Here is a 72,089-nt window from a genome sequence, read left to right on the forward strand (position 1 = left end):
ATAAATATAAAACCAATGTCTTAGAAGAGCTTGATGAAGAACTTCTACTGTAAAGGCACCGTAGGGAATCATAAAACGATTAACACAAAAAGGCTTCCCTAAATAACCAAACATGTCAAATCAGTTTCAATATTTCAAATACTCAACAATATCATTGTATAATAAGACGTAGGTATACTATTAGTACGTTGATTATACAAGTAGACTATGATAGTGTTTTGTATATGTGTTGATTGTTTGATTATATGATATGTTGATATGTTATGTTGAGGCCTGAAGGGTTAATGGTGGAGCAACACTAGAGCTGTGAACCTAGATACTCATAGTTGATAACGGAGCGGCATAAGAGCCGAAAGTCCCTGTTGATGACGAAACAACACGAGAGTCGTAAGTCCCTGTTAATGACGGAACAAAACGAGAGCCACGAGTCCTTGTTGATGGCATATCAACAAAGCGACACGAGAGTCATGTGTCCTTGTTTGTATGCATTGTATGTGTATTGTGGTATGTGGTATATTGGAGAATTCCCTAAACTTTATGCTTACGGTTGTCGATTTAATGTTTTCAGGTGGTTATGTTATTAGAGGGAGGGGGTCAACTTGGCTTGACTGTACCGTACGTGCATTGTCACTAATTTTGGTATAGACTTCAGTTGTTTTATGATGACTCGATACATTTTGATACTATAGGTTGATGGTCTTTTGGAACGATTTACTACTTGGTCATTTTATGATAATGTTTTGAATGGTTTACTTATGTTTTCAAAAAAAAATAGTATAAAATTTTGGGACGTAATAGGTTGAACCACCAGGTTGTTGTTAATGAACTCAGGAACCTAACACAATACTCTTTAAAGGATGAGCCACCAGGAATGACAATAAAGGGCATTCAAAGCCACCACAAGTGTCTATAAAGTTGAGTCACCAGTAAAAACAACAAAGACTTCAAACAAGGTCTTACCGTCAAGATTCTTAAAGGTCAAGCCATCGGTATGAAGGATAAAATAGACCACTTCGATCCACATGGATAAATGATCTTTAAAGGCCACAAAGATTTTGATAAAAGTGTTTTAACACTCATGTTTCATTCGTTCTCAATAGGCCCTTAACGTTGCAAACTTAGCCTATGATGTTTTCAAGTTTGAAGTGCACTAAGAAATTTAGACCTATGATGTTTTCAAAGTTTGAAATTTAAAATATTTTTATTAGAATGTTGCATAATTAATCTTTTATAACTCCTACGATTATTTAAAAAAAAAAAAAAATCAAAAAAAATCTTGCTAAGTGATAAAGATCATGTGTGAGATCTCAAATATTAAAATTAATTACACGTTGGTTATACATACATATTTTATGATATTGTGATTTAAGAAGTATATAATTGAAGTAACTATTAGTGATTTTGTAAGCAATTAGCTTAAAAACGATATAAAACAAACTTGATACATGCATTTAAAAATGAATATGTAGTTTATTGACGTTGGTGTTGTGTGAGTGAAGTGAGAGATGGATGAATCCGAGCTGTTCTCATTGAGCGAGCTACACTTCTTCCTCTACCATATTCCTCCCCTAGTGGCCACCTTGGCCTCAAATCAAGCTATAATAAAATAACTATTAGTTACGACGCATGAAACGAGGAAGGGTATTTTAGACATTTGACAAAGGGAAGAAATGAAAACCTGACTGTCCTCAGGTTCAATGGCAGGCGGTGGAGGATCAAATCTTCCCATACGAAAGTTCTCAATGCCAGTCCAAGCAATCATTACACCTAAAAATCCACCCAATTATAACATAACACTTTGTAGTTTAAACTTTTCTTTTCTTATTAAACTTAGAGAAAATGAAAATTATTTTTGTATTTGGATATTTTGAAGTAAGATGCTATAATAGACAAATGAATGAAAGTAGGTTGTTATTTCTTGCATTTAACCCTAAAAGTAACAAAATACCATTGTCAGTGCAGAGACTTGGAGGAGGGCAGACAAGTTGAAGGGAGTTCCTTCCAACAACCTCTTGGAGCCGACTTCTCACATATTGGTTGGAGGCAACACCTCCTGCAACAACCTATAGAAACCTAAAATCAACTAAATGTTGCAAGAAATAGCAACCTACTCCCTAACATTTGTTTATTGTAGTAATCATAATTTCATTTCTTCCTATTACACTATTCTACTTTCGTATTGTAATAAAATGAAATGAAAGTGTGTTGTTATTTTTTGCATTTATGGAAAAAATCTAAACAAAAAAGATATAAATACCAAATGTTTGATTGAAGGCTCAATCTCTAAAGCCCATTGAATTGCACGTTCACACTTTTCTTCTAAATGCAACACAGCAACCCTCTAATGGAAAATCAAGAAAAAAAAATGAAACATTTAAGCACGTTGTTAATCAATGAAATAAACCACAAGTTTTATTTATCTTCACCTGGAAAGAGGCAGCAATATCAGCTCGTATGCCTTGCTCTTCAACACTTGCAGAAGAAAAAGGGACCCCACCATCACTGCAACAAAATAACAATTTATGAAAATATAAACACAAAATCAATGGTTATATTTTTGAAATAAACTGCATACATATTTTTTGATTCAATTGCAAGCCTGAGTTGAGTCTTTAGACCAGCATAAGAAAAGTTACAATCTTTATGCTGTTTCATTGGAACCTAAATCAAGAAAACAAAAAAATATATATATTATTATGCAAATAAACCCTAATTATATACACACCCCTCTGAAAAACAACTTACAGAGAACTTCACAGATTGAGCATCACCCCTTAGAGCAAGCTCCTCTATGGCTGCCCCACCACTCTTCCTCAAATCAAGGCCAAGCCACTTTGCTGACTTGTCATATGCCTCACCAATCGCATCATCAATAGTGGTCCCCAGTTGTAAATAATCACCAAGATCGCGTGCAAGAACTATAAGGTTATGTCCCCCTAACAATTCAAATTTTTATTGATTATCATAATTCTTAACTTTTTATTTATCACCTTTATCTACAACATATTATTGGAAATGGTGGATTGGTGGTTGTTGGTATATGATTATACCTGAGATAAGAAGAGCCATAAAAGGGAACTGCAAGTCCCTTTTGCACAATCTAGAAGGATGAAAAGGGTAATAATGTCATTTTTTTAACTTTTGAGCACACCAACAGAATGTATAAGCACAAGCATGTCAAGTTCATAATTACTAGAAAACATGATTGGGTTGGACAACATGGAAACACCACTGAGTTATGGGACCCATTGGTGTTCAATTATAGAAAGACTTGGCTAAGGAATTCAGAAGATTGTGAAATGTTGAGAAGGAAATGATGAGGATGTTTCACTTAAAAAAGATTATGAGTATTTTATTTAAAGAGTAAAGTGGACTATAAAGTGAACTAAAGATTTGACTGGAAGTAGCCAAGATAATCCTAGTAAAGAGTTTAAGTTGTTTCAAAAGTAGCCAACATACAATTATTAGAACAGAAACAACAAGGGTCAATGTGTATACCACTTTTTTCAGCATGTTTTTCTGTTTTGCTTTCTAAAGTTGTAAAAAACATGGGGGGAAATGAAAAAAGTAAACAAAATGAAGAAAAAACTTGACTTTCTGCTTATGTCAAAATCCATGTAAAGTGTATAAACAAAAAAGCAAACAAATCTAATAAGTAGATATAAGATTGGATCCTTTATAAAGTTTAAATTTTTGGACCACTTACAGTTTAAACTATCTGATCTCATCTTTAATATTTAAAAACTTATTAGAGCACTATACCTGGCTACTAAAGCATGAGCTTCCATGTGATGCACACCAACAATAGGCAACTGGTGAATGGCTGCAATTTTCCGAGCTTTTTGCACACCAACTACACTTACATTATGAATATGTATCATAATCAAAGTCAAACAGCACTATTCCACCATAAAAAGAAAGAAAAGATAGAGATTATCCAAATTCAGGCTCCATGATGAAAACAAGAACAAATAAGAAGAAAAAAAAAAGACATCAGATGTACCTCGTAGACACAGGCTTAGCCCAGGACCAATGGTAACTGCAACTGCAGAAAGATCTGATTCGGTTAAATTAGCCTTATCAAGTGCATCTTGTACTACCTGAAACCATAGCATAGGAGAAAGAAGGTGACAATTATTCACATCTATTACATTTTGTTTTTAAGAAAATGAGCATCACTGATAATCATTACACTGGTAAAGGTTTCACATAAGTTACATATTTATGAAGCAAAGTATGAATAACAGAAGATAAAGGGGAATTAGTAGATGCCATACCTGATCAATCACTTGGGAATGAGCTTCTTCTGCCATTTTAGGAGCTACTCCTCCATACTTTGCAAGCAGATCTACCTTGATGAAGATACATGAATAAATTAGGGGTATGCGAAGAACAGGTTTATCAGCTTTATATCAGACATTTTAATATAATTTTTGCCTACCTAATAATAAGAAACTGGTAATAGATAACAATATAATTCATACAGTTTGAAAACTAGAGTGAACGCCATGAAAACATAAATTACAGATTATACCTATCTCTTAACTCGTAAATCCTAATAAGAAGTAAGCAATATGAAACAATTTGTTATTATCCATAAACCTTTTTACCTGAGAAGATACAACTTGGCTTAGGATTTCACCATTACTTCTAACCTGAAATCAACACCAAACAAAAAAGGACGAAATTCTTCGTAAATTAGGCATTCGATGTCATAAATCAGCTCGTGTGGGTTTTAAGAGTGTTTTACTTACAACAGCTGCCGCAGTGTCGTCGCAACTTGTCTCGATTCCCAAAACAACCAAATTGTCATAAAAAAATGTGTTCGAACCCAGGGTTTTCGAGCAATTCGAAATTGTGGACTTACAGGTATAGGATGAAAATGGTGAATTGAATGATCTATGATGATACAACGATTTCATTGGTCTTAAATTTGATGATAATGTTCTGTATATTCTGATTGAATGGTAATTAAGTGACAGTTCTGCAAAAAGATTTAGGCGGGAAACGGTACACGAGAGACTCGATGCCAACGACGCCATTTTTGTGCCTATGCTCTGTGTATGTGCGTCTGTGTGTTAGAGAGAGAGAGAGGGGGAAGCGGGGTGCTGCATATTTTGCGGCGCCATTCACACGGTCCCCTGAAACTCGTTAGATTTTGGCTGGGCTTTTAATGGACCAACCAGATTAATATGTTTGTTGGGCTAATAGTATAACAAAAGTATTGTAAGGTGGTGTTTTGGATTACTTGTTTAAGATGCTAATAGTATTGTTTAGTGTCTGGATATGTAAAATATTTTTTTTTATTGTTTTAGATAAAGAATTTTTGTTAAGTTGGTGAGTTGTAATTTAATAAAAATAACATATAGCTTATTTAAATTAATTTATAATGGTAATCTTTGTAACCCTATAATATATATATATATATATATATATATAATTATATATATAATATATATATATATATATATATATATATATATATATATATATATATATATAATTTTACATTTATAAGTAAGAATCTTTCAAACACTAAAAACAAATTATCAATTTATTATGTTTTTAGATAAACTAATCCAAACAATTTTTTTAAATTTGTTTTGAAACTAGATGCATTAATAATAATCTTTTTTTTACATAAAAATGTAAGTGGTAAGTTACATCAATCGTCCCTCGTGTAGGTGCTAAAACATACATGCTTCACCTCTCATATACAGTTTTGTTGCGATTTTAGTTCATGTCATATATGAAATGACCATAATGTCTTATATGTATTTTTTCCAATTAACTTATTATTATTATTATTATTATTATTATTATTATTATTATTATTATTATTATTATTATTTAAAAAAAATATATGCCCCAACCCACATGCTTCACTAGACAGACGTTCGATTCAATCAACACATGTTGAAGAAGAAGTGGGCTTTTGTGTTTTTGGATTTAGGCGAACTCAATACCTGTAACCATGACCGGTGTGACAAACCCTATTTTTTAGAATCGAAAAAAATTTCTTTACGCTTTTGAAATTCATAACATCATTATTTGCAGAAAATATCAGTACATTAATACATTTTTAGTACATATGATTATGTCAAAATAACAAAAACTCTAAGGATGTCATAATCGATACACAACATATGTTACAATGTAAAGACCTAACAGTCCTAAACACTATGGTAGGTCTTCTCTTCAATCACTCAACATCATATTCAAGTCTTCAGCAAGCTTATCACCGCTACCTATGATGTATATAAATTAAGTGGGTCGGGTTGGGAAACTTGGTGAAATACATAGGGTTTTCAATCCCATAATGTTATTATGATTATAATCCATAATCAATAAACCTACAAAACTAAGTGTCATCCAATAAGCACATCATAAATATCGTATAAGACATTTTCCCTGAATTACACATCTCGTCGATCCTCACATACTGATCCTAATATAATGATCTTATAAGATCTATCACGATGGATCACTGTAAGCAACGAGTTGACTATACTTCTTCGGGGTGTCCTTGGCGGAAAGCGTTAGTCAATAAAGGCAACCATGAGGGGGGATAGAGTGTAGCGAATAAACACATTGTTCATTAACACCTACAAACTATAAATCGGTTGGCATATTCCCTAAGACTGGGTTTAGTTAGTAGTCGCCATCCCACTGTGGCAGATGAATCTGACATACCTGTTGATGGTCCGATATAGACTCACCCTTTTCGGTTGTCTAAAAGGAGGGAATACTAATATAGTACTCATGTACATAAAACGTACCACAACAAAGCACAAAAATGTCATCGAACAGAGTTCTGTTCAAAGGATGGGAAATACCAATATAGTACTCATGCATGTAAAACGTACTACAACAAATCACAATGTTATCAAACAGAGTTCTACTCTCCGTTCCGATCCCACACACGCCCGTTATATATTGTTACCCACTATCCAAACTTCATTGAAATAAGCATCTCCTTTGGGCCTTAGTTTATAACTGCGCAAGATTACAATACCCGTAATCAACTTTCAACATAGATCTCGTGCCTAAGTAATATTTGTACAGTACAGGGTATAACTAAGCACTCTTTCAATTCGAACTAAGCATTCTTTATAATTCTAACTACATCGCCTTGTCTCTCGCTGCTCCAGCCTTGCCATATGTCATCTCGTGGTGAGGCCACGTCGCCTGGTCGGTGGAAGAGTCTGCCTTGGCTTCGCCACGTGGCGTACTCTTAGGCCACCACGTCATCATACACAAGTATTTTTTGTGATTTTTGAAAAATCATATATCTCTCATACGAACTCCATTTTCGACGTCATTTATATCCACACATAAGTAATTCCAAGTACTATAAATTTCCTTTAGATCTCAACAGCTAATTCTCAATCTATTTTAAATTCATATTTTATAGACATTAACACTGTTAAAATCCATGCAAAAGTCATAACTCCTTCATACAAACTTTGTTCTCGACTGTCTTTATTGTCGGGAATATTATGGTTTATGGTGGAGATCTGGATACCGACTTGGATCGTGATATCACTTTCCGAACTGATATTTCTACCCTATGCCTGGGTTACAAGAAATTTAGCCTAGGATAATCCAAGTGGATACTTACGATTCTAGGCACAGAAATCGTAAGCCAATATGCTAGAGGATTCTGTGAAAGTATGATGAAAAACGAGAGCTTAAGATCGTGACCCTCCTCTGAAGAGGAAGAAATGTTTATATATTAAACGAGATTAGGGTTTCATTAGGGTTGGGCCGTCATTAGTTGCTTTGGAAGCAAGTAATGTTAATCCATATTTAATGAGGATTTAGGGTTACCAAAGCTAACGAGTTAGTTTTACCATAATCACCCTCAAGAAATTGAATTTTCCACTAATTTCTCATATGTAAAATTCGGTGAGGTTTTGGGGACCCCAGCGAGGGGCTCTGCCCCTTGGACCCCGCTAGGGGTGCTGCCCCTAGACCCCGCCAAAGGGGAGTTGCACCTTTGGAAACCCCGAACCAGGGGGCGCTGCCCCCGGACCCCCGACTAGTCGTCAAACCGACTTCTAATTCGATCTTATACATGCGTGCACTCCGCACAACCCCATACATATATTAGAGTAAAAATTATGAAGCCCCTTAGCTCACATGTTAGTTTCAGTTAGTTAAAATGACATGGTGACACTAAAATCACCAACATTTATATCGACGGATTCGTATATACGAGATCTTCAACTGTCATTTACATCGTTTTGGCTAACAATCAATCGATATTAATTTTGATTTCTGTATCACACACCACTCCATCGAAACTTCAAAAAATCATAATTTATTTTATAGAAAGTCAGATTTAGGTGTTCTTTATATGCTCACTCTTGGAATTACGATTACTAAGACTTTCATTTAGATCACTTAGGCTAATAAGAAACCTATCTTTGGTTCATATTTTATGACACACTTTGTCGATTAGGGTTGAACGCAGAACTTCCAAATATCATAACTTCTTCATAAGAAATTAGATTTGGGCGTTCTTTATACCATAAATTCATTATCACCGACTACTACAATTTTCATCAAGGTTATTTATCATAAATAATCTTTTATCAAAAACGTTATTTTTTATCACTCAGTGATAAAAATGTCTATATAGTATGTAACACGTACGACTAACAATTATCCTAATTCATTATTCAATAAATGGATAACTTTTTATTATAATCAATTAAATCATCTAACCTAACTTATAGGCATTACAATTATCCCCACTTAGGATGATAAACTCAGAAAATAAGTACGATCACTGTCGATCGCTTCCAGTTTTCCTAAGTAAGAACTGCCATTGTACTTTGCATCCACAGTACTAATTCGTCTCATTCTATTGTTTCGTACTCAACATAACATCCTAGGTTCTTTTATGAGAGCTTATCAACATAAACTCACTTGATTAGACGATGCTCGGACAGCACTACGGCTCTTCAAGTAGAACTCTTTCGGTGAATCCGAGATATCTTCACACACCGGGTTTCTCGCGGACAGAGCTTCGGCTTGGAAACTCTTTTCTTCTCGGGATCTTCGGACTTCAGGACTCACTTCGGGTCTCGGGATGTTATCGGGGCTTGGGGGTTAAAATAGGGCTTAGAGGGTGTATCAGGAGTGGGAGAGAAGGGATGGAGCAACCATAATCGGTTGGCCCTTCAAATCTATTTATAGGGGCAAAATTTGCCCTTGCCACGTCGTGACACCTTTTTCCACGTCGTGGGCTTGGTCATCACTGCATGTATCATCGTCCACTTGCTCTGTCAGGCTCCAGAATGCGTCAGAAGTTATGTCACGTCGTGGCCACTGTTGTCACGTCGTGGTCTCTGACACAACTTTGGGGTTCCCGCCTCGAACTTCAGAAATTCATAACTTTCGCATATGAACTCCGTTTTCGACGTTCTTTATATCGACGCGTAGGTGAGATTATGATCTAAAACTCTCATTTAGAATCCATTGGCTAATTTTGACTTTATTTTTAATATATTATAAATATTTTACTTATATATTATTTTTAGTAGGTCGGGACAGGAAAACTCTGTTATAAATTCATAACTTCTTCATCCCACGTCCGTTTTCACCTATCTTTTTATCGTTTCACTACTATTAACGAGATCTTCAATTATTGTTTAGATTGTTTCGGCTAAAACCGCTCGATCTCAAATCGAGTATTCAGGCTGCATATTGTTAAGTCGAAACTTCATAAAATCATAACTTCCTCATATGAAGTCAGATTTGGGCGTTCTTTTTATGCATGCACTCAGTTTAACGAACTCTTCAAATTTAGTTTAGATTACTAAGGATAGATATCGTTCTATCTTAAATTTGTATTTTACGTCATTCGGCGTCGTGCCGGTTCTGTCGCGAAACTTCGACAGGTCATAACTTCTTCGTTATAACTCAGACGTCTCGATTTCAAGAATATACAATATTATCGTCTCACAATCACTCATGATAAAAACCATGAAGTGATTCAAGTGAGCGTGGGTTTAATCCAATACTTTCATCTTATCAAAGCACTCATGAACTCTGCAACAAACTTGTGCGGTGTCTAAACACTCTAGACAATCTACAAACAGATTCATGACGGTCTTCCTTCATACTTACTTCCAACTTATGACCAACTGTGGAGGTTCGAATAACCCAGTTATTCTGGAAGTCAAAACATGCAAAATTAAACATAATAATACTTAATCCTATATGGCCCCAAAATTTTTGAGTGTAAATAAAACCCTTTTATTTAAACACCATATTGATTACTCATTATTAATTGTTCAATGTTTCAGCCAATCAACTTATTACTTGAATTACAACAATAGTTGTCCCATGCTTTGAGCATGCACACTATGTTTACCTATGGTCCATAATTTGTGAAATAGACTAATTGAAAACTTTTTCAGGGATGCTCATTTCACAATTCCGTATCCTTATTATTAGTGTAAGAATACAAATTTCTTACCACTATTAGAATATGTTAGATTCTAACATTTTATGCAGCGATCCTTTTTTAAAGTCATAGCACAAAAGTCACCAAGACTTGGCCAATGAAATTACAAGGTTCTCTATCATAAATTGTTACAAAACAATTCTATAGATGTGATGTCTCTCACTCAAACTACATTCCTTTAAACATCCATTTTGCATAAAATTTTATAATCTAGACATAAACTCTTAATTTCTAACTCCCAATATGGAAACATTTCCATATTTGCCATATGACAACTCATTCTTAATAGAATCTTATCTGTTCATAATAATGTCGATATGGTCCATCCAACACTATACTTCCAACTACTCACAAGCAACAAATCCTTAGCGAACCTTAGATCGTCCTTTTATAGTTGTTTAATTATTTTAGTCAAAAATTGTTCTAGTCCCTTTTCCCTCTTAATGCGATAAGCATTTGGAAAATTTTAGAACGATCAAACATTATAGCATATGTAATCGATCCTATACCCGAAGCGTATGGGACAAGATTCATAATATCTTACATAAAGACGTGATACTTTACTAGTATTTTGCTATAATATTTCTAATTTCCATGTTCTCACAGTTTTGATTATGAAAAGGGATGTCGTAATCATAACCAAATTTTGAGAATGCAATTATCCTTTCCATATATAGAACTTCCTCATGTTGAACCATTCTAACACAACATTCATATATATTTGACTAAATTTGATTAAAATTCCACAATCTAAGCCTTTAGATTTGAAATGAAGTATAATATTCTCTCCCTTAATTATAGCAACACAACTTTTCAACCCTTGCGACTTTGCAAAGTATAACTCTTGTTTTCTATAATTAATATTACTAACTTGCAATACTTACCATAATAATCATGCTCCCACTAACATGATGATTATTTCCTTATTGGCATAACACTTATGTTCCCACTAGCTTTGACATATATTCATAAAACAATGCTTATGGAATTCCTTAAGTTCTAATACCTGATGCTTTGATAAGCCTTTATCTAAGCTTCTTAACTTCATACACCCTTTCCTTAGAAATCTTACATGTGTGTCTAAACAAATTCAAAACTTATGTTACTAAGTCCCAAATGTTCAGACTAATTGCCAAATCTCACAATTCGAACTATGAAGAGGGATGCCGTAATCATAATCGAATTTGAGAATGCAATTTACACAACTGCTATCTCCTTAAAATCTCTCTTAGTGAAAGAATTTCCTCACAATCATTTCCATGAAGGAGGGAAACCTTATGCCACTTAGATTTTATAGTGTATGTGTTCATATCCATATGAATTTTGCTAAAACCAAGGTTTGCGAAAAATTCAAGCTCATATGGACTGAACTTGTTCAATTTTGATTCCTTGCCTCATGGTATCATGAATGTCCACCATGTCTTCCAAGCAACTCACCCCTACATATCAATGTACTTTCCATTGATCAAGGTGCATTGCCTTTATGCCTTCAAATCAGAACTCATAGAACTCACATGCATAATTAACTCAACTGGAATGACACAGAAATAAGAGTATGACAGGTTATAAACCTCAAGTCACGTGCTAGTGATGATCAACTAGGTTTACTCTTGATTTGTCCCCGAACCTTTTCAAAACCATTAAGACTCCCACTGACTCCTTGACATATAAGATTCTCTTCTCAAGAAATATTCCTTGACAAAACAAATATTCAAGAGTTAGTGTAGTTTCTTATCAAGTTTAACACTTCACTCAATTGGTCTTAGTTGGTCTTTGTCTTATCCAAGACATCACAACTTACCAATTTCAAATGTACAAGAATAAAAAAAATTTCTTATTCTTCATTTAACAAGTGTTACAAACCTACTTAGAACTTGCCAATCAAGTCACAATCTTGGAGTACGACTCTAACACTTGATATTGGAACGAAGTATGATTGTCTTCTTGATTTAACCATTTCAACAATTCTCGATTCCTCTTCTTAGACATGCAATTTCACTAAGACTCACTTAGAGGATCAATTGAGACATGGTTCTTAATCATTAAGACTTATCATAAAACACAATAAAAGGTACTCTCCATTTTTCTTACAATAGATAAACTTTTATCTTTCTGCCTACTTGATTCTTCTTATTCGTTCTGCTATTGATTGAAACTCTTTCAATCAACTCATAATTATACTTAATCTTATAAGTATAACCATATTTACTAAACTTTAGTAAATCATGACGAATATCGTTGTCACTCTTGTGGTAGACTTGATCAACGTACGACCTAGTGTACTTGATCTCCTAATCCTTCAAATGACACTTTGTCAAAGAATTAGTCTAAATTTCCCAAATGTGAAAGGTTTTCATTCATCATACAATACACGTTGCATGATTCCAAGTTTCTGTCCAATTGAAACTTGGGCGATGGGAAACTCTCCCTATTTGGTGAACTCTCGGCACTTCCACAAATAACCTAATTAAGAATCAAATCCATTTTGCTAATAATAGAAATACACAAACATCAATTTTTCATACATGCCATTGTAAGGATAAATAAATAAGATAAAACTCAAAATTTATTTTATTGCGGAAAAACTTGTCCTTACAATGCAATTCAACTGAAAAACTATGCCATTACATATTTCTTAGCAATCTACCCTAACTCTAAAGTAGCAGCTCAAAAATCCAATCTTTGAATCCATGCGATCGAAATCCATTTCTTTGTGATCAGATTCAACACGCTTCTTCCTTAAGTTTCCTTTCTTTTCTTCGATCCTGCAAAACATCAAAATGTAATCTTATCACATCATGTATTAAGAATCAAAATAGGAACTTACAGAGTTAGTTAATGGATTTTACCTAAATTAGAGCCATACGTATTGACTCTCCCATATCTTAGATCTCTCAGGTAGCTAGGGCAGCTTCGTCTCTAATGCCCATTTTTTTGGCAGTAAAAGCAAATGGACTCCTTTGGTACATAGCAAGGGACAATCTCAGCCTTTTCTGGACTTCCCATGTAGCCAGTGTCCAATGAAGTATGAGAGTTTTATTAACCAATCAAGTTTGCTTAACCAGTGCGCCAAAATCATCGCTCATTCAGCAGTAATAAGCAAATAGGTCAAATCAATGAGGGTCACGTTGTGAATCATCGTATAGTACTCTCTTACGAATTCACTATACGAATAAGGAAGTCCCAGTCAACAGCCAACATCTCTGAGATATCAACACCCAACATCCTTAACCTATCAATGCGTGACTTCATCTCTAAGATGTGTGCACACACAAGTTTCCCATTTTCTTGCTTACTTGCCAATAGGGATTGAGTGAGCTTGAACTTTTCAAGCCTTTGAACTTGTTGGCCAGGGAGAACAATTGGAGGAGGAGGAGGAAGTGAAGCATGACTCTTATTTCCTTGATAGTATCTTGGAACGTCATCTTCATTTGGAAAGCTTGTTCCAAAGGATTTGGGAAGACCATTGTAAGATTCAGACATCTACAAAATAGGAGAAAAATTCAAGTCAGTTGATAAGAATCATTGATGTAACACCCAAAATGAAACATCAAAGCTAGGATCCAACACAATACTCTACAACCCAGAAGAGGGATGCCGTAATCTAGTTGCAGAATATTTGAAGGTAGGTAAATGACGATTTACCAATTTCCACCATGAAAAACGAAAATGAAGTTTAAGTTTTAAATGAATTGAAACTCCTAGATCTTTTGAGATTCATTGAACTTTTCAATGGCATGTTTAATCTAGATTATGCCCTTCAAGTTTGCGACTGGGATGCCGAGGATCACAAACAAGGTGTGAATAACCATACGAATCTACGTGGTGCACTCAATGCTACTGTCACCTAATCAATGTCTCGATTAGCCACACACGCTCCATTGATCTATGATAAACATCGAGCCACCCTTCGCCACCAATGCCAAACCCATATTAGTGTGTCGGTTAACCACACACGCTCCACTAACGTCTCGGTAAGGGTACAAAGTGTAATTCCATGGATTAGCATACAATTTCACATTTTTCCTAAAGTAACTATGATTTGGGAATTTGTAAAAGCATGTACTTACTTTGTACTTCATTACACTTATAATGGAAGGTTTCGTCTTATCCTACCCGTTCGGCTAATGACCCCCCACTAGTCAAGAGTGCGGTGAGTAAGAGTGGATACACATTCAATCGCCATTTTATAGGCAATTTCCTTAAACACCACTTATAGACCATCTTCGTGAATGAGGCCTACTAACGGTAAGACCGACTGTTTACTCTTACTTACACACACACACACACACATATATATATAATATTAGACTTTTAATGTTATATATAGTATATGATGTATTTTACATATTTAAAATACTAGGTGGTCTAATTTAATAAATTATACTTTTAATTTAGTTAAATGTAAACCAAAACTTTATGGGTTTATTAATATCCTTAAATTATACACCTTAATTAATTAATAAAACCATAAGGGTGTAATTTGACCTTTTCAAAATACTAGGGTTTTAGAATTTAAAATTTCAAATTAAGATTTTTAATTAAATTTTAAAATCCAAAACTTAAGGGCAAGTTTTGAAACTTTTCAAAACATTAGGGTTTAACTATTTACATTTCAAAAACAAAACGTTTAAGTTCAAATTTAAACTATAAAACCTAAAGAGGAAAATTGAAATTTTTTTTTTCACTAGATAATTCAAATCAAAATTACAAATAATCAATCTTTATCTAATAAAACAAAAGATTATCTAAATTTTGACAATTATCTTCTATTTTGGCAAGGATAATCTCCAAATATTGAAAAAATTCGGATTTTATTAATAAAAAACATTTTAGGTAATTATCCACAGCAAAATAGGCAAGAAAATCGCAAAAAATAGTTGTCATACTTGCTGACTCGTCGAGTCAGCATTGGACTCATCGAGTACCCAGTGGACTCTGCGAGTTCAGGCATGGAATCGGCGAGTCCAGCCCCAAAAGTAAAAAAAAAAAATGTTTTTCAGTCAATATTCGATCAAATATGCATCAACAAACAACCCTAGTCTCTGATACCACTGATGGGTTTCGAGCAATACATCATTCCTATGGTGTACATGCAAACCCTAATAGCTTGGATCTAGTTTGTTTAATAAACATGCAATTGAATATCCAAAGCTATAAACCTTAGATCTAGCATAAAATTAATCATATTAACATAAAATAGGGTTTAGATCTAACCTTTGATTGTTATATAGCAATAACAATCAATTCCTTGGCTTCAGAAAGCTTAGTGCCTCAGGTGTTGCACCTCTAATGGAGTCACAAACACCACTAAGCAATTGGATGAAGGAGAGAAGAGAGGGGAGGCACCAGAAACGGCTGGAAACCCTAAAGGAACACTTAGCCACGTTTTTGGGGGCATATGGGTCCTTTATATACATGTAGGCTATTAGGGTTTTCAACTAGGAAACTCTAATCTGACTGCTTAGGCCTTAAGCAGTCCAATGGACCATTCCAGAAGGCCCTTGGATGATTTCTTTATGGACCTCCATATAGAATTCGTCCATTACCATCTAATGGATCCTAAGCCCAACTTTGTAACTATCTTAGAATTACAATATCTGTCCCCTTAATTTAATTAATCTCTTTTAGTCATAAAATTAATTCTTAATTAATTCTTGACTAACATTAATTAAACAATAATATGATTTCTCCTTTAATATATTATTCTTATAATATATTAATAAATCATAATTAAACCTCTTTCTCCTTAATTCATCCTACATATTGCTATGGTGAAGGAAACCTTAAAGGACCATGCTCATAATCGGGTCAAGTACATACTAAAATAGTTATGAACTTAGACACTAATCCAACAAAGACCACAACCCAAAAACTCCTCATCACATCTAAAAACTATAACAGTCTTGCCATTAAACGTCCGGATAACCTTATCGATTGGCATATTTCACACATCTTATGTCCCACTTCCTTATCTGGTGAGGAAGACAATGTTGTTGTTGATGATGATGATGATGATGACAAAGAAGAGGAACCATTAAACCCTCCTCCAATGGGTGGAGCCAGCTCTTCTCCCATGATGTCGATACCCACCATACTATCAACAATATATGGACCAATTTCAAGCACTCAACACCCTCTTTGACATATATGATTAAAGGTTTCGAATATATGAGACTCACTATATGAGTTTTGATCAGCATCTTAGCGCTTGCGATCAATAAGATTATACATTTTCTAGTTAATTTTAGAAAAGAAAATATTATAATTTAACTAATGAAATGAATTTTTTTATATTACAATTTTTCATTCCATTCCATGAATAAATGTGAAATTAATAAAATTAAAGTAATCATACTTCTTAAAGAATGGGCTATTTCTTTAATTTATGGCAAACCTATGAGATCTATTTTCATTTTTTTGATTCCATCATACCAAACAACCTTCATGAATATGATCTTTTGTATATTTTCATTATATATATATATATATATATATATATATATATATATATATATATATATATATATATATATATATATATATATATATATATATATATATATTACATATGCATTTGTTATTTAATAAATTAAATTTTCTTTTCAAATATATTCATAATTTATCTATGAAAATTATATATGCATTTGACAGATGCATATATATTATAGATCATCAACCATGCATTTGATAAGATAGATATTTTTTTTTTATCTGTAGTGTTATATTGATAGTGTGACATCGATCTGGATTCATCTTCAGTTTGTAGTAATTTGAGTTATTATTAACTAAAACATAGTCGATTAATTTGATCGATTAAATTTAATCAACAACGAGTAACATATTCGAATCAAATCTCTTATGAATTCAAGGTTTTTTTATTATTTTAAATCGACCATGCATCTAATAGATGCATTACTTTTTTTTTTCATGATATATCGATTTGGATTCAGCTTCATTTTTGTAGAAATTTGTTAATCAACATCAATTAACATATTTGAATAGAATCTTTCACGAATTCATTTTCATTTTATCGATTGTGAAGACTATGCATTTGATAGATGCATAACTTTTTTCTATAAGATACAAATATTGATTCAAATAATCTATTAATTAAAATCATTTTAGTATACTGTGTTGCCCAATTCACCCCGAATTGAAATTAAAACATTTTTTATTTAATCGATTGGAACTTGATCTTAATTAAAATCTTAGCGCTATTAACGGGTTCGTTGATTTGGTCCCTGAAGGTGGTTCGTCAAAGATCTTCTCTCTCTCTCTCTCTCTCTATATATATATATATATATATATATATATATATATATATATATATATATATATATATATATATATATGTTGGAAACACTAACCATCAAATATTTTTCTAAAAATATCCATTCATCTAATAAAAAGAATATACAACGTTATTTCCCTAAAATTGCATGGATTATACTTTTCAACAACATTTCACCTAAAATTTAAACACGTTCATTTTGTATCTCTCACCTAACTTGTTAGGATATGGGACCCACGTTTTGCCTAATCCTATATTTTGTATAATTTTGTAACATTTGATTTTAAATAATAAAATTATTCCATTATTAATTAAGATCCAAAATGAAAAGATCCTGTAAAACATAATTCTTGTACTTAATAACTTGTAATACTCATCAAAAGACAAGCGTACATATTACATATATTCTTAATAAAGGAGTCGGCCAAACGTACACGAGAAAGTGACACGGCTTATTGTTATGGTTGATCATAACAAGTATGCGAAAAAATAAATATTTACCACAGGAATTAATGTGGTTCACAAGATTTGGGCAACGTGATCTATATATCTACATATGAAGTAATGATATTTCTATTGAATTCAGAACATTAGGGTTTACAAGATACACGAAATCTATGTAAATTGAGAAAACGGGCATAAATATGTATGAGTCAAAACCCCAAAACCCAGGTCAACCTCAAGGAACTCCATAAGGGAGAGTACATAGGCATATACTTTCGCCCTTTTCTATGGTTCAGAATCTATGGTCTCAAATATCTGGTCAATATCTCTAATTTCGAATCTCTTGAATCATTCTCTAATGTAAAATTTGAACATTTCTTAAGTTTCAAGTCCATGGACAAATTATTATACTTCACAACTCAACATTTAAGACATTCACATGATGTTAGATGAAACTATCATGTCTTATAGTAGTACGGCAAAATTGTGTGAACCCATAGCTTACTAGTCAGGTTAAAGTATTATGGACATCATCCTTTATACTCTAACAATATTTTGAATTAACATAAGTAGTTGGTGAGATCACCCTAAGATATACAGCCCCAAGATGTAGTAGGAATGGCAATGGGGCGGGTTTGGGGCGGGGCATGGATTCCCAAACCCGTCCCGATAACTTTCGGGTATCTTATCGGGGTGCCCCATTAGGTTTCGGGTATCTTATCGGGTTTACAACAACTGATAACGAAATCTTTATTCTCTTTTAGGGTACCCCAATGTCTTATAAAATATACATGTTCTAGCAACTCTTTTAAATTAAAAACATGATGCATCACTTTAATAAAATAAACTGGACGTTATATAAAAAATTATTTGATTTAAGTTTTGTTTAATACGGCAAAACACATAAAAATGATCATTAACACCAGATTGTTAATAACTAAAAAAATTGTCCACGATAAGTATTTTATATTTGAACGTGTACAATTAACAGCAAATTTTTTTGAACATATTATATATATATATATATATATATATATATATATATATATATATATATATATATATATATAATCGGGGCGGGGCGGGTCGGGGCAAGGATAACCCACTCCCTGCCCCGAACCCGATAAAAAACCCGATAACGACCCGTTACCCGACCCGAAATGATCGGGTTTCGGGTTTCCCCGTCGGGTTCGGGTTTTTTTGCCATCCCTAAGATGTAGTAAGTTTAGTTGAATTGGGCCCATTATGGCCTTAATTTATATAGATTTGTCTATATTATTATTTGAGATATGCATTTTGGAAGTAAATTTCATATATCGTAAGTATCCTACACGTCTTAAAACAACATGATGAACATCTGTTGCATAGATTTTATATGGCGAACGCTCTCTACTAGCAACCTACTAAAAGATCAAAAGTAAAAACTATATAGTAAAATAATGTAAGCAAATAAAACTGTATGTTAAATTATGAGGTCTGATTGCTCATTGACATTATTATTACTACTGAAACTCAGGAATGTGGTCCTGCTAGCCCGACCTATAACCAGTTTTAGAGTTGAAATGAAAATCTAACAGTTTTGATTAGGGTCGGAAAAAAAAAAAAAAAAAAAAAAACTAGCTCTATATATTGACCTTGATAACTGTAAACCCCATTACAAAATAAATAAACATCCCTTAATTGTTCGTATGTGGAAAAAGAACAATTGCCCTAATGTTGTGAATCCGTAAATCTTGTGTGTTCTTTAGTTTTCTTTCCATCTTATACATTTGTCTATATCTGTTTGTAGATAAACCACATTTACCTAGTGTAAAACACCATCCATATGTGCGTGTGCGGCTTAATTAACAAGATACAAATCACTACGCCATCATTAAATGGATTTCATCAAAGTACCTTAACAAACTACCTACTTAGAAGTTCATAAGTCAAAATAAACCGTAACAATTAATGGAAATGGAAATAATCTCAATGTTTGGTGTCTTGTCACTACAAAATATCCAAATTTAAGAACATTTACAGTTCTGTTTTACAATATACAAATTAATCACTAGTTACTACTTAATCCATGAGATTCTATCGGTGTAAGTTATCTTAAACTTCGAACATCATCTTTGCATGTACACATGCCGTATAAATCACTACAACTTCGTTTTCTCACACTTGGACAATTTACCGGAAAAAAAGCTTTATATATATATATAAATATATATATATATATATATATATATATATATATATATATATATATATATATATATATATATATATATATATATTGAGTGAGTGAGTCCATATAAACCCTTTGGTTCTCATTCTCTAGAACACACACTAAAAATGGAGTCAAGAAAAGAATCCAATCAGCTTCCATCAACAACAGATCACCTGTCAATGTTATGCAACAATGATTTCCAGGTACTGCATTTCTTTAGTAAATATAACTCAATTTTCATAAATCTTTTAAAAGTATTTGAATCAATTGATGAGTACTAAGATCGGATGCATGGATTTTGTTTAACTAATTAACGACAAGCAAACTTATCATACACCTCCAGATACATGCATATACATTAAACAACTCTGGATATAGCCACGAAATGTAATATATATACATTAATACATGTGTGTGCTTATGTGCAGTATTTGAATCAATTGATGAGTACTAAGATCGTTTGTGTATAATAACTTGATATACATATTGTTAGAATTTATGCTTAGTTTTATGTTATTAATTAATATTTGTGTTTGTATGTGTGTTTTTCAAATGTCATTGAAGAACATGTGTGTTTCTAATGCTTTTGTTTTCTAAGAAGAAAATATAAAGTTGTTTTCAGAATTAAACAGCGGTAGTAAAATTCTTAATTACCATCGAAGAAGATATCTTCTTTACCACTTTATGGCATTGTTTTGAATACATGTGTTGATTTTGGGGTTTCCCCTACTAATTGTAATTTCTTTATCAAATGTTCGAGTTTAGTTTACAAATTTATTCATATATCTTTACTACATATGGTTATTTTTGTAATTTGTTATTAATTATAAAATGGTATTTTTGGTATATAATTAGTAATTAAATAATATTTATTGAATAATTGTTTCATTAAATATTAGAATTCTTTATGAAACACAATGAGTATATCTAGAAAATTGATAGCTATTCAAGCAAACTTTAATTATAAGTGATAGAAAGTTAATATAATTTTTATAATACAAAAAAGGAAGTAAACAAGAATAAAACAGATGTTATTACCTTGCTAAATCTTGCATTTAATAACTATATATTGTTGATATATTGTTGGTGTTTGTTAGTAAAACTATCCTTTTTAACAACTCAAGTTTTATTATTATTATTATTATTATTATTATTATAATAACTATTATTATTATTTTTTTTAAAATACTATTTTCACTATTATTTATTTGTCAAATATCATTTTGTGGTTATTTTGAATGAATTTTTTTTTTATATATAATTTTATAAGTTTTTCTATTTTATTAAATTCCACAGAATATTTGAATATAATAATTACAATAAATATAATAATAAATATATATCAATTTTATTAATAAACTTACCTTTTAATTTCACAATTCTCAAAATTAAATGAATGTCAAAAAAATTATATTAATTTCGTTTATGTTTCAAAAATGTAAATAAAACTTAAGCATGTTCTATTCCATAAGAATTATATTATTATTTACCAATTAATTGTCATAATTTATAATGTTTTACTGGTTTCAAATATGAAAAAAAGGAATTAACGTTTTTGTTTTTTGGATTGGAAAAATTGATCTCGTCAAAATTAAATGGTTGATGCATGTTTTTGCTCGAAGTCAATTTTGCATACCATGACAATATTGAAATCAAACTTAAAAATTATTAGTGATATTTGCAAATATCTATTAAAGTTGTTTTCAATTTTCAAAATTATAAACAATTGCTAATTTTATCATGCTTATGCTTATTTGAAAACATGATCATAGAAACATAAAACAAAAACTTCATCAATTAATTCTTTGACTTTGAGGAAAATTGCATAACTTTTTTTATTTATAAAACACATGAACCATGATGAAGTTCAGCAAGTCTTGAATTATATTGTATGCCCCAAATTGGGAACACACTTATAATTCTTATGATTTGAAAACACTTTTAAAGATTGTATATTCTAAAAAGCTGGCTTAGGATTTGATTGATATGAATATACAAATCCAAGTGGTACCCAAGTTATAATTCTCACTTTTACAATTCACAACGATTATTACTACTATCTAAAAAAGAATTAATATCCATGCAATTAATTGTGACAAAAGATAAAAATTAATGTCATCTAGTTACTTTAATATTATGTTCTATAATGCCCTTCTAAATCATGCATACACCCATACATACATACCATTTCCGAAAACACTTAGGTTTCAAGGAGTGGATGGCAAAAGATTTCGGTAAGACTGATATGAAGCTCGACATGTTATGAAAACAAACCTTTCTCGGCATGGCATTGCCAAAGAGAGAAAATTATATATATATATATATATATATATATATATATATATATATATATATATATATATATATATATATATATATATATATATATATATACACACACACACAATAATTAAACTGAAAACGTAAAATACACTATTTTTATGTTATTATTCTGTAATGAATTTTATATCTCCAAATTTATGTCATTATTTAGCAGTAAATAGATAAATGCTCACACGTTAAAACTAATATTATAATTTATTATAATAATGCATATTCACAAAATTTATAATAAAATAATAACATTCTAATAAATATATAAATATTTACATTAGAATTTCTTCAATAATATATATATATATATATATATATATATATATATATATATATATATATATATATTCATTTTAATGTGGTATTTAATTGTATTTGACCCAAGAAAAATAAAGTGAGGAAAAGTGGAGTCAAATTATTTCTTGAGCTTCACACCAAAAAAGATTTTCACTTTCAACGAACACCATCATCATCTTTTCCGTTTTTTTTTTAATATTTTAAAGATTATCTACAAACTAATAAAAATTAAAAAAGAAAGTTTCATGGCTTTCAAAAGTAATCATACACAATTATTCACATGAAGAACATGCGTTACGCCATTGCAATTTGTAATTCTTTCACTTCAATTAGAAACGTACTTGTAATATTTTATTACATAATACATAAAAATCAAATCTGAATTTAAAATCTAAAAAAAAGTATTTAATCTTGTTTAATTAAGAGTGGTGTTTATTCATTCTAATCCATTATATCATGCAGAGCGTTAAAAACAAACTTTTAAACGAGTGCACAAGAGACGGCTCCTTGGATTGGAATGGAAAACCGGCAGTAAAGCAAAAAACCGGAGGATGGAAATCCGGGATGCTCTTGCTTGGTATGTTTTTAAGTCACAAAATTTGAATTCAAACGTAAGATTAAATTTGTGCTTTATGAGTTGTACCTTATGCTGATTTGTTTGTGCAGTGAATGAAGGATTAGCAACACTTGCATTCACAGGAGTGGAAGTGAATATGGTTTTGTTTTCAAAGTCTGCTTTGAGACAATCAAATGCAGAATCAGCCAACATGTTTAGCACTTGGATGGGGAGTGTTTACTTGTTCTCACTTTTGGGTGCTTTCTTTAGTGACTCATATTTGGGAAGATACCTCACTTGTGTCATTTTTCAAGTTATTTTGACCATTGTAAGTCAACCCTTTACCCCATTTCTCCATAACTTCACGAAATTCATTACAAACCAGTTCGAGTCTCATCAGTTACAACGTTAGAGTTTCAATTCCAATGAGGATTTGACTGTTTATTATCACTCACAGTTGGTTATTTTATTTACATCTCACATGATATGATACTCATGACAGACAGTGTGGACCAACTCAGTTGTTATTAAGACTGTGTTGACTTAAAACTTTTTATTTGGGATTTTGTTGTAGGGTTTGGTTGCATTGTCATTGACAACTCAAGCGTTTATGTTACAACCAAAAGGTTGTGGCAAAATAGGAGAAGTATGCAACGCTCATTCATCGGTGGAAAAAGCAATTTTCTATTTATCAATTTACTTAATTGCCCTTGGAAACGGTGGCGCCGAGCCAGCCCTTGCTACATTTGGTGCTGATCAGTTTGATGAGGAAGATCCAGAAGAAAAGAGGGCGAAAACGACTTTTTTGAGCTACTTCTATGTTGCCCTAAACTTAGGATCTTTGATATCAGAGACGTTATTAGTTTATATCGAAACCATGGGAGAGTATGTGGTGGCTTTTTGGATATCTACAGCGTGTGGTTTTATTGCTTTGATGTCGGTTTTGAGTGGGAGTTTTAGATATCGGCATTTTAAGCCTAGTGGTAATCCCATCTCAAGATTCTCTCAAGTTATTGTAGCTTCTATGAGGAAAATTAAGCTTGAGGTGCCCTCTAATGGAGATGGACTCTATGAAGATTATTCTAGAGATGAAGGTGGAACAAGGAGGATATATCACACTAATGACTTCAAGTAAGTTCTGCAAGAAATAGCAACATACTTTGTCAATTTGTTTATCATAGCTTCATATTTTCATTTTTCTATTACTATTTTTTTTAAATCTACCTACTTATAGCAATGTCATCCAAATATAAAGCAATTTTCACTACTATAAGTGGGTAGATATTTCTAAGACTCATGTATTATACAGGTTTCTTGATCGTGCATCAATCATGACCCCAGATGACGCCCAAAACCCACACCCATGGAGACTATGCACCATCACCCAAGTCGAAGAAGTAAAATGCGTGTTAAGACTCCTCCCAATATGGCTATGCACCATACTATCATCCGTAGTATTCATACAAATGATTTCTCTATTTGTAGAACAAGGTGCTGCGATGAACAGAGAACTCTCAAACTTCCACATCCCACCCGCAAGCATGACAATCTTTGACATCATAAGCACATCCGCCTTCATCATATGCTATGACAAACTCATCCTCCCTCTATACACCAAAGTAACAAAAACAAAACCAAACCCTCCAACCGAGTTACAAAGAATGGGTATTGGACTTGCTATAGCCACATTAGCCATTATCACAGCTGGTTTTGTCGAACATCATAGACTAAAAAGTAAAGGACCCAAGGAAACAAGCTCTTTGAGTATATTTTGGCAAACACCACAGTATGTGTTGGTGGGGGTTGCTGAGGCGTTTACTTATGTGGCTCAGTGGGAGTTTTTTGCAGCTCAAGTTCCGGATAAGTTGAAGAGTATTGGGCTTGGATTGTCTATGTGCTCGTCCGCGATGGGGAGCTATACTAGCAGTATTATATTGTCGGTTGTCATGAAGATTACTTCGAAAGATGGGAAGCCTGGGTGGGTCCCGGCGAACTTGAATGACGGGCATTTGGATCGGTTCTTTTTCCTTTGTGCGGGTTTGACTGCGGTTAATCTTGTGTTGTTTGTTTCATGTGCTAAAAAGTATAAGAATATAGTTGTAGAGAGAAGAGATGAAGCACGTGAAATGGATTGAATCACCTTGTGCTTCTTGTTGTTGTTCTTGTTTAAATAAGATACAAAGAGAGAAATATAACAAGTTAAATTATAGAGTATATTACCGATTTGGTCTTTCTGGTTGATGAATCTTTTTTCATTTTTGGTCCCTGAGTTAACATAATGTCGTTTTATAATCTAGTTTGTTAACATTACCTAAATTAGTAAAGATGGTTTTCACTATGATCAACTTGAGTTCTTCAGATATGATTTAAACAGGAAATAAACCAACGGAATAACTCAAATGAAGCTACATCATTAACATTTATTTTTAATGATAATCCAAGAAAACGCGCGAAAACTGGTTTCTTCATTTAGATATTTTTGCAGTCAACTCTCTGACCAATTTAGCAGCAACCATGCCAGTCATCCCATCAACAGTATCACGTTGTGGGTTGAACTCGACCACATCAGCACCAACAACATCGGCTTGAAGATTGTGGAGAATGTTGAGAACATCTCTGAATGAGAGACCTCCCGGCTCGATATGGGAAACACCAGGGGCAAATGCCGGATCAAGACAGTCAACGTCTATTGAGATATACACTCCCTTAACACCCTCTCCAAGTTTCTGGATAATAACAATAAGCAATGATTAGGATGAGAAGGACATTTACGTCTTTTTGCACAGACAAGAAATGAAGAGCAAGTCCCACTACCAGATTCTCCAAAAAGTGTCGATCTTTTGAAAATGTGCGCATTTCATATTGCTCGACTCCAAATCTTTTCCCTTGTTCACGTCCTTCACTTGTTATTGATCGGATGCCAACCTGAAAAAGGAAACAAGAATTCATAAATAAAAAATAGAAAAGGAACCAAGTTTTGTACTAGTTATTAGTTTAATTTGTTATACTATTTCAAAAGGAATACCTGCAAGAGACGCCTAGCATAACCACCCTCCATAATTCTAGCAAAAGAAGATGCGTGTGAATACTTATTTCCTTCAAAGCAATCATAGATATCAGGATGTGCATCAAGGTGAAGAACATCCACAGGTCCTCCAAGCTTCTCAGACACAGCCCTCACTACAGGATATGATATCGAATGATCACCCCCTAAAACTAAAGGCCTCAATGGACTCTGCAGCAAAAAGATCATATACTTTAGCATCTTTTTCTTATTAGGACATAACATATTCTACTTTGAAAAATCTAACCAATTGTAACAAGGAAAATTGCTTTTAGATTTTTCACACACAAAAAAAATGTTGTAATATGAAGAAATGAGTATAACAAACAAAGCACTGAAGCAGTGAAAAGCAGCTTACTTCTTCCATCACTAGTTTGACAGACTCACTGATGATATTCATCAATCTGTCATCATCTATTCCACAATCTCGAAGCTCTTGAACAGGAACATCACCCACATCTGTTAAAATCCTAGGATCATTCAACTCTTTCCCTGAATCACACAACATGATTAATTCATGTTTTCAAATTACACACCATAACACATTGTAAATGTATTTTTAGATACCTTCCTCTGTGGTGGCATTTGTGCTTCCACACCAAATGGCCTCTCGAATCCTTGGTGGAGCAAATGCGGGACCCTGAAGAAATGATGAATTGTGTCCAAGAGGAACTCCAAGAAGAGATGCTGAAGCTTTAGCACCACCTAATGCACGAACTAGCTCTCCCTTATAAAAAAATTACTTATTGTCAAAACTTAAGTTATAAATGCATAATGAAATATGGACATCACATACCTTAAGTTTTGCTCTCTCACGAATGAGTGTAAGAGATGCCTCCATGACTCGGTTCTGGCCCTTCTCTATCACATCCTTAGGAACACTGTTTAATGTGTGTAGATAATGAATTCCTCTTCTCCCAATCTTCATCATGTTTGTTGGATAGATAGATATCTGTTGCAGCTACAAGAGAGAACAATTTAAGTAAAATGTTTTTAAGCTGGAACTATGCTATTGCGATCTCACTTAGTTAGCCATTGTATCTCAATTTTTAACCAATTTTGGTAAGAAAAAGGGTGAATTTGCAGTTTTGCTGTTACTATCTAACATACGGTTGAACTGGTCAGGTCGTTTTGGCAAACAAATATTTTCCCCCAAAATGTTCCATTCAGATGTTGAGCAAATTCACCGATTGAACAAGTAATCTCAACTATTTACTGATTAAGAATCACCACATCAAAATTATGGACAAAATTTCCCTTAAACTTTCAAAACGGATAAAGAGTTTAACTGGATCATATACACTACAAAAACAATTACACGCAATTCAAACATGAACGTATTACGTATATCTCGTCACGAAAAAAAATCGATGTTACTGATATACATATGAATCGGTTTCAAAGGTACAGTTCTGTCTCATCTCAAAGAATTTCAACTCGTGAAAGTTAATTCAATTCCACCAAAAGAAAGAAATAGATCAACACATACGAGAAAAAAAAAACAGAGCAGACGTAAATCTAACGAAAACTATGGGAAAAACTGAAAGGATAAAGGCGTTACCAATAGATTAAAGCGTTATCTAGAGAGAAACTGAGATTCAGAACAGCAGCGGGCGGGTATACAGGTGAAATTTTGGAAAAAAGAAAATTGAGGATTGATTATCTGATATGAAGATGGTGTTTTTACATGTGTGTGAGTGTATTGGGGTGTGTGTCTGCGTAAGTTATTGGCGCAATTAAAAAGAATTAGGAAAGTGGAGTGTTTGGTGATATTTTTTAAGGAAAGTTGAAAGAAACAACAAATGGATTAATTGTCGAGGTGGGCACCAAGGGGAATGTTTTATATATATATATATATATTAGAAAACTAAAATACAAAATTTAAATTTTGGAAATCAAATCCTTGAGTTTGTATTGAAAAATGAGTTGTATGAAATTATTCAAGTATCTGAATTATTTGTGTTGTATTCTTACCATCAGTGAAGATATCTAGTCGTATTAATATATCGGCTAGTGAAGTCTAAGTCTCGAATCTTGTAACAAGTTCCTTGGAGTAGTTGGTATACGGACTTGCATTAAATGAATAAAAATATTGGGACTTAATTGCAACTTTCAATAGAAAGCGTTTGTGTGTTTACTGTTGATTTTATTGTAAATATTTTTTTCAAAAAAAAATGAAAGTACTTTCTACAAAAGGTTGATATAATACGAACTTATCAACCATAGGCGGAGCTTGAACAATTTATTTGGGGCCGAAAGTATTATAAACTAGAATTAACGTTTAATCTCTTGATTTTCATCATGAATTTCTTCATCATCAACCTTTCTTTTGAAGAAAGAATGAATGATTTTCATATTTCCCATGATTTTATCTATAAAAAATCAAAATAAAAAAACAATACATTCAAAATCAAATTAATCAGCTATTCAGTCATTTAACTTATATCACATATTAGATTAACATAAACAAATAAGCAATGTTCATCTTTCATCACTAATTAGTTGAACCAAGAAGGCAAGAAGAGAATATTTAACAATGTGTAATTACTTGATTCCTAAAATTCTAACAATAATTCCAACTTTCTAATTCCAAGTATCCAACAGTCAAACAAGTACAATAATAGAAATTAGAAAAGAGAGAATACGAAACAGGTAAGAACAACAACCGAAGACCGAAGTGAAAGCATATCTGATTACGTGATTTTCTTCACTTATGTGTTGTGAAACATGAAAGAACAGGCGAACATCAGAATTGCAGCTGCGCAGAACTGTTGAACAACAGCAGGCAGCAACAATGCAACAGGGTGATGGTGGTGAATGGCGGAGCGCTGGAGTCGGCAGCTTCAATTTAAGGATTAGCGACTTGCGATTATCGAAGAATTGAGGATGGGGTTTGAGGGATTGGGGCGGAAGCTTTACATATTAAACGATGGTTGATGGAACGATTACTTCTCTATCTTTAGAGTACAACTTCTTGGCAAACGAACAGTTGATCATGAGGGGCCAGAACCCAAGACTTACATTGTTGGGCATATAACTCTAAAAATTAAGCATCCGTACTCTATTTCTAGCCCAAAATTTAGGGGGCCACAACCCCTCCTGGCCCCATAATAGGTGCGCCTAACCTTTTATATATAAAATGAAGGTCGAATACAATATTAAAATTTTGGTAGGTTTAATCCCAAAAGCTAACTTGAAAAAGAATGGGACACCTAGACTTATAAGCCACCAACTTACAGTACTTTCGGTCGATGTGGATATAACAAACTTTTTTATTTTGAATAAACATTGACCTCCATTTTTCCTTATGCTAACTTGTCTCTTTCACAAGTTATTTTCAAAATTTTAAGATTGTATTCAACCTTCATTCTATAATCATATTCTATACATTCAGGTTTAACAATCCAGTCTATTGATGTAAATCCAATCGATCAACTTTATTGTATAATAGTTTAATTTACTTATTTTTAGATCCCAATATAAGAGAAAATAACAAAAATAAGCATTGTTATTAAGGTTTTTTTTTTTTTTTTTTTTTTTTTTTTTTTTTTTTTTTTTTTTTTATTACAAGAACTAGACAACAATTAAGAATATTCCCCTACCAACCATCAATTTCGTTGTGCACTGTGAAATATTGAAAAGGCACAACAAAACCCACAAAAAATCAACAACATTTCGTAATGGCCCTTACAAAATGAACTGATATTTAATGATTTTCTTTTTCATTTTACATTAATTTTTCTTGTAAAAACTCTCAACCTAAGACTACGTTTTTCTTCAATCCGAATCTTGATTATTTTTCTTTTTTTGAGAAAATGTCTCTGAATATCATCACCGCAAAAAGAACTTCAAAAAATTGTTCTTTTAAAAATTGATTTCATAAAAATATGAATAAGTTCGGAGTACGTAAAATAAAAATTTTCTATGCTTTTTTGGTTCCCTACTATTTTTATTTTTATTTTTTTAATTTTTTTATGGGGACCATACAAAACTACCACCAGTTGGAGGTTTTTTTATAATTTTATAGTCCAAGTAATTCATATATTTCATTTTATTATTTGCTAGGGTCCACAAACAATAAATTTTGTTTAATATATTAATCGAATTTCAAAACCATTAATACTCTTACATGTAAATAAATTCGATTCATTTAAACCACAAAAACACAAGGTATCTTAATTTCAACAAAATGTGGATGTTACATTTTGTGTTTAACGAAAAAACAAAGTTGGATTGCAAGTTTAAAATTTGGCAAGTCATTTTCTAATGTTTTGGAAGAACAAATTGGAACAACTATATGAAATCAATAAAATACAATTTTAAGTTCAATTAAATACAATAATATTCTATTACATAGAAAGAAAGAGGCTTGCATATAATATAAGTGACACATAATAAAAAACGTAGATCTTAAACTTTAAATTTACGATTAAAATAAATACTTCCAAAATTTGAAAATAGGTCAATATAATTTTAAATGGGTTGGATTAAAAGTTTAAACCAGTTGATTGAGATAGGCCGAATAGGAAAAGCCCAATCGATTGTAAAATAGATTTAAAAAAAATATATATGAATTTAATATAAAGCAACAATGATTCTTCTCTCTCCTAGGGTTCCATCCATTTCAATCAACCTCAAATCTCGTATTCTTCTCCATCTTCCTATATCTAGAACGTACTATAATCGGCAGAACACAGGCATGTACTCATCATCTCTCCGGCAGATATCCGGCGAAGTCTCCGATTAGGTATTTTCCGATCTACCTGGGCTTTATTCTCTTTACTACAACAAAATTAGCACTTTCTTTGCTGTGTTACCTTTTGGTGTCGGTACTTTAGAATAGAATTCGAAATTGATACTTTTGATTAGCTCTAGAGTGGTGAAAACTTGTATAGTCGTAAATTGCATTGAGAGCATCATCAGTGATTAGTTGACAACTAGTGGTAATTATATGAATCTAGTCTCGTGTTTGGGATCGGAGGTGGATCTAGGAGTTTTCGCTACAAGTTATACTACTTAAGTAATTAGAAAAAAAGATAAGAAGTTTGAACTTTAAAAAACAATTACACTGCATTAAACGGTTAACCTAGTTCAGAGATTGAATCTAAAAGAAATTGGCATTAAAACGAGAAAGACAACTACATTTTCACATTGCAATTTGAAAGTTCATCACTTCATCTTCTGTTTCTTCCCAGAATCCACCTGTTTGGTAATTTCCAAACATTGAGGAAAGGTGTTCAATTTAAAGAAGTTACTGACATTTTGTCTAAGCTATTATAGGCTCTTAGTCATATTTCTTTTTCATGCATGATCTTGCAACCTCCCACATTGTGACATAGATGTGCTGGGGTTTTGGGTTAGTGGTTTTGATGCAAAACTTGAAGGTTCTACTGTCTATGTTGACATGATGTGGCGTCCAAAGTTGCTACTCTGTTCCTAAAGAAGATGCTGAATTCATTTTTTTAATTAGGAACTGGGCTTGTCTTCACATTTTCATGTACTCTGTTAACTTTGATGTATGTATTTCATCCTCAATTTGCAATACTAGGTGAATTTTGAAGTTGAAAAGCAGTCGACTTTCACCAAGGTTAAAAAGGCCATGTTAGTTTAGAAACAAAGGAAGTTATATTGAATTACATTGGTTAGAATAGATTAAAATGGAAGAATTTCTTTTCAAGTTTCAACCCACATAAATGACTTTAATTCTGACTGACACTAATATCTTCAGTCAGTTCAATGTCTTAATGTGACCAAAAGCACTTTTGTAGGTTGAAACTATTATGGTTGCTGGGGGAATCCAACTGCCATTTACCAGTTTCTTGATTTTGCAGGTATAAATAGATAGCTACTTTATTCCTACTTCTTTGGGGTGTTAGTGTTACTTTATATTTATTTATGTTAATGATTATCATCTTTTAGGCGATTGGGTGGGGGACCCACATACAATCCCTTCCATAGGAAGTAACTATGCAACTTGGTGGAGCAAAAGACTCCCAAATCCGTGACAGCAGTAACCCGAAGGTCCACCCTCAACCTATGGAAGAAACTGCAAACCAAAACCCTGAAGCTGTTGAAGCTTTAGTCTCAAAAATATTCACAAACATTTCATCCTTAAAATCTGCTTACATCCGCCTTCAAGCTGCTCACACCCCATACGACCCTGACAAAATCCAAGCTGCAGACAAACTCGTAATTTCAGAACTCAAAAATCTCTCAGAACTCAAACACTTTTATCGCGAAAACAACCCCAGACCCACTTACATTTCCCCACAAGACTCCCGTTTGGCTGCAGAGATTCAAGAACAACAAAGCCTCTTAAAAACATATGAAGTCATGGTGAAAAAATTCCAATCCGAAATCCACAACAAAGATTCCGAGATTGTACAATTACAACAACATATCCAAGATGCCACTCTCAAAAGGGCTAAACTTGAAAAGAATCTAAAGCTGAGGGGGCTTTCGTCATCTTCGAAAGATTCCGAGGGGGGATCGGTCGACGGAAATGAAAATATTCCCGTTTTGTCTCCCGAGCTTTTTAAGTCGGCTGTTGAACTTGCTTCTAAGGCAATTCATGATTTTTCAAAACCGTTAATCAACATGATGAAGGCTGCGGGGTGGGACCTTGATGCTGCTGCGAATTCGATCGAACCGGATGTTAAATACGCGAAACGGGCCCACAAGAAATACGCGTTTGAATACCATATTTGTCAAAAAATGTTCACCGGTTTTCAACAAGAAAATTTCGGTTTAAACAATGAAAACAAAGACAAAGAGACGTTCTTTCGAGAGTATCTTGCGTTACGTGACACGGATCCGCTTGATTCGGTGGGGCAAGACCCGGATTCGGAATTCGGGAAGTTTTGCAGGGGTAAATACGTAATTGTGGTGCATCCGAAAATGGAAGCGTCTTTTTTCGGGAATTTGGATCATAGGAATTATATAATGGGAGGAGGGCATCCGAGGACGCCGTTTTATCAGGCGTTTTTGAAACTGGCGAAAGCGATTTGGGTTTTGCATTTGTTGAGTCATTCGTTTGAGCCTGTGATAAAGGTGTATCAGGTGAGTAAAGGGAGTGAGTTTTCAGAGGTTTATATGGAAAGTGTGGTGAAGAATTTTGTGGTGGATGAAACTGGTGAGAAGCCGAAAGTTGGGTTGATGGTGATGCCCGGGTTTGGGATTGGTGGGAGTGTGATTCAGTGTCGGGTTTATTTGACTGGAATCAAGGAGATTGAATAGATGTGTTGTATTGTTTGAAGATGTCTTGAGATTTGTAGTAAGATGAAATATGTAAAAGTGTATGTTGGTTGTGATGTGTTTGATGTTGTTTTTCATAATATATATATTATGTGGTGCTGGTTATGAATGAGAATGAAAATAGTATGTGTTGTATTTGTAACAAGTCCTTGTGTAAAAGTTGCTCTTTGTCGTGAGATTCCGTTTGATGACCAACTTGCCCTTACGTTGATTATTGCAGTTTGAGACACTGTTACTGATATGAGATTAGGGGAGGAAGAAACCAAATATTGAATGACCAAATTGTCATTAAAATAGGATAATGTCATCTAAAGAATTACGCACTTGTCTATAGAGTTATGGAGTATAGAGTATATATAGAGATAGAGTATAGGCTTGTTATTGGTAGAACAATATTCTACGTGGGCCGAACGCTTGGATCAGACTAGTGGTGCAAAAAAAAACTGGTTCGTGGATCGAACCGCCTTATAAACCGGTAAACTGGTTCGACGTGAACCGATTCGGTTCGAGAACCGAACCACCAGTTTGGACAGGTTCGAGATGATAGATGTTGGAACCGGTTTAGGACCGGTTTAGTGGGAACCGGTTAGAACCGTCATCATCACAGCTCCTCATCGTCATCGAACAGTACCATCATCACCTGCTTTCACCATCACCATAAACCAGCATTATATATATATATATATATATATATATATATATATATATATATATATATATATATATATATATATATATATATATATCAATGTTCTAAAAAACGTAAGGCGTGACTTGGCGGCAATATCAAGTCTCAAGTTTTTCCGAGCCTTGGCGAGCCACGTCTTTTGTAAGACGCGACTTAAAGCGACAAGTTTGTATATAATTCATATTTTTATATGCATTTTCAACTATTATTTATTTTTATACACATATATAAGATAATGCGGCGTTTTGGTAAAGCTTGGCGGCACATACAAGCCTTGGAGTCATGGCGCGCCCTAACGAGCTTTTTAGAACCTTGATATATATATATATATATATATATATATATATATATATATATATATATATATATATATATATATATATATAGATGTTTTTTCTGCAGGAAGGTAACTTCAAATATATATTAATATATGTATTGTACGATGGTGAAACGCATTGTATTAAGATCATCCGTTATACCCACCACATACCACATATGTGGTGGGTGCTACATCAGCACCACATACCACATATGTGGTGGGTGCTACATTAGCATGAGATACCTATTACTAACATATTACTCCACCTCATTTTTTTATTTAAATTTAATTTAAAAATACATTAAAATCATTTTTTTAATACTAGTTTTTCCATTAAATTAAAATACCAAATTACATTAAATAAAAACTACATTAATTAAAATTAAAAATAAATAAATAAATAAATAAAACTAACAATAAAAATAAAAATTACATTAGTTAAAATTAAAAAACATTAAAAAAAATTAAAAATTCCAACCGTAAATAAAATAAACTACCCTGACGCCTACATCGGGCTCGAACCGACTCTTTCATCGCTTGGAAAAGTTTCAAGTTTTCGCCCTCGAGATCGTCCGCTTTCATTTTCAAGATTTTCATATCGGTTTTTGTTTGGAGTGTCTCTTCTGCCTTTTGAAATGATGATTGTGCTTCGATCATTTTTTGTTCCATCCGAGTTATCACCTCGGTTTTCGTTTCTTAAAGTTGCATATATCAATCAAATTTATCGCCAAACATATCCATAACACTAGAATTCGAAGATGTTAACGCCGCTTTTTTTGCTTTATTTCTTCCAACGGGCCGACGAAGAGGTTGGTCGTTTTCAACATCTATCGGATCGTCGTTGATTTCGATGTGTGTTCGGCCGTCCGATTGTTGAGAAGTTGCATCGGGATTTCTCGAACGCTTTGAACCGGAAGATTGCGAAGTTCCTTCCATTTGCTCTTTCCATTTTGGGGCGTCTTTCAATTTTAGCCACAATTTCATATACGGAAAAACTTTGCGTGTTGGCGTTGTTTTTTCAAATTGGTCCATGGACGCCTTGAAAACATCAAAATCGTTCGAGCCGTTTTTGCGTATGTTTAGGAGGTTGTTGTAGATTCCTCCAAACTCGGTGAATTTTAGTCGAATATCTAGCCATTTCGACGTAATTTGATCGGCATTTCGAGTTTCACTTTTCATTAACTCGTAAAAAATGGCTCGAACTTTTTCCCAAAAACTTTCGTAAGGCTGATTATCTCCTACAATTGGATCTTCAGAAGCCGCCACCATGCCTCCGCTAACTTTTCTTCTTCTTATTTTGTCCATAGGACCCTTTCTTGGGTGGTAGTGGGTCGGACCGTTTTTTTTTTTTTTTTCCTTTTTTCTTTTTTGGTTGAGGTGGTGGTGAAGGTTGCGTTTCCGCAACAAAATCGGGCGAAAGTGGTGGTTGTGAGCTTGGTGGTTGTGAAATTGGTGGTTGTTGTTGTTGTGATGATTGTTGTTGTAGTTGTTGGAATTGTTGAAATTGTTGGTATTGTTGTTGCATTTGTTGTTGTTGGAAAGACGGAAAATGTTGATATTGTTGTTGGAAAAATGGTGTTTGTTGGATAGGGGAACCGTTTTGAAGTAGATTGATAAAACCGCCTTGAGGTGACTTCGTAGTCGGAAATTAGCGAGGAATTGTATCTAACGCAAAAGCATTATCGGGCTTGCGATTTCTGTGGTTTGGAGGGGTATTTTGGTTGGAATCCATGGTTTTTGGTTGTGAAAATGTAGTGTGTAGTTTGTGTATAGAGAAAGAAAAGAACAGTGTAAAAATTAAGAAGTTAAGGTGTTGTATTTATAGATAAATAAATTGGGTAATTTTTTTTTAAAACCAAAGTAGTCGTTGAACGGCTATAAAAAATGGTCAATGTGGGCTGCAATTCTGTTGGTTGTTTACGTCCGTTGTGTGGAACACGACCACAAACCAACGGGGCGGTGTGCACGGCTGTTGTTCGTGGCCAGCTCAACCACGACCGGTCTCGTGCTAGGTATACCATATGGCCTAATAAACAAAAGCATGATGGACAGATGCATGGGAACTAACAAACAAAAGCATGCAGATACTTTTCTGCATGAACCTCCATTTTTTGTTTGCTTTGCTGTCAAACTCCTATTTCCATTTTATTTAAATCACCAAAACAAGAAAGAAACAAAAGAGTTCAATGAACCGGTTTACAAAGTTCATATATTTTTATTGAAGAACCGGTTTAGCTTTGAACCGGTGTTGACCATTTTGACTTGAACCGAACTGGTTTTAAGAACCAAACCGGTTTGGAAAAAAAAAACGGTTTATGCACCCCTAGATCAGACTGGGGTTGGTCAACAAGAAACATATCTAATCAAATTAAATTACTTAATAAATTTTAGATAAAATTGCAAATTTAGCTAAATACACTAATTACTTTGTGAAAAATAGCTAAAAAAACAAAAATTGCAATTTTAGCAACTAAAATCGCAGATGGAATAAAGCTATCTGTGATTTCAAGAAGCCATCTACGAATATACAAATGGCTAAAGCACAGATGTGCTTTAACTACTTATACATTTGCAGGTGGTTTTTTTTGTATATATTCTTGTTTTTATCTGCGATTTTGAGGGGTTTTTTTTTTTTTTTTTTTTTTTTTTTTTTTTTTTTGTAACTATGAAATTGATGGTTTGACTACGAAATAACCTTATCATTTTTTAGAGAGGTTTTAAACAAATTTTACAAAGAAATAACAACTAAACTGATAATTATTTGCACAAATTTATATATAACAAGGTTATTTTTATACTGACAGATCTATATACTGAGCGGGGTTCGATGTCGGGCGTGGCCCATTATGCATTTATTATATATGGTATGTGGTATTTTAGGGAATTCATTAAGCTTTGTTTTTACGATTTTCAGTTTATGTTTCAGATACTTTTGGTTTCAAAGGGAATAGTCCAGGATGATTGCAAAGCACACACCATTCTTTTCTGCATTTTGTGATTTACTCTGATGATGATGATGTATTGATAAAATTCGATTACCTTGGTTTTGTGACAATGATATGGTTTGTTGTTTTATTAATGTAAAAATGAAAATTTTCAACTCTTATTTTTTTCGACGTTTCATTTATACTTATATTTATTATTCTTTTGATACTTTGTTTTTTAATATTTTTTAATTATTACAGAGGACGTTAAGTTTTTGTTACTGTATCTGTATGGCTGATGAAATTATTGCATTTGTTTCTAAGCAGGTCATTTTGTATTGCTTATTCAATGTGCTAAGTTCAAAAGTAAGCTATTAATTTGTAATATTTATATTATTAACATATCTATGATATGGAATTATTAACATGTGGAAAATTATTAAAATTTCATTTCATAACGTTCATATTTCAATAACACATAATTGGCTACAAAACTTTTTAGTGAAGATAACATTGAAGAGATAACCTCTTTTAAAAAAAAAAAGGTTATATGAAATTTCCACATGATTTCTAATTTCATTCTAATGTTTTATTAATTCCTTTTAATGTTTTATTAATTTAGATTTATAATATCTAACATTTATTAATTGGTACAATAAATAGTTTACAAGTAAAAAAACTCTTCGGCTTCTTCGGTTTCATGTACCTCGGGATCATCCATCATATATTCGCTACATATGACTTTCTTCAAAAAAAAAAAACTCTTTTTACCAAATATCCGCTATTCACGAATTGGAAAAGATACATAAATTATCCCCTTTTAATTTAATTAATCCAATACTTAAATCTTTACCACCCTTAAATACATCTACTATCACATGGAAGTTGTGCGGTATCTCTTGGTACATTAAAAATGTTTGAAGATGTTCATAATTGGTATTATAATGGTTGCAAAAATTGCAAGTATTCAAATAGTTAATGTTCCATTGAACCACTTAAATGAGAAAGAGATTTTGGTGTGTACAAAGGAAAAGTGCAAGGACAAAGTTATTATTCTTGAACGAAGGTGTGTAACAAGAGTTATTATATTATTCTTCAATAATTTTATATTTATTTTTACTTTTTAATATTTTATATGTTTTTTTTTCAAGTTTTATGATCAAAGTTCCAGTTCAAGTTTTAGTTGGAGTTGTCAATTTTACAATGTTTGATCATTAAGTTAGAAATATTCTAAAATATTTGTTGTTGAGTTATTATCTAGATATGAAATGGTATATGTTTTTTTATAGGCAATAGCATATTGCTAAATAAAAATAATTTTTATACATTTATGTAATTGTTATTATATTATTTTTTTAGTTCGGCAATACAAGTGAGTTTCCTATTGAGTTGAAGGCTATTCTCGATAAAAAATAAATAAATAAATAAATAAATAAATTGGCTTTCAAGATTGTTGTCAAGATCTTTAATTTTTGCAAGATTTGGTTGTACTTACAACATTCTAAGTTAACAGATAATGTTGACATTATTTCTTTTTTAGAAAAGACCGAGTTAGAAAAGACCGAGAAGAAGAGTAGATTGAACAGGTAAAAATACACAAGCTTAATTAATTTACTACATACATATTTTAAACATATTGTTTTATTATTTCAATAGTTGTTTTCATTATTAAAAATTAACTAATCTACTTATTCATCATTTTGTTTTTATATATTACAAAGTTTTAATTAATTAATGTTTAATGTTTACAACATTATTGCCATCATCATTTTATGAATATAGACGTTTTTACTTTATTTGTTTATATATTGAAATAGTTAATTTATTTGTTATAGATTTTTGTCTTTATATAAAAATATTACTAAAAAAACATGTAATGCTCACCAATATATATATATATATATATATATATATATATATATATATATATATATATATATATATATACACACACGTGCAATACACATTAATTAAAAAAAAAAAAAAAAAACCGTATAATGTAATAATAATAAATAAATAAAATTAATGACCATATCAGGTCAAAAGAAAGTAAGAAATAGACCCGCACACCCGCATGACATTTCATATATATGATCTTTCATTTGTTGGAATTATGGGTGACATTACCATAATTTGCAAGGGCGATTGAAGACACATCTAAAACCCCATTTGAGTATCAAGATAATAATGGAATGGTTTACAAAACAAAAGTATAGTATTTTTTTGTCATCAAAACGTCAACCCTATACATAAAAATATAAGCAAAAAGGAATGTTATCAAACCAAAAGGGGATGTACATGGAACGAATCTCTTTAGTATTTGGGTTCCTCCAAAGAGGAAAAAGGAACAAACTCTTAAATTAAAGTATTCCTTTGTAGATTCAGAGAAATCACTATGTGTTGGCCAATGAGGCACCATGCTTTTTGATTATCTGAATTGACTGCAGAAGAAGATCCTGCTCTGTTGAAAATAACTTGTCTTTACTCTACACAATCAGACAAGATGTTAGCTTCAAAAACCAAAAGAAAATATTACAACAACTTAATAGCATATTGTTGTAGGTTAAATATTCAGGTTACATAATTGCAGTGAATAGCATACAAGTCATAAAAGAGTTAAATGCAAGGATGATTTGTTTATATTTGTACACATACCATCTGTTTTAGATTGCATCCAAGAGTAAGCTCCACAAAAGATCTTTCCACTCGAGACAAATAACAATACGGCTGCTCTTTTTCCAAGAAAACATTCAAATTTAATTTCATCATGTTCTTTATTTCCTCTGATATGGCAGGGATCTTTTCATACTCATCAATTTGAACAGGAATCTTGGACACCATTACACGCCATCCAGCCCGTGATTTGTTCACAATTGCCTACCAAAAACCAAAAAAAAAAAAGTTATAAAATAAAACATTCAAAGATAGAAATGAATGAACTAATACTCACCTGACTTGAAAACAAGGAATTCGGAACTACTATAGGAAACTTTTCTGCACTAAGCAATGAAGTGGTTGTGAGTCCCATCTCCATAACTTGACCTTCCACAGATCCAGCCTACAACCAAAAAAAGTTAAAGTAAATAACATAATAACAAATTCATAAAATAAACAACATAAATTTTTTATTTAAATACTTTTATCGTGTCTCCAATTGAAAAGGGTCGTGAAAGTTGTACAGACAACCCACTTAGGACATTCCCAAGAATGTCTTTAGCTGCAAAAGCAGTTGCAACCCCTACAAAGATATAAAATAACAAGTATTACTTTTCAAATACATGTTTTAAACAATTTATTAGGCGCTGTATAATTTTTTTTTTTTTTTAAAAAGGGAGAAAGAAAAAACTCACCTCCAATTCCTCCAACTGTTAAAATAGATTGCACAGCCACCCCACAGGCTTCAGCTAAAGCCATACCACCAAGAACAAACAACCCAACAGAAGAGATTTTGTCCAAAGTCAACAACTTATCTCGGTCAACACCCACAACAGTCTTCATAACCAAAGCGCGTGTTATCACATTTGTTTTCCATCTATGCAAAAACCACACCAAGCAAATGATAACAGCACCCCTCCAAACAGGTGCGATATACTGTGATGCAATTGTTGTTGGTGCCACCATTACGCCTCTATAAACCACAAATTAACATTATATATTGATATATTATTAATATTAAAGTTACAAAATTAATTTATACAAGTAAGCAAAAAAAAAAAAAAGTTACTGACATTTGAGAAAATGCCATGAAGGTTATGAGAGATTTGACTGGAGACTCTAATGCACCCCAAAAACTTTTCTCATAAGGTACTGCACCCCACAGTGATCCTACTGGTAAGATTGCACTTGGCCCTTCTGTTGAGTATTTATGGAACCTTCTAAATATCCTTGGCAAGATTGCCCATGCTACAATGGTTCCCATTATGGTGCCACTAACAGGAACAACAACATCACGAAGATATGGATAGGTATTGAGTAATTGTTCTACATGGGGAGTCACTTCATCTAAAGCTTCTTTTGCCTTTTCACCAGTTTGGGATGCAACATTTACACTTGAGGCCCAAACCTCCTTCGCTTTATGAAGCAAATCATTTCCATCGATTCCACTGGTATCGTTGATTTCTGATCCAGTAGAACTTGAAGCGGATACATCTTTACTTGTGGATGATGAATATGGACGATGATTCAAGAGATGTGTAGTTACTAGAAGAGGAGAAGTGCTCCAGAGGTGCAGGTTTGATGATTTGGGTGAGATTATGTCGACATTGTTGCTTGTGGTTCTTCGGGTTGTTGAGTAGTCTCGGCCTATGCAAGTAAAACACGGTCTTGCAGTTGCTTGAGCTTGATTCAAAAATCTGTTCCTTGCATACACCCGATGAGAAGATTTTGGGATCAAGGACTTAATTGAGGTCATGATTATGCATCCAATTGAAACCCTAACTTGTAAGAAGAATCCTATACCTAAATCAATCAATAGGAGACAGATGAGTAGCACATTCGTGAAAAGTAAACGAAATCTGAATTCTAATATTCAAACTAGAGTTTAAGATCAACTAAAAAACAGAATTACACTAAATTGATATAAAAAATCAAAAATCTAGACCTAAAGTATGACGAACTCAATGGTTCAATTTTTGGTATGAACAGAACTGCAAGATTACTTGATAAACATGATAAAATTGTATACTGGTTTTATGTTTTGGAAAATTTTCACTAGATTCGAAAGGTTTAGGAAGTATAGGAAAAAGAGCCTCTGCATCTCAAACACTAAACAAAACCCTTCTCGTATATTTACCGAGAGTTCATCAAGGAAAATCAAAGCCTTCGACAGCAAAGCGAGAAAAAGATATCCTTACCTGTATTGCCATTGCTTTACTCGGACTCACGTCGACGGCTAGATGTGACTGCGGAAGACTCGAAAAGGTGAAGACTAATATTGAAGAGGAAGAGATATGGTCCCAAAATGTAAAAATCATTATTTTGGTTGCATATATATATATATATATATATATATATATATATATATATATATATATATATATATATATATATATATATATATATATATATATACTACTTATAAAAGAAATCTAACTATTTCTATAAATAGATTGAATATAATAATATTATTTTTTAAGACGTCCAAACTATTAAGCTTGAAGTACAACCCATTTATAATATAATAATATTAAAACTTTAACCATATCATTTATCCTTTAAAAATCTCGTATCAAATTAATAGAAGAATTCATTTGCAAATTGAACCCGTCAATCTCAACACTTCAACCATTTGAAGCGGTCAATGTCAACAATTTATAGAGGATCTCTTCTATCACATTGGTAACAAACAATCTCATAATATCTATCTTCGTAATCCCTTCAAAGTAAGAAATATACGCACATTCTCTCGAAAAACCCTAACCAGTAACCAAGACAGTATAACCACCACCACCACAGCCGCTCTGCCTCCTTTCGCCTTCAATCAACCACTATCACGACTACCGTCCTTCCTCTCACCCACGACATGAACTTTCTTTTGGAACATAATATTTTTCTTTAAAAAAATATCGTTGAAAGAAGCTATTTGTCCCCGCCGTTGTGCGCGGGTAACGGCTAGTATATATATATATATATATATATATATATATATATATATATATATATATATATATATATAGAGAGAGAGAGAGAGAGAGAGAGAGAGGAATCATCATTTGAGAACCTATAGTTTACCAAGAATCCGAAAACTAATTTTAGACCCTAAGATCATAAAAATAAAGGGTTGAGATCGGTTGTGGCATTTTTGTAAATAAATGGAAAAAAATGATACGGGGGTATCTTTATTTTTTTTGATGTAAGAGTGTTATTGGAACAAAAATATAAGATTAAATGTCATCTCTAACTCTAAGACATTGAACGTCAAAGCTTTTTCTCTCTCTCAAAAACCAACGCCGCACCTCTATATCATGAGAGATCTCTTCCCTTTCTCTGTCTGTGATGGCTTCTAATCCCAACTAAATTTCGACGGTGCTTCTGATTACACATATTACTTTATCAAATCGAGTCAATGGATAGTGTGTAATTATGATTCAATTGATGATTTAGCTAAGCCACGATCGTAGATCTGGAATGAAACTCTATCACAACTAGGAAGTCTAATGCTTTGTAAACAGTAAACAATGATAACAATGTAACTAAAACTTGAAAACATGTATGGTGTTTGTTCAATGACAACAAAAATTCTATCAAATACTCAATACAAACATTCAAATAGTCAACAAAGGCTGGAAACCCTAAAGTAAATCCCGATTTAAGTCCATATGTACTAGGATTTCCTTATTGGGCCTAATGAACCAATGAGCTTCCAACTTGACTACTTTGGGCTTAGAACTCTTAAATGGGCTCTAATTGTAACCACTTTCATTTATTTTAACATTTTGGGCCATAATGGGCTTAGAATGAAATAAAATACCCTTATTGGGCCATGACAAATCTAATTAACCTAATGGGCCATAAAACTCATACTTTGATTTATGTTGCGCCATGAATTACTCTAGAGGCCCAATGGGCCGAAGAATGTTACTTGAACCTCATAAATTCGAACATGGGCTCAAAATGACTCATTTCCTTCTTATACAACCCAAATCTTGGGCCAAGTAGGAAACAAAAGAAAAAAAATAAAGGTGAAATGTAGAATTATGAGGGCAAAACACCTCATAATTACCCATTGGAGACCCATGCATAAATCTCATATTTCCATGCATATCACCTCATCTCTCACCTCCCCTCTCTTCTTCTTATCTCTCGGCCGAAAATCACAACACACACACATTTCACCAACTTCTTTCAACCTCACTCTCTCTAGAAAGTCTTCATTTCCTTCTTAAATTTTCGAAGATCTAAGGTGGATCAAGAAGGTTTCCACCAAAAACTCATATTCCCTTGGTAAGTCCTTACACCTCTAAGTTGTATAACTTCATTTCCATGCTAAGATCATTCATTCTAAGCATTTTGTGATCATACTCTTAGTAAACCTCCATAAGTTCGAGATCTATCCGAGGAGGGCTTGCTAAAGCCGAAAATAACATCAAACTATTCCATTTCTCTTCAAAACCGAACCCACAAACTCAAGGTGAGTTCATACCCCTCTATTTTCAGTTTTCATATGTTTTATGGGGGAGAATACAAGTAAAATGTGTAGATCTATGTGTGATTTCTTGTGTTATGGGGTAGATATGTGCCAAAAATAAATGATATTTCGAGATCTATAATTCAAGGAGGAAATATATGTGATCTAAGATGTATTACACTTAACAAGTTAAGAAGAACTATCATCTAAGGTCTTGTTAAACATAATTCAACACAAAACTCATTTTTGGACTATAATTGTCAATTAAACAAAAATTAGGGTTGAAGGTTTTCATTCACGGTTCTCATAAGGACCAAAAAGAGTCAAAACAGTTAATATATATGTTTTTATGAATATTATGCTCTTCAAAGGGCTAGAAATGTAATTTGTAGCCTAATGGGCCAATTTTTGGGCTTTTCGGCCCATAGGCCCAAAAATTGCGAAAAAGATGGTTTTCAAGGGATTGAAATGGTAAATTTCTCAAAACAGGGGGTAAAAGGTTAAACAAAACTAATTCTGGGGTTAAAATGTTTTTATTCCAAACAAGGATCAAAAATGTAAAGTTTTTGGATTTTGGGCCAAAATTCTAAAAGTTGCGAAATGTTTGGACTTTAACTAAAAAACTCTTTAATGGAGTGGCTGAAATTGCCAAAGAGTAAATTTTGAGCTAAAAACATCACTTAAACAAGTCTATGGGTCAAAAATAAAAAGAAATTGGTTTAAGGGCCTAAAATATCTTTTTTTTAAATAAAGGACTAAAACTGTCATTTTTATTAAAGAATGGCTGGAAGGGGTCAAGCCAATATTTTTGAGTCAATTATTTTATTATTAAGATATTTGGTCAAAAACACCAAATTACAACTTACGAAAATAGAAAGATGAATATGCACATAATTCCAAATATCGTTATAAACAACCAACCGACCTCGTATCGTTACAAATCTGACAATCATTAAATCAATCTTTCCAACAATTATACAATACCTAAAACAAGTAAATATTCAAATCTTTGGGCTTGAAAGTTCTTAATTGTGCTTATTGGGCCTTCGTGACACATTAACATGACTTTACGGCCCAACGATAATAATAAATGTTTATTGGGCCTCCTGTGACCCAATTTCATGCTTAAGGGACCCTCAATGACTTTCAAGTGCTTTTGGGCCTCAGTGGCCCATTAGCATTGCTAGTAAGTTCCAAATAAATCAAATGCGAAATGGGCCAACGTGTCCTTCATATACCCAATAGCCATAAAAAAAATACGTGGGATTAGCAGGACCTTGTAATCCTCTTCTCCTCGTTTATTAGGCTTACCTTCAATTTAGTAAACATATACAGGTCGTTAATCAATGGTAATCAAATTCATGTTGGATTCAGTGAGTAATAACGGGCGGCACCTCTATGGGTCGTTTGTAGTCTGTAGTTATAATCAAAGTCTCTTTGAGGGAGATCAAGAGTTTGTGTATAGATCTATACGAGGGTGACTCCCCCACACCTCAAATGTTCGCTACAGTTAGACTCGGCCGGTCTAGGGTAACAAAATCTTAAGATCAATTTTGGCGTTCGCTTGAATGCCAAGACAGACGAACTAGTCATTATCATGCATGGTTATAACGACTCGCATAAATAAATCCAATACCATCCGAGTAATCAAGGGAATTCGTAATCATTAGTTGTGGCAGTATAATAATTCAAAACGATCATATTGTTTATCGGAAAACATCGGGTTTTCTGGGGTAATCAACATTAATCACTTGTACTTTCAATAACTACAACGCAAAACCTCCTATATATACACATTTTGAAATCATTCATGCATAAACATATAGATCTTCACACTTTTTGTATAAACAAATTGCGGTTTTAGAAAATATCGGATTTTCTGGACTTTATAAACTATACAAAGCATTTTCATACCAAACCTGCTTATGAACTCACCAACATTCCATATGTTGACGTTTTCAATATAACTTGTATTCTCAGGTAACAGGTAAGCTGAAGAGTAATACCGAGTATGTTAGGACGTTATGTTTTGAAAACTTTCAAACAATTTATGCTATGAAAATGTAATATTTAGACAATGTACTTTATGTGAACAATGTCAGTTGTAATGTATTAATGCATGGTGATGTTTATGTTATGATTCATGTATATTCATTGTGATGATATTCAATTTAAGTCACACGAGCTCTCGGACGTTTCCGTCGTCTGGTTCGGGGGTGTGACAAACTCTATCATCATCGTTGATTCATCTATGGATTACAATGATGGTAATTTTTTCTATTTGATTGAATTTTATAGTTTTTGTTCGGTTCATAAGATTCGAATCTCAATCATCGACTTCTCTATTCCGCCTCTAGAATCGTATCCACAAACCAATCCAACTTTCAATGTCATTATCATCAATTGATATCTTTGTACCAGAGCTCATAACACCTGATCAATACTAGATTTCATCTAAGATCAAATGCTTGCACACTAGTTGTAGTTGTTTTATTTATTTTTGTAGTTTCGAGTTCAAATCGACTCGTTTCCCTCTTCGATTAGAGATCAAATACTCAGTAATTAGTAGAACACAGTATCTGTATCAATGCATATATCAACTATTTGTGTTTATGTGTATGGATTAGATGATATCTTACATCGGATAATCGTAGGATGCGAAAGCTTTTTGGGATCTCTTTTTCTCTCATATCTGGTAGAAGGTTTTGGGTTGCAGGTCTTTTTAAAATCAGTAAAGAAGAAAAAGACAAGCCACCGGTGGCATTTCTTTCACGTAATTTCCAGGTTAGTTTGAAAAAAGATGAATAAAAGTAAATTATATATAGTTATTACATGTTAATAAAGTTGAAGTAATTTTGTACAAGAGGAGAAAAATAAAGTTGCTGCTTTGAAAAATGCTTATGTGTTAATGGGAAGACATCAACTGTAGCTTGTTGTAGCTTTGTTTTTGCTTGGAGGTGATATTGATTCTACTATTAATGTCTGTGCAAAAACTCTTCATGGTTAACAACTTTCATTTTGCTATCCTTTGCTTTATGGTTATTTCCAGTTGGTTTTTCTAGACAATGTTCATTTCTGATAAATAAATGGAGATCCAATTATACTAAAACTAACTAAACTCTATAAGATGGAAATTAGTTGTTAGTTATTAGTTATTAGTTGTACAATAATCTTGAGAATATTCATCTCATCTAATGTGTAACAAGATTTCATGGTCACGATTGCTTCCATCAAAAACATATAAATTATATGTGAATCGCATGTCACAAGTGAATCACATATGAATTACATATGATTCACATTTAAATCACATGTAATTCACATATGAATTACATATAATTCACATGTAAATCACATGTTATTAACATATAAATCACATGTTATTCACATATGAATCATATATAATTCATATATGAATTACATGTGATTCACATATAAATTATATGTGATTCACATATAAATTATATGTGATTCACATGGAAATCATATGTAATTCACATATGAATTACATGTGATTCACATGTAAATCACATCTGACTTACATATGATTTACATGTAATTCATATACAAATTACATGTAATTCACAGTAATTCACATATGAATTATATGTGACATGTAAATCATATGTAATTCACATATCAATTACATGTAATTCACATGTAAATCACATATGAATTACATGTGATTCACATGTAAATCATATATGTATTTTTGTGAGTGTTTTTGTAACACCCCTAACTCACCAACACTAAGAAAGGAAGGAGACCCTAAGTCAAAGGGGGTCAAATCTTCGAGTCCATGGAGAAACTCGACAAGTCAAAGCGGGCTACGTGTCGCATTTTAAGTGACTGACTCGACGAGTCAGGTCTGGGTTGGGAAACCATAATTTCAGGACTCAGCACCCTATTTAAAGAACATTTCAAGCCTCCAACCAAGCCTCCATCACTCTCCTCACCTACCCTCAAAACCATAAGCTTCCATTGAAGTGCTCTTAAGTTTTCCTTGCCATTTTTGGGTGATTTGAAGCTAGAAGGAAGAAAGGAACCTTTGGTGATTCAAGAAGAGGCAATAGATCCAGAGTTGGTGTGAGATCTAAGATCATTTGAAGGTATGAAGCTTATACCTTGGCTATTGTTCATCTAGATCCCCTTCTTAGCTTAGATTTTGTCCATTTTGTGCCATTTCCATGGCTAATCCGAGTTATAAGCCCTTGGGGGTGTATTAGACTTCAAATTTGATCACTTCTGAGCCTTGGGGGCTCTGAGTGAGAAGCTTTATTCAACTATGGCTTCATTTTATGATTTGGACCTCCATTCTAGTTGGGATTTGGTGTTCTAGTCTCATAACCCTTTGCATGCACGTAAAGTTAGCAACTTTACGTGTAATGCTAGCCCTAGGAGTCCAGATCTACAATTAGGAAGCAATGGATTGGGCTGTAATCGAAAAAATTAAAGATGTTGAGGGTGGACTTGGCGAGTCTGTTATTGGACTCCGCGAGTTGGGTCGAAACCCTAATCCCTTTTGGTTCCGAGTCAGAGCGATTAGATGAGTGGTGACTCAGTGAGTTGGTCAGGACAGAACTTGTAGATTGGAAGACTCGGCGAGTCACGAGGTGATTCGGCGAGTCGAGTCGCGGTTAGAAGGATTTCTAAATTTATGAACCCGACGAGTCAGTAGGCTGACTTGGCGAGTAGGGTCACCATTTGTAACGCATGTGTTTCTGGGCTTGCCATTTTTAGCAATGTAATGGTCTAGGGTAACCTTTGTAACCCGTTTTGAAATAATATAAGTGTATTATTTGAGTATTATGTGTTTTGTGCTTAATTGCTTAATTATGTGATTTGATTAATTAAAAATAAAAATAAGCATCAAAATTTAAGTGTATAATAAACTTGATATCTTTAGGTAATGTTGTAGTAGTTGAAACAAGGTTTCCGAAGATATAAAGAATGCCGAAATCCGAGTTATAACGAGGAAGTTATGACCTGTCGAAGTTTCGCGACAAAACCGGCACCGATGAATAACGTAAAAAGTGATATTTACGTTAGAGTGATATTTAGCCTTAGTGATCTAAACGAGAATCGAAGATCTCGTTGTTAATATCAAAGCGATAAAAAGTTAGGCGAGAACGGACGTCACACGAAGAAGTTATGAATTTATAACGAAATTTTCTGTCCCGGCCTATTAAAAATAAATAATAAAAATAAATTCAAAATTAGCCGACGGAGTCTAAACTAAAGTTGTAGAGCGTAGTATCACCTTTCCGTGGATATAAAGAACGTCAAAAACGGAGTTCGTATGAAGAAGATATGAATTTCCGAAGTTTATTAATTAATTTGTATTTATTTTTAAATCAAAATTCAGAAGCCTTATCCGAAGGCGAGTCATAGATCTGATCCGAGGTACGCCCCGCGTACAGCCAAAGTGTCGACACTTCGGATGACGCATGCAGTGATGTATTTCGGAGCCTGTACGCCCCGCGTACAGGCGTACGCCCCGCGTAATTTGGGCTTCCAGCCTCCTATAAATAGGATGCGAGGGGTCCGGGTTTATTTGTTAATTTCCTCTCGTTTTTGTGCCGAAGCTCTGCGTTTTTACCCCCGAAGCCACCCCAAAGCCCCGGTAATATTCCCGAGTCCCGAAGCGAGTCCCAAGATTCCGAAGATCCCGAGAAGTGCGGTTTCCGAGCCGAAGCTCTGCCCGCGAGAAGTTCGATTTTTGTAGAGATCTTCCAAATCTACTGAGGATTATGACTTCTGCAAGTCGTAGTACTGTCCGATCATCTTCTGATCAAGTGAGTGTGTAGTTACTTTCTTCTAACACATAATTATGAAGTATTTTATACGAAATACGTGTTATGTGTATAGTTTTGTGGTTATGTACGTGAATGTATATTCCCTCTCTTTAATCTCATAGATCCGATTTGTTTTCTATGAAATACGTGTTATGTGGGTATGCCTCATCTGTTATGTGGAATATATATTGAATGAAAATGATGTACAGGTTTTAAACTATGTATAAAAATATATATTTTTATCTACTAATATGTTGGGTAGAACATGGGTAGATAGTTAGTGTGTAATAAACAGATGAGAGGCCTCGCTGTTGTTGTTGTTGTTGACCTAGTTATTCAGCGGAGTATGGATAACGACCACAGACTCCTTCTAGACAGTCTCGTGGAACGCTAGCAGGTTCATAACCTGTAGGTGTTGTGAACGATGTGTTCACCGGTGTACTCTATCCCCCTCATGGTTGCCTTAGGATATCTATTGTTGAGGAAACCCCTTGGCTGTAATGTCCGTCCCGATGAAAATCCTAGATTAGGTCCCTTGAGATAGATGTTGTTTTAGGGACGTAAAGTGAGGATAACGGGAATGGGTAATCGGGATAGTGATTGGTTGGTGAAATTAAATATAATTTATTTATTGTGGGTTGAAAACCCTATATGCTCACCAGGCTCCCAAGCCTGACCCACTCAGTTTTATTTGTATTACAGGAAGTGGCGCAAGGGCGTAAGATGGACGAACCATCAAGTTGTTTTGTTTACAAGTCTGTATATGTATATATTTGTTGAATGACTTGTAATGTTATTGTTTATGCTTAATGGTCTGTATCGGAACATGACACCCCGAGTTTTAATTATATAATGAAAATGCATCTCTTGATGAAATGCTTTGATAAATATTATTTTATCATGTTTTGTTTTGGGAACAAATTCCGCAACTCTTTCAAATCAAAAGGATTTACTCTGAATTTATTTTAAAAGCATAAATAAAAATCGGTCTTTTCTGGCCGTGATTTTAGGGATGTCACAGTTGGTATCAGAGCATTAGTTTAAGCGAACTAGGAATTTGTAGGATTTCTAAACTTAAACTTAGAATGCTAAGTGGAATTTGAGATGTGTGTCTGTTGGATTTTAGACACAAGCACTAGTTTATTTTAGGAACGTTGCCTAAAATGCTTTTATGTGCTAAATGTTATATGTTACCATATATGATATTATTTTTTCGGATCTACGGTTTGTTGCCAACCGGATCTGAAGGTTTATGTGTTTAGGATTCTAAGCGTATGTATACGATATTAGAACTAGCATGTAATCATTTCGGAGTGATAAGGATGATTTGAAATCTATCATGAACGAAGATCTAAATTTCACCTTATTCGGTGTGTAGATCAAAAATGGTGAGAACAAGGAGTGGCGTTGGAAACGCGGATGAAAACAGGAATCAACCGCCAGTGATTGAGCAAGCACCTGTTGTAGCAGCAGCACCAGAACAGATCACCATGGCTGGAGTGCAAGCCATGATTCGGGCTATGTTAGCCGAACAAAGGGAGGATATGCGACAAATGTTGCATAATAATAGGGACGAACCTATCATACCTATTGAGGAACCTGAATCGATTCCCGAGCAATCGGAGGAAGGGAACAATAGTCGCATTTTGAGTCAAGTTGGGACTCAAGAAGAACGATGGAACAATCTGGAAAGGAGAAACAACAACGATGGGCGAATGTACAAGAATTTCTTGGGCGCCAAACCGCCAAGTCTTTCTGGGAGCCCAAGGCCTGTTGAAATAATGGATTGGATCTCCGAAATGGAGATGGTATTTGAAAGTTGCGACTGTAGCAACAAACAAAAGACTGTCTTTGCAGTCAGACAACTGAAGACTGGAGTATTAAGTTGGTGGAAGTTGTTGACAGATACTATGCCACAAGGGAAAGCCCTGAAAATGTCATGGGAAGAGTTCTTGGAACAGTTAAGGGTGCAGTATTGTTCGGAGATAGATCTGATTGATCTGAACAATGAGTTTCAAAACTTAAAGAAGGGGAAGATGAGCATAGATGACTATGCTACTGCATTTACTGAGAAGATGAAGTTGTTTCCGTACCTAGTGCCAACGGAACTCTCCAAGATTGAGAGGTTTGCTAATGGACTGCCTGCCGACTTTGGCCCGACAGTCAAGATGGCAACTACTCTGAAAACGGCTGTTCGTGCAGCTAAGAATGTGGAGGCCCAGCAGAAGGAAAAGGGTCTGGAAAGAATAGATGTTGGTGAAAAGAGGAAGTTCGATGGAACTTCAGGGTCCAACAAGAAAAACAAGTTCTCGAAGTCTGGTTCGAGGGGAGGTGGAAGTGAAGCGAAATGGTGCGACAAATGTAAGAAGAAGCATCATGGAAAATGTGAGGTGGCGAACACATGTTACAAGTGTGGAAAGCCAGGGCACTATGCCAATGAGTGTACCCTCACAAAGAAAGTTTGCTATGGTTGTGGTGAGGAGGGTCATATGTCGAGGGACTGCCCGAAGAAGAAGGAGGCTGCTAGACCCAACATGTCGAGGGGTGGACGGTGTTCCATACCTCATTAGTAGCATAGCAGGGGCGAGGCCCGAGATTCGAGTGGAGTGAGTGGATGGGGTTCCATGACTAACTAGTAGTAGGTCAGGGGTGAGGCCCAAGACAGGTGAGGCCTTAGTACAGGAATGCAGTAGGGTATGCTCAGTTTATGTGTTATATGTATCATGTGTTCAGCATGCGGGGCCCAGAGACAAGCGTGGCCTAAGAGAAAAAGATTTATATCCGAGCGGGGCTCAAAGACATGCGGGGCCGATGTAGCGGGCGAGGCCCGAAGTAGCGGGTGTGGCCCAATATATACAATATGTGATTATGCAGGTTATGTGGTAGGTTGGGGAACTCACTAAGCTTCGTGCTTACGATTTTACGTGTTGGTTTCAGGTACTTCTGGTAGTAGAGGGAAGAGCTCGGGGTGATCACATGACACATACCATTGTTTAGTCAGTCTGGGATGTTTTACTCTAATAATGGAATATGTTTTGGAATTAACACTTTGAATTATGTTAGGATTTTATTTATGGTTTGACAATTATGTTTTAAGTAAAGTTTTAAAAAGTAATTTTTAGTTATTTTTTGGGGGTCGTTACAGTTTTGGCATCATTTTTTTTTTTTTTTTTTTGTAGATTTGGAAGAAATTGTGGTGAATATTGAAGATGTGAAAAACGATAAATTGAAGAAAATATGGAAAGATTCACAAGAAGACATGAAAACACTTTGTAGCATTTGTTTTTTTTTTTTTTTTTGATATTTTATATTGTATCAAATAAAATACTTATTGTATTGTGTTTATAGATTAGTAAATAAAATGAGTTTTCATATGATTCATTTACAAATATTATAATATATGAAATATGTATATATGCACTTGTAAAAATATGCTTAAATGTACCATAAATATGCATATATGCACCTAAAAATGCAGTTTTTTTTAAATAATGCCTTTTTTGAAAAAATTGCAGTTTTCTTGAAAAAAATATGGTTTTTGAAAAAAAAATGCACTTTTTTTAAAAAAATTGAAGGGTTTTTAAAAAATTGTAGCTTTTTTTTTTAAAAGTGTAACAGCCGGATTTTATCAGGTATCTTGTTTATTGTATTTTGTTGATTTGTGGGGGGACTCGGCGAGTTGGAGCTCAGACTCGCCGAGTAGGGACACGGATCTGGACGCGGGATCGCACCTGGACTCGACGAGTCCAGGATATGGACTCGGCGAGTCAACGCTGTGTAATGAAACCCTAATTTCTCGGGTTTGAGACTTATTTAAAGGGCCTAATGGCCGTCATTTGTGCTCACCAGCCCCTTGAGTGAAACCCTAATCGAGTGTGAGCATTTGGAGCTAAGTAGGAGGCCATTATTGACCTTGGAGGTGCCATTGTTGCAAGGAAGGAAAAGAGCTAGCCAAGGGAAAGCAAGAGGAGCCACTTCTGTGGGTTTGGAGTCCAGAGCATCACTTTTGTGGTAATAAATCCGAGTTATCTTCTTCCTTGTTGTTGTTAATCTAGATTTAGGGTTTGTTGAACCCTTTTATGGCAAGATTTAATGTCCTCTTGGTCCCTTATGAGGTTTGAACCATAGATCTGGACCCTTAGAGGTCCAGAGTGTCCCTTTACCCAAGCTTTTTGGGAATCAATGGAGGCTTTGGATTGGAATCTTCATGCCTTAGGTCAAAAACTCCATTTATGAGCTATAGGGTGTGTTATGAGCACCAAGATAGGAGCTTTACGTGATGAATCAGTCGAGGGAGGCCATATCTATAGTTTTTGGAAGCAGATCTAACCTTAGAAGCAAGTTGGAATGGTTGCATGGCATGGACTCGCCGAGTCTCTTCATCCGACTCGGCGAGTAGCTTGAAGATTGCCTTGGGACTGCTCAGCGAGTGGTCCAATCGAGTCATGGGTAGACTCAGTGAGTCAGGGTGAGTTGGAGAGGGATGACGAGTGGACTGAGTCAAACTTGGACTCACCGAGTTGTCCTTGAGACTCGGCGAGTTGAGTCGGGGTGGCCCCGCGATTCATTCAGGTGAAACTCGTCGAGTAAAGGGGGGGAATACTCGACGTGTAGTAAGCGGATTTCATAGGGTTGGTGAAAACGTCTAGACTCACCGAGTCCGGTCAGAGTTGACCATTGACCGTTGACCAGAGTTGACCTGTGTTGACTTCTTATGGATAGTCAACCTTAGAGATATAAAGTGTTAATTAGAGCTCGGAGGATCGAGCACGAGGGATTTCCAGGATTCGTGAGATACCGAGATACGCGAGGTGAGTCTTCTCACTATACTATATTACCTTGAGTAGGTAACCAGAGTTATGTGATAGAGTATTTGTATGCTATGTATGTTATGTGTTATACTGCATTATTTCTATGTGATTTATGTAGTGCATGTTTATCAGAGCTAGAACCTGAGGGTTCACAGAGTTTGGGTGCACGGACCCTCAGAGTTATAGCCTCGAGTGGCTAATATGTGTTATATGTGGTATTTTAGGGAACTCACTAAGCCTTGTGCTTACAGTGTTTGATGTTATTGTTTCAGGTACTAGTGACGATCGCGGGAAGGCGCCGGCTTGATCCGTACACACACACTCGGAGTTTTTACATTGTGATCTTGGGATTTTGTATTAACCTATATTGGATAATTAATATGGTTGTTTGATGAATATTAATCGAATTATGTTTTATAAGAAAATTGAAAATTTTGTTTTGAAATTTACGGTGTTACAATTTGGTATCAGAGCCTTGGTTTGAGGGATTCGGGTACACCTTCGGGAGTATTTGAACTCAAACTGAGGAATTGGAAAGATATTTTCAAAAGATAACCTAACTTTTCTAAGAGTAAAGGATTTTCTTGAAAAAGAAACAAATTCCAGGAAGAAACGTGTGTACGATCAGTCAGCGCCCGAACGGTGAATTCCCAAAATACCTTTATATTACGTGATATTAATATTGATATGATGTATCTGCATGCTAGAGTAGGCTAGGTATTGCTAATAGGACTAGAGTGGCCTGATTTGTGATGCCTTAGCCTAGGGAGGGGTGAGCTGCTATGAGATGCTGAGAGTGAGTAGGTAGCAGCAAGGGGTTTATGAGAGATCTATTAGAGAGTGGTCTACGCATGATAGAGTACTTGGGAATTGGGATCCGAAGAGGAAGGTTTGGGGTGTGTACTGAGACGGTGTGGACAGTAGTATTGGGCCCGTACTACTGAAAGCACCGGGGCAGTACACAGTCCAAATAAGAATCTTGGGATACCAAGAATCAAGGAGGGGTGGATTGTCGAGTGTAAGAATGTTTGAGTGAATTCTAATTTATCGCATCTTGTATTTCAGAGGTTGATCATGGTGAGGACACGTCATATGCCGGAGGGTGCCGGAGCTAGTGATGAGGAGATTCGACAGATCATTCATGAGGAGGTGGCTGCGGTCATCAGAGCTGAGATACCAGAGATGTTCAGGTCTATTAAGACCGCGCTGATTGAGACATTTGACGAGCGTTATGCCGCTCTTTCTAAGGCTGCTGTTGCAGCGGCTACCGCAGCGATCGCTGCGGCGAGACCCCAGGGAGGTGATGTGTCACTGTTTCGGGAGTTCAGCAACACCAAACCACCAGAGTTTGATGGTACACAGGATCCGGTGGCAGCAATGAGGTGGATATCTGATATGGAGGGGTGCTTCTTCACTTGCTCATCTCCTGAGCATCTGAAGGTTCGGTTCGCGCTGAACCAGCTTCGCTTGGGAGCGAAGGACTGGTGGAAGTTTGTGACAACGCATTTCACGCCTGCTGAGCTTTCGACAGTGACCTGGGAGAGGTTCACTACCATGTTCCGAGATGAGTACGTTCCCCAGGTGGAGAGGGAGCGTTTGGCACAGGAGTTTCTGACCCTCAAGCAGGGTACTGAGTCAGTTACAGCGATCACGAGGATGTTTCATGAGAGGGCGATGTTCTGCCCTGAGCACGTGTCCACTGAGCAGGCACGTATGAGCCGCTACCTGAGCATTTTGAGACGGGATATTCGGGAGTTCGCCGCGAACTCCTCGTATCGGACATTTGCTGAGCTTCGGGAAAATGCCCGGAAGAGGGAGATTGAGCTTGAGACTCAGGCCAGGGAGGAGGCGGAGTCTCTGGGGAGGGATCGGCGGCCGGCACAGCTCCAGCCGGCAGCCAAGCGGGCCAAGCCCGTTGATCCCAAACCCGGGAGCCAGAAGGGCCGCACTTGCGGGAAGTGCAGAAAGGGTCACGATGGAGTCTGTCGAGCAGGATCTTGCTACAAATGTGGCAAGGAGGGGCATATGGCCAAGGACTGCCCCAAGGGGTTTGTAGTGTGTTTTCACTGCAACCAGACCGGACACCGGAAGGCGGAGTGTCCGCTGCTGCGCGGAGCATCTCAGGGATCTGCTCCCACCGCCATCAGAGCTACAGAGAGTCGGCCCGTGAAGGCCGAGGCACCGAGAGCTCGAGAGAGAGCCTTTAAGCTGACTGCGGAAGAGGTCCGCGCTGCACCCGACGTTGAGGCTGGTACGTTTCCTTCTATATATTTATTTTTGGTGTTGAGATATTATGCTTATATTATGTTATGCATAGGTACCTTCCTTGTGAACTCTGTGCCTGCTTTAGTGTTATTTGACTCGGGTGCGTGTCGGTCTTTTGTATCTTTGGCCTTTAGTCAGCATATCAGTGTTAGTCGTGAGGCATTGAGTCGACCTCTACGGGTTTCCATAGCTGCCGACAGAGTGATTTGTGCCACGGAGGTCCTCCGGGGATGTGTGTTAGAGATTTTTGGGGTTGAGTTTCTGATCGATCTGGTTCCTATTGCGATGGGTGATGTCTGTGTCATAGTGGGCATGGAATGGTTGAGCCGATTCGGCGCGGTTATCGACTGCGAGCGTCAACTGGTGACCATACGAGACCCTAGTGGGGGAGTTCTTTCGGTATACGGTGAGGGTACACGTTCTGTATCAGCCTTTTTTTCGGCCGCTAGGGTGAGGCAGTGTTTACAGCAGGGCTGTAAGGGTTTTGTGGCGTATGTGATGGATACGCGAGTGATCTCCGGGAGACCGAGTTCAGTGGATGAAGTTCTGGTGGTGTGTGAGTTTCCAGATGTTTTTCCCGAAGAATTACCGGGTGTGCCTCCCGTGAGGCAAGTGGAGTTCAGTATCGATTTGGTTCCGGGAGCCGCGACTATCGCTAAGGTGCCTTATCATCTTGCACCTCCAGAGATGCAAGAGTTATCCTCGCAGCTTCAGGAGCTGCTGGGGAAGGGGTTTATTCGGCCGAGTAGCTCGCCGTGGGGAGCACCCATTCTGTTTGTGAAGAAGAAGGACGGCTTGCATCGAATGTGTATTGATTACCGAGAATTGAATAAGCTGATGGTCAAGAACCGTTACCCGTTGCCGAGGATCGACAATTTATTCAATCAGTTACAGGGAGCATCTTGGTTCTCCAAGATCGATTTGAGGTCGGGCTATCATCAGTGAGAGTGCGGGACGAGGACGTCCAGAAGACAGCATTCAGGACGCGTTATGGGCATTATGAGTTTGTGGTGATGCCTTTTGGGCTCACCAATGCCCCGGCTGTGTTCATGGACCTCATGAACAGGGTATGCAGGCAGATGTTGGATCGGTCGGTGATTGTATTTATCAATGATATTCTGGTATATTCGAGATCTAGAGAGCAGCATGAGGAGCATTTGAGGGAAGTTCTTGGAGTTTTGAGATCGGAGAAACTTTATGCAAAGTTTTCCAAGTGTGATTTCTGGTTGCGGGAGGTCCAGTTTCTGGGGCACCTCATTAATCAGAAAGGGATATTGGTCGATCCGGCCAAGGTTGACGCGGTGATGAGATGGGAGGTGCCAAAGTCACCCTTTGAGATCAGGAGCTTCCTTGGGTTGGCAGGGTACTATCGGAGGTTTATCAAGGATTTCTCCAAGATCGCAGTGCCACCCACCAGATTGACCCGGAAGGGTGTTACATTTTTATGGGGTCCCGAGCAGCAGACCTCCTTTGAGACGCTTCACCAAAGGTTGTGCGAAGCTCCGGTATTAGCTATTCCGGAAGGGATGGAAGATTTTGTGGTATTCTGTGATGCATCGATTTTAGGGCTGGGAGCGGTGCTGATGCAGAAGGGACATGTGATAGCATATGCATCAAGGCAGTTGAACCCTCATGAGATGAGATATCCCACACATGATTTAGAGCTGGGGGCAGTGGTGTTCGCTCTCAAGATTTGGCGACACTACTTGTATGGGGTTCGTTGTACGATATACACGGACCATAAGAGCTTGAAGTACTTGATGGATCAGCCTAACCTAAATATGCGGCAGAGGAGGTGGTTAGATGTGGTCAAGGATTATGATTGTGAGATCTTGTACCACCCGGGCAAGGCTAATGTGGTAGCCGACACATTGAGTCGCAGGGCGGAGAGTACTCCACTGCGAAATGTATGTTTGAGATTGACCGTGATAGCTCCAGTTCTGGACACCATTCGTGGGGCACAGGCCGAGGCTGTGCATCCGGAGATGCAGAAGAGAGAACGTGTCGTTGGTTTGGTTTCTGAGTTTGTGTCGGATAGTCGAGGGCTTATGACTTTTCAGGGCCGGATTTGGGTACCGTTTGTGGGCGGTACGTGTACTACATTGATGGAGAAAGCTCATAGATCGAAATTTTCGATCCATCCCGGGGCTACAAAAATGTATTTGAATTTGAGGAAAGAGTATTGGTGGCCTTGTATGAAGAGGGATGTCGCATGATTTTTCGAGAGGTTTTTGACCTGTCGAAGGGTGAAGGTCGAGCACCAGAGACCGCATGGCAAGTTGCAGCTATTGGAGGTTCCCGAGTGGAAGTGGGAACAGATCACTATGGATTTCATCACCAAATTGCCGAGGATTGCCAGAGGAGTTGATGCAATTTGGGTGATTGTGGATAGGTTGACGAAGAGCACTCACTTTCTTGCCATCAGTGAGAGTTATTCGGCGGAGAAGTTGGCGGAGGTTTATGTGAGAGAAGTGATATCTCGGCATGGGGTGCCGATCTCGATTGTTTCGGACCGTGATGTGCGCTTCACTTCCCGATTCTGGAAGAAATTTCATGAGGAGTTGGGTACTAAGCTGCATTTTAGTACCACATATCACCCCCAGACAGACGGCCAGAGTGAGCGGACGATTCAGACGCTTGAGGACATGCTTCGAGCATGTGTATTGGATTTTGGGGGTAGCTGGGATACGTATTTACCCTTGGCAGAGTTTTCCTACAATAACAGCCATCATTCGAGCATCGGTATGCCGCCCTTTGAGCTGTTGTATGGTAGGAGGTGTCGGACTCCCATTTGTTGGGGTGAGGTTGGGCAGAGAGTGATGGGCAGTACAGAGATCGTGATTCAGACGACAGAGCAGATACAGCGGGTCAGACAGAGGTTATTGACCACCCAGAGCCGACAAAAGAGTTATGCGGACAGGCGCCGGTCCGAGCTTGAATTTCAGGTCGGCGACTTCGTTCTCCTGAAGGTTTCTCCTTGGAAAGGAGTGATTCGGTTCAGGAAGAGGGGCAACTTGGGGCCCCGGTTTATAGGTCCATTTCGTGTGATTGCAAGGGTAGGCCGGGTAGCCTATCGGTTGGAGTTGCCAGCAGATTTGGGACAGATTCACGACACTTTTCATGTGTCGCAGTTGAGGAAGTGTATAGCCAATGAATCGGCAGTGGTTCCGTTAGAGGATATTCAGGTGGATGCACGCCTGAATTATGCCGAGAGACCAGTGGCCATCAGGGATCGGAAGATCAAGGTTTTGAGAAACAAGGAGGTACCTCTGGTGTTGGTTCAGTGGCAACACCGGAGAGGATCAGAGATGACCTGGGAGCCAGAGCGTATGATGCAGGAGCAGCATCCGGAGCTATTTTTAGAGCGAGACTTCGAGGGCGAAGTCTAGTCCTAGTGGGGGAGAGTTGTAACAGCCGGATTTTATCAGGTATCTTGTTTATTGTATTTTGTTGATTTGTGGGGGGGACTCGGCGAGTTGGAGCTCAGACTCGCCGAGTAGGGACGCGGGATCGCGCCTGGACTCGACGAGTCCAGGATATGGACTCGGCGAGTCAGCGCTGTGTAATGAAACCCTAATTTCTCGGGTTTGAGACTTATTTAAAGGGCCTAATGGCCGTCATTTATGCTCACCAGCCCCTTGAGTGAAACCCTAATCAAGTGTGAGCATTTGGAGCTAAGTAGGAGGCCATTATTAACCTTGGAGGTGCCATTGTTGCAAGGAAGGAAAAGAGCTAGCCAAGGGAAAGCAAGAGGAGCCACTTCTGTGGGTTTGGAGTCCATGTTGGAATAGTGTCTAAGGCTATAACTATATCCGGTTGTGCATGGTCCTTTTGGGTTGCCTTCACCATAGCAACTTGAAGGATGATTTGTTAAGAGAGACTAAATATTATAAGGAATAATATATATGGCTATTTGATTAATATAAGTCATAAATTAATTAGTATTAATTTGGTGACTTAAAGAGATTAATTAAATAAGAGGGTATAAACTGTCAATTGTTTGATAGTTACACTTTAGACTATAAATCCTTATCCTAGATAGGATGGACGATTTCTAGGGCTTGGATAAGCCAAAATCATCCATAGGGTTATCTATGGAATGGATTTGGATAGCCTTAAGAGAAGATTATCCAATTAGGGTTTAGGTTGTAACCCTTAAGGAGTCTACAAGTATAAATAGACCCTAGGGGTGAGGGAATTCGACACACAACCTAAAATAAGGAACCTCTAGCCGAATTCCTCCCCTCTCCTCTCTCCTAAATCATCTTGCTTGCTATTGGTGTTTGTAAGCCATTAGAGGAGTGACATTTGTGACTCTAGAAGCTCCAAGACAACAAGATCAACAAGGAACTCAAAGGTATGATTCTAGATCTATTTCAATGTTGTTATTTAACCTAATTAGCCATTAGAAGTCTTGGATTCAAAGCATGTTTAATTAGAAAGCCTAGATCCAAGCATTAGGGTTTTGCATGCGCACATAGGAAAGTTCTTATGGCTAAAACCCATCAGTGGTATCAGAGCCTAGTTTGGTTTTCTTTAAATTGTTGCTTGATTAACTGAAACAAACCTGCAAAATTCGATTTTTGGGTTTTTGAGTCACTGACTCGGCGAGTTCCAAGGTGGACTCGGTGAGTAGGCCTGACTCGGCGAGTCCCCTTGTGCACTCGGCGAGTCCAGGCGTCATGAATGGCCAGATTCGGGATTTTTTCATAATTATCTTATGGAAACTTACCTTAATCATATTAGATCAATCTAAATCCGATTTTTTGATATATATGACTATTATCTTGATCTAATTAAAGATATTTATCATCTAATAAAATATTTAATTTCCTTATATGATAATGATTAATTATTTTGATAATTATCTTAAAAGAAATCTTAGATAAATCAAATAAAGATAATTAGGATATTAATTGTTAATTGGAATTATTTGTTATTTGATCCTTCATGTTTTAAATGTTTAAAACCTACCCTAAAGCTTTGAAATTTATATTTGTGATTAAAAGTTTTAATGTAGACAACTTAAATTTCAAATCCTAGATTTTGAAAAAGTTTTAAAATACAACCCTATACTAATATGATATTACTAGAATAATATATATATGTATAACTAAATGCTAGTCTTACCGTTAGTAGGCCTCATTCACGAAGCCAATCTATAAGGTGGGTATAAGGTTGCGGCCTATAAAATGGCGCTTAATGGGTGTACACTCACACCCACCGCTTGCTTGATTGGTGGAGGGTCGTTAGCCGAACGGGTAGGATAGGGCAACCTCATCCTCTCATTAAAAGTATAATAAGAAATACAAAGTAACTACACGTTTTAAAAATTTCCCAATCTTAGTTACTTTAGGAAAAGTGAATTGATGCAATCCCATGAAATTACACTTTGCACCTTGCTAAGAAGTTAGTGGAGCGTGTGTGGTTTACCGGCACACTAATTGGTTCTAAGCGAAGGTGGCAAAGGGTGATTCATTGTTTATCATAGTTCGATGGAGCGTGTGTGGTTTACCGGCACATCGAATAGGTGATCGTTACAATGAAGGCACCATGTGAATTTGCATGGTAATTCACACCCGCTTTGTGATCCTCGGCATCCCAGTCACAAACAAGAGGGGCATATCGAGATTTAAACATGCCATTGAATAGTTCAATGAATCTCATCCGAACCTAGGAATTCTCAAAAACACTTAGGACTAATAGTTTAAGTTTTGTAATGGAGAATTAGTGAATCGTCATTCACTTACCTTCAATTTATTTGCATGTTAGATTACGGCATCCCTTTTCTAATATGTAAATGTTATTGTTGGATCCTAGCCCTAATTTTTCTTATTGGGTGATAATTAGGGATTCTTGTTCTAATCTATCTTTGTCCTTTCTATAGATGTCAAACGCAAACAACGCTGCTGCTAGTTCTTTCACGTTGATGAGCCTTTGCCAAAAGGTCACCTTCGATGGAACGAACTTTAGCGAATGGATAAGATACATTCGCACCATTGCTCGATATGAGGATAAAGAGTATGTCCTCGATGAGAAGCTCGAGAAAATCAACCTCGAAGTTGCTACTCCCGAAGAAATCACCACCTTTGAAACTCATGAGCGAGATGCAACGAAGGTACATTGCATCATGATTGCCACCATGAACTCCGAATTCCAAAAGTCCTACGAGGACATGTATCCATACGAGATGCATCAAGACTTGTTGGAGTGGTACCACCAAAACGCGAGACAAGAGCGTTACGAGATTTTCACTAACATGATCTCCGCTAAGATGGGTCATGGAGAATCTCTTACCGTGCACCTGCAAAAGATGCAAAGGTATGTCGACCGCCTTCGCAAGTTAAATGTTGACTTCGGTGAAGACTTGGCGATCGACATGGTGCTTCACTCTTTGCCTCCGATGTACAATCAATTTAGGATGACCTACCACATGAACAAAGAGGAGGTCACCCTAAGCAAACTCCAAGGTCTCTTGAGGGTTGCTGAGAGTAACTTCAAGGACAAGTCTGTTGCACCTACTCCCAATCCGTCCGCTGCTCCTGTCTTGGCTATTGGTCAAGGGAAGGAAAAGAAGAGGAAAGCTTCATCGAACAACTATCGCAAGGTGAAAGCCCGAGATGGTGCCTCTTTTAGTGGGACCAAAGTTGATCCCTCTAAGCCCTGTTCCAACCCAAAGGAGGCAGAGTGCCACCACTGCCACAAGATAGGACATTGGAAGAGAAGCTGGCCGGATTACCTGCAAGCCATCAAGGAAGGAAAGATCAAGCCATCTTTCGTAGGTATATACACAATCAAATCTAACGATTCTAATCATGCTATTTCTTGGGTTCTTGATACCGGTTGTGGTTATCACATTTGTTCTAATGTGCAGGGACTAAGAAGAAGTAGGGATGTGGAGCAAGGAAGGATCAATCTAATCATGGGGAACAGAAGATCATCGCCTGTGACCAAGATTGGAGTGTATTCTTTAGTGCTTAGGAATAGTTTGGTTTTAGATTTGAACAATTGTTGCTATTCGCCAGAAATGGCTAGAAACATCATTTCATTTCATGGTTTATATAGACAAGGATTTAGATTTTCTTTTAATAATGAGAATGGTTCTATTTTGGCTTATCTAAATGGTGTCTTTTACTTTGAAGCTATACCATGTAATGGAATATATGAAACTGTTATGATTGTTGATAACTTAGGAAATGATGTTTTGAATATTGATTCTTCCACTAGTATGGATAAAGCATCCTTGTGGCATTGTCGTCTTGGACATGTCAACAAGAAACGCATAGCCAAACTCCAAAAGGATGGAGTGTTGGAGTCATTCGACCTTAGGGAAGATGACACATGCGAGTCTTGTTTACTTGGAAAGATGACTAAGTCACCCTTCACGAGTACTTGTGAAAGGGGTGAGGGACTATTGGACCTAAAACATACCGATGTATGTGGACCTTTTAGATCAACCACGAAGGATGGGAACCGCTTCTATGTGACTTTTACCGATGACTATAGTAGATATGGGTATATCTACTTAATCAAGCAAAAGTCAGACACCTTTGAAAAGTTCAAAGAGTTCAAGAATGAAGTGGAGAATCAATTGGGCAGGAAAATCAAGATGCTTCGATCCGATCGAGGAGGAGAGTACCTAAGTCTTGAATTCCACGATTATCTCAAGGAGTGTGGAATAGTTTCGCAATTGACGCCTCCTAGGACACCGCAGTTGAATGGTGTGGCAGAAAGGCGTAATCGAACCTTATTGGATATGGTTCGCTCTATGATGAGTCGTGCTTCACTACCTATCTTCTTTTGGGGGTATGCCTTAGAGACTGCCGCCCATATCCTTAACCGAGTCCCTACTAAGAAGGTTGCCAAAACACCTCACGAGATGTGGACAGGGAAAGCTCCCTCGTTGGCACATATCAAGGTTTGGGGTTGCGAGGCTTTCGTAAGACGAGATACTCACGACAAGCTTGAACCTCGAAGTGAGCGATGTATTTTCATCAGCTACCCGCAAACATCCTTTGGATATCTCTTCTATAGACCGAAAGACAATGTTGTCTTTGTTGCGAGGAGAGGAGTTTTCCGAGAGCGAGAACTCATAAGCCAAGGAGACAGTGGGAGGCAAATCGAACTTGAAGAGATTCAAGAGTCGATAGATGAAGGAACCTCTACCGCTGGCATTCAACCCGAGGAGGAAACTCCGGTTGAACCGATTGACGAATCCTTACCTCTTAGACGTTCCGATAGAGTTAGAATTCATCCCCAGTTTTATGGTTTTCATATTACTACCGAAGGGGACACGTATATTAGTGATGGTACACTAGTAAATCTTGATGAACCTAATAGCTATAAGGAAGCCATGGCAGGCCCGGAGTCTGCGAAATGGAAAGAGGCAACGGATAGCGAGATCCAATCCATGTACGATAACCAAGTTTGGAATTTGGTTGATTATGTGCCCGAACGTAAGACCGTTGGGTGCAAATGGATCTTCAAAAAGAAGACCGACGTGGATGGGAACGTACACACATATAAAGCGCGATTGGTCGCGAAGGGCTTTACTCAAACTCCCGGAGTTGACTATGATGAGACCTTCTCACCAGTTGCGAAGATTAAATCTATTAGAGTGATGCTAGCAATTGCCACATTTCATGATTATGAGATTTGGCAAATGGATGTCAAGACCGCTTTCCTTAACGGAAAGTTGGCTGAGGATGTTTACATGGCTCAGCCAGAGGGGTTTGTGGATCCGAAGCATCCGAATAGAGTGTGTAAGCTTGAGAAGTCCATTTATGGACTTAAGCAAGCGTCTCGCAGATGGAATCTTTGCTTCGATGAGAAAGTCAAAGAGTTTGGATTTGTACGAAGCGAAGACGAATCTTGTGTATATGTCAAAGCCAGTGGGAGTATAGTAAGCTTTCTCGTTTTATATGTCGATGACATATTACTCATAGGGAACGACATCCCGACTCTACAGGAGGTCAAGTCCTGGCTCGGGAAGTGTTTCGCTATGAAGGACCTCGGAGAGGCTTCTTACATTTTGGGAATAAGGATAGTAAGAGAAAGAAGTAAGAGACTAATTGGACTTAGTCAAAATACTTACTTGGAGAAGGTACTAAAACGTTTTAGTATGGAAAACTCAAAGAAGGGAGAATTACCGATACAAGGAAATGCCAGGTTGAGTAAGACTCAAAGTCCGAGTACCGAAGCTGAGATAGCAGAAATGAGCCGAGTACCATACGCTTCCGCAGTTGGCTCAATCATGTACGCTATGACTTGTACTCGCCCTGATGTAGCCTTCGCTTTGAGCATGGTTAGCAGATATCAAGGGAACCCTGGCAAAGCACATTGGATTGCGGTGAAGAACATCCTTAAGTACCTTCGGAGGACGAAGGAATGGTTCTTAGTCCTTGGAGGGAGTGATGACTTGAAGGTGCAAGGATATAGTGACGCCAGCTTTCAGACCGACAGGGACAATTACCGTTCGCAGTCGGGCTGGGTCTTTACCCTAAATGGAGGAGCAGTGACATGGAAAAGTTCCAAGCAGGAAACCGTAGCTGATTCAACGTGCGAATCAGAGTACATCGCAGCAAGCGAAGCGTCGAAGGAGGCAATATGGCTAAAGAACTTCATTGGTGATCTTGGAGTTGTGCCGGCCATAAAGGAGCCCATGGATATTTTCTGTGATAACGAAGGTGCGGTTGCCTTGACCAAGGAACTGAGGGATCATGGTAGATCTCGACATATCGACAGAAAATATCACTTCATTAGACATCGTGTAGAAGAAGGACAACTCGTAGTGAAGAGGATATCATCAGAAGATAACCCAGCAGATCCGCTTACGAAGGGACTGAGTAGGGTTAAGCACTTGCAGCATGCTAGGAGTATTGGGCTGAAGGATGATATTAGTATAGATTAGATAGTATTAGAAACATATAATAGATAAATGTAATTAACATTTGATGATTAAATAAAGGAGTTTTATTTATGAGTAAAGTTACTGTCACATGTTAATTGTTTAACTATTGTTTCACTTTGCATGTTTTGACTTCCAGAATAATTGAGTTTATTAGGAATAATCGAATTATTCAAATGGTCCACAATCGTTCATATGTTGGGAGTAGATATGAATGAAGATTGTCATGAATTGGTGTGTAGAATGTCTAAATGGTGTTAGACATAGCAAGGGTTGCTGCAACGTTCATGAGTGCTTATGAACTGGTTTTGAGCATTGGAATAAACCCGCGCTTGCTGGAATCACCTTATGGAATATGATATAAAAGGTGATCGCAAGACGATAATATCATATAGTCTTAAAACCTAGATATATGGTTTATTATTTGTTAATTGATTGTGCATTGATAATGCGAAAACGCATCAGTAACTTGATGTTATAAAACGCATTGTTGTGTATAGTTGGTTAATGAATAAGTAAATGCATATAAGTCGAAGTTTATCTGTAAATTTTATCCTAAGAGGGTAGAAGAGATATCTTGGCCACTCGATGATTTGATTTGACTTATGTGTCGGGCCCGGTCAGAACTGAATTGATGTGTTTGATTAAGTTCTATGTCAAATAAATCGGAGATCGAGAAATCTAAATGCTTGACTAACCATTCCATAGGATTGTCAACATGATATCTAACAGAGGACTGTAAGATCCCTTATCTAAAGGACAAGATTGATTAGATCAGAGTTGACAGCGTCTTTGAGAGCTACGATTGCAAACCGAATTGTACTTGTATAGTTACTAGACTTATCCAAGTGGGAGACTGTTGGAATAGTGTCTAAGGCTATAACTATATCCGGTTGTGCATGGTCCTTTTGGGTTGCCTTCACCATAGCAACTTGAAGGATGATTTGTTAAGAGAGAGTAAATATTATAAGGAATAATATATATGGCTATTTGATTAATATAAGTCATAAATTAATTAGTATTAATTTGGTGACTTAAAGAGATTAATTAAATAAGAGGGTATAAACTGTCAATTGTTTGATAGTTACACTTTAGACTATAAATCCTTATCCTAGATAGGATGGACGATTTCTAGGGCTTGGATAAGCCAAAATCATCCATAGGGTTATCTATGGAATGGATTTGGATAGCCTTAAGAGAAGATTATCCAACTAGGGTTTAGGTTGTAACCCTTAAGGAGTCTACAAGTATAAATAGACCCTAGGGGTGAGGGAATTCGACACACAACCTAAAATAAGGAACCTCTAGCCGAATTCCTCCCCTCTCCTCTCTCCTAAATCATCTTGCTTGCTATTGGTGTTTGTAAGCCATTAGAGGAGTGACATTTGTGACTCTAGAAGCTCCAAGACAACAAGATCAACAAGGAACTCAAAGGTATGATTCTAGATCTATTTCAATGTTGTTATTTAACCTAATTAGCCATTAGAAGTCTTGGATTCAAAGCATGTTTAATTAGAAAGCCTAGATCCAAGCATTAGGGTTTTGCATGCGCACATAGGAAAGTTCTTATGGCTAAAACCCATCAGTGGTATCAGAGCCTAGTTTGGTTTTCTTTAAATTGTTGCTTGATTAACTGAAACAAACCTGCAAAATTCGATTTTTGGGTTTTTGAGTCACTGACTCGGCGAGTTCCAAGGTGGACTCGGTGAGTAGGCCTGACTCGGCGAGTCCCCTTGTGCACTCGGCGAGTCCAGGCGTCATGAATGGCCAGATTCGGGATTTTTTCATAATTATCTTATGGAAACTTACCTTAATCATATTAGATCAATCTAAATCCGATTTTTTGATATATATGACTATTATCTTGATCTAATTAAAGATATTTATCATCTAATAAAATATTTAATTTCCTTATATGATAATGATTAATTATTTTGATAATTATCTTAAAAGAAATCTTAGATAAATCAAATAAAGATAATTAGGATATTAATTGTTAATTGGAATTATTTGTTATTTGATCCTTCATGTTTTAAATGTTTAAAACCTACCCTAAAGCTTTGAAATTTATATTTGTGATTAAAAGTTTTAATGTAGACAACTTAAATTTCAAATCCTAGATTTTGAAAAAGTTTTAAAATACAACCCTATACTAATATGATATTACTAGAATAATATATATATGTATAACTAAATGCTAGTCTTACCGTTAGTAGGCCTCATTCACGAAGCCAATCTATAAGGTGGGTATAAGGTTGCGGCCTATAAAATGGCGCTTAATGGGTGTACACTCACACCCACCGCTTGCTTGATTGGTGGAGGGTCGTTAGCCGAACGGGTAGGATAGGGCAACCTCATCCTCTCATTAAAAGTATAATAAGAAATACAAAGTAACTACACGTTTTAAAAATTTCCCAATCTTAGTTACTTTAGGAAAAGTGAATTGATGCAATCCCATGAAATTACACTTTGCACCTTGCTAAGAAGTTAGTGGAGCGTGTGTGGTTTACCGGCACACTAATTGGTTCTAAGCGAAGGTGGCAAAGGGTGATTCATTGTTTATCATAGTTCGATGGAGCGTGTGTGGTTTACCGGCACATCGAATAGGTGATCGTTACAATGAAGGCACCATGTGAATTTGCATGGTAATTCACACCCGCTTTGTGATCCTCGGCATCCCAGTCACAAACAAGAGGGGCATATCGAGATTTAAACATGCCATTGAATAGTTCAATGAATCTCATCCGAACCTAGGAATTCTCAAAAACACTTAGGACTAATAGTTTAAGTTTTGTAATGGAGAATTAGTGAATCGTCATTCACTTACCTTCAATTTATTTGCATGTTAGATTACGGCATCCCTTTTCTAATATGTAAATGTTATTGTTGGATCCTAGCCCTAATTTTTCTTATTGGGTGATAATTAGGGATTCTTGTTCTAATCTATCTTTGTCCTTTCTATAGATGTCAAACGCAAACAACGCTGCTGCTAGTTCTTTCACGTTGATGAGCCTTTGCCAAAAGGTCACCTTCGATGGAACGAACTTTAGCGAATGGATAAGATACATTCGCACCATTGCTCGATATGAGGATAAAGAGTATGTCCTCGATGAGAAGCTCGAGAAAATCAACCCCGAAGTTGCTACTCCCGAAGAAATCACCACCTTTGAAACTCATGAGCGAGATGCAACGAAGGTACATTGCATCATGATCGCCACCATGAACTCCGAATTCCAAAAGTCCTACGAGGACATGTATCCATACGAGATGCATCAAGACTTGTTGGAGAGGTACCACCAAAACGCGAGACAAGAGCGTTACGAGATTTTCACTAACATGATCTCCGCTAAGATGGGTCATGGAGAATCTCTTACCGTGCACCTGCAAAAGATGCAAAGGTATGTCGACCACCTTCGCAAGTTAAATGTTGACTTCGGTGAAGACTTGGCGATCGACATGGTGCTTCACTCTTTGCCTCCGATGTACAATCAATTTAGGATGACCTACCACATGAACAAAGAGGAGGTCACCCTAAGCAAACTCCAAGGTCTCTTGAGGGTTGCTGAGAGTAACTTCAAGGACAAGTCTGTTGCACCTACTCCCAATCCGTCCGCTGCTCCTGTCTTGGCTATTGGTCAAGGGAAGGGAAAGAAGAGGAAAGCTTCATCGAACAACTATCGCAAGGTGAAAGCCCGAGATGGTTCCTCTTCTAGTGGGACCAAAGTTGATCCCTCTAAGCCCTGTTCCAACCCAAAGGAGGCAGAGTGCCACCACTGCCACAAGATAGGACATTGGAAGAGAAGCTGCCCGGATTACCTGCAAGCCATCAAGGAAGGAAAGATCAAGCCATCTTTCGTAGGTATATACACAATCAAATCTAACGATTCTAATCATGCTATTTCTTGGGTTCTTGATACCGGTTGTGGTTATCACATTTGTTCTAATGTGCAGGGACTAAGAAGAAGTAGGGATGTGGAGCAAGGAAGGATCAATCTAATCATGGGGAACAGAAGATCGTCGCCTGTGACCAAGATTGGAGTGTATTCTTTAGTGCTTAGGAATAGTTTGGTTTTAGATTTGAACAATTGTTGCTATTCGCCAGAACCAAATCTTTATTAATTATCATTCTATTTTAGGCTCAAATAATATAGAATTATTATTATTATTATTTACCGGGGTTTATGATTTATTATCTAATTACTTTCCTTAAAACGAGATGTTACAGTGCAGTTGATCGAATTGTATTTTTTGTGCTTGATAACCTCCCATGGCTTGTACAACTTCAGTATCTTCTTGTAATATTGGGCACATGTCTGTTGAGT

The 72,089-nt window shown here is 36.0% G+C and overlaps 6 protein-coding genes across 7 annotated transcripts; 2 read left to right on the forward strand and 4 right to left on the reverse strand.

Annotated features, from left to right (window-relative positions):
• Positions 1 to 1,284: 1,284 nt before the first annotated feature.
• On the reverse strand, positions 1,285 to 5,145 carry GCP1 (glycoprotease 1). The gene is made up of 13 exons (XM_078990090.1): positions 4,755 to 5,145; positions 4,611 to 4,655; positions 4,278 to 4,352; positions 4,004 to 4,100; positions 3,763 to 3,853; positions 3,051 to 3,100; positions 2,746 to 2,936; positions 2,576 to 2,661; positions 2,427 to 2,502; positions 2,258 to 2,341; positions 1,949 to 2,063; positions 1,679 to 1,767; positions 1,285 to 1,596 (listed from the first exon to the last, which is right to left on the reverse strand). Exons 1-13 carry the CDS (start codon positions 5,040 to 5,042, stop codon positions 1,471 to 1,473), a joined length of 1,413 nt encoding a protein of 470 aa, XP_078846216.1. The 5' UTR covers positions 5,043 to 5,145; the 3' UTR covers positions 1,285 to 1,470.
• A 15,384-nt stretch (positions 5,146 to 20,529) lies between these two features.
• LOC145041879 (protein NRT1/ PTR FAMILY 7.3-like) lies at positions 20,530 to 25,828 on the forward strand. The gene is made up of 5 exons (XM_078990091.1): positions 20,530 to 20,630; positions 23,521 to 23,635; positions 23,725 to 23,942; positions 24,189 to 24,745; positions 24,924 to 25,828. Exons 1-5 carry the CDS (start codon positions 20,553 to 20,555, stop codon positions 25,747 to 25,749), a joined length of 1,794 nt encoding a protein of 597 aa, XP_078846217.1. The 5' UTR covers positions 20,530 to 20,552; the 3' UTR covers positions 25,750 to 25,828.
• A 102-nt stretch (positions 25,829 to 25,930) lies between these two features.
• ARGAH1 (arginase) lies at positions 25,931 to 28,385 on the reverse strand. 2 transcript variants are annotated; one of them, XM_078990092.1, is made up of 7 exons: positions 28,240 to 28,385; positions 27,475 to 27,639; positions 27,246 to 27,405; positions 27,037 to 27,170; positions 26,640 to 26,849; positions 26,429 to 26,539; positions 25,931 to 26,340 (listed from the first exon to the last, which is right to left on the reverse strand). In XM_078990092.1, the coding sequence occupies exons 2-7, from the start codon at positions 27,607 to 27,609 to the stop codon at positions 26,080 to 26,082; spliced, it is 1,011 nt and encodes a 336-aa protein (XP_078846218.1). In that variant the 5' UTR covers positions 27,610 to 27,639; positions 28,240 to 28,385; the 3' UTR covers positions 25,931 to 26,079. The 2 variants fall into 2 exon arrangements, with proteins under 2 accessions (XP_078846218.1, XP_078846219.1); XM_078990093.1 differs by having other exon boundaries at positions 27,475 to 27,630; positions 28,240 to 28,378.
• Positions 28,386 to 31,288: 2,903 nt separating this feature from the next.
• On the forward strand, positions 31,289 to 34,077 carry LOC145041881 (myosin-4 protein (DUF641)). The gene is made up of 3 exons (XM_078990094.1): positions 31,289 to 31,425; positions 32,447 to 32,509; positions 32,598 to 34,077. The coding sequence occupies exon 3, from the start codon at positions 32,646 to 32,648 to the stop codon at positions 33,912 to 33,914; it is 1,269 nt and encodes a 422-aa protein (XP_078846220.1). The 5' UTR covers positions 31,289 to 31,425; positions 32,447 to 32,509; positions 32,598 to 32,645; the 3' UTR covers positions 33,915 to 34,077.
• A 1,573-nt stretch (positions 34,078 to 35,650) lies between these two features.
• Positions 35,651 to 36,208, reverse strand: LOC145039618 (glutathione S-transferase T3-like). The gene has a single exon (XM_078987653.1). The coding sequence runs from the start codon at positions 36,206 to 36,208 to the stop codon at positions 35,651 to 35,653; it is 558 nt and encodes a 185-aa protein (XP_078843779.1).
• Positions 36,209 to 40,017: 3,809 nt separating this feature from the next.
• LOC145041883 (Mechanosensitive ion channel protein) lies at positions 40,018 to 42,836 on the reverse strand. The gene is made up of 7 exons (XM_078990096.1): positions 42,717 to 42,836; positions 41,592 to 42,321; positions 41,214 to 41,491; positions 41,001 to 41,101; positions 40,814 to 40,921; positions 40,519 to 40,740; positions 40,018 to 40,349 (listed from the first exon to the last, which is right to left on the reverse strand). The coding sequence occupies exons 2-7, from the start codon at positions 42,272 to 42,274 to the stop codon at positions 40,257 to 40,259; spliced, it is 1,485 nt and encodes a 494-aa protein (XP_078846222.1). The 5' UTR covers positions 42,275 to 42,321; positions 42,717 to 42,836; the 3' UTR covers positions 40,018 to 40,256.
• Positions 42,837 to 72,089: the final 29,253 nt, after the last annotated feature.

This window comes from Lactuca saligna, chromosome 4 (genome assembly GCF_052625555.1).
Source record: "Lactuca saligna cultivar CGN05327 chromosome 4, ASM5262555v1, whole genome shotgun sequence".
Taxonomy (NCBI): Eukaryota; Viridiplantae; Streptophyta; class Magnoliopsida; order Asterales; family Asteraceae; genus Lactuca; species Lactuca saligna.

Coding starts and splice junctions, on each gene's coding strand:
- GCP1 (XM_078990090.1), bottom strand. CDS start 5,042: ATGGCGTCGTTGGCATCGAGTCTCTCGTGTACCGTTTCCCGCCTAAAT. Junction 2,064..2,257: donor AGCCTTCAATCAAACATTTG/GTATTTATATCT, acceptor AGGTTTCTATAG/GTTGTTGCAGGAGGTGTTGC. Junction 1,597..1,678: donor TTGAACCTGAGGACAGTCAG/GTTTTCATTTCT, acceptor ATTTTATTATAG/CTTGATTTGAGGCCAAGGTG.
- LOC145041879 (XM_078990091.1), top strand. CDS start 20,553: ATGGAGTCAAGAAAAGAATCCAATCAGCTTCCATCAACAACAGATCAC. Junction 23,636..23,724: donor ATCCGGGATGCTCTTGCTTG/GTATGTTTTTAA, acceptor TTGTTTGTGCAG/TGAATGAAGGATTAGCAACA. Junction 24,746..24,923: donor TATCACACTAATGACTTCAA/GTAAGTTCTGCA, acceptor TGTATTATACAG/GTTTCTTGATCGTGCATCAA.
- ARGAH1 (XM_078990092.1), bottom strand. CDS start 27,609: ATGATGAAGATTGGGAGAAGAGGAATTCATTATCTACACACATTAAAC. Junction 26,850..27,036: donor TCAAACTAGTGATGGAAGAA/GTAAGCTGCTTT, acceptor TTTTTGCTGCAG/AGTCCATTGAGGCCTTTAGT. Junction 26,540..26,639: donor ATGCTAGGCGTCTCTTGCAG/GTATTCCTTTTG, acceptor TTCCTTTTTCAG/GTTGGCATCCGATCAATAAC.
- LOC145041881 (XM_078990094.1), top strand. CDS start 32,646: ATGCAACTTGGTGGAGCAAAAGACTCCCAAATCCGTGACAGCAGTAAC.
- LOC145039618 (XM_078987653.1), bottom strand. CDS start 36,208: ATGGTGGCGGCTTCTGAAGATCCAATTGTAGGAGATAATCAGCCTTAC.
- LOC145041883 (XM_078990096.1), bottom strand. CDS start 42,274: ATGACCTCAATTAAGTCCTTGATCCCAAAATCTTCTCATCGGGTGTAT. Junction 41,102..41,213: donor AACAGTTGGAGGAATTGGAG/GTGAGTTTTTTC, acceptor ATATCTTTGTAG/GGGTTGCAACTGCTTTTGCA. Junction 40,741..40,813: donor ATTCCTTGTTTTCAAGTCAG/GTGAGTATTAGT, acceptor GGTTTTTGGTAG/GCAATTGTGAACAAATCACG.